Below are 72089 nucleotides of genomic sequence, written 5' to 3' on the forward strand. Positions count from 1 at the left end.
CTGGAATTATTCCTTTACAAACAGGGGCCAGATCTGGCTTATTCAGAACATTCTTTGTAGACAAGTGACTTGCTGAGGAAGTCGGATTTTCCTGCTAGTGCCAAGATAGTGGCTTGGCTATGAATTAGCCTTTGGATCTGCCTGCGTTTTCTGCTACCCATCAGCTAAGCAAACTTACACCAGAGCAAAACTTGTTTACCAAACACCTTCCAGAGCAAGTCTTCTCCAGTTTTTATATTTCTTCTATTCATCCCTCATCTCGCACACTGCTGAAAGTAAGCGCAAACAATACCCAAGCTGAGATCCCATCACAATGACATTTTAACTGACTGTGCAAGATCTAAATCCCAGTGCTACTGTTTTCAGAAACATCAGATATATACTCTTTAAGAAATGAATACAGAAAATCAGCCACCCTTTAACTTCTCTTCTCTAGTACCAGATTTCCCATCCCAAGATTAAGAGCCTAGGAAATATTAAAGGCTAAACACCAAGGAGATTCCTTTCATTGGCTCATTGGCATCCTGACATTTCTGCTGAAATCAGAGTGCTCTCATAGAAGAGAACAGAAAATGCCCAAGCTGACACAGCAGGAGGCTGAAAACCAATATAGTCTTATGGCTTTTGGCATGTCGCAAGTGGCATCATCAGGCACTTCCTTAATACAGGATAATATTGCTCTATCTGCAAGAACGTATGGAGGAAACATCGCACTTAGCACTGAATTGGCTTCATGCTGGCTCTGCATGGAGAGAGAAATCTGTACGGGGGAATCTCAGCCTCACGTGCCATAAAGGGGCCCAGGGGATGTGAGGATTTCACTGGGGAGAAGATCTTTGGCTTTTCAGAGATGAAACTGCCCTTGCTGCATTCATGGGTCTGAGGACAAGTGTTATGTGGAGTGTTGGTAGAGCCAGTAGGAGAAGGTGGTAAGAGAAGGTGAGGCTTGCAGGTAAAGGTGACACCTTTCATTATACAAATGGTAAACTTTTCTGCCTGTGAAGGTGTTACTTTCTCCAGCAATCTCAGCTGAGCTCAAAACCAGGCTGCCCTCGTTCTGCAAGCCAGACTCATTTGATGTTTCTGTGATTTGTTCACATTTTCTGCATGGGGGTTGCATGTGAAGGATTAAAGAGCCTCAAGCCAAGGCTGGAAGGGGGAATAAACAGACAGGACAAAGATGCCCTGGATTTGCTTCTCTGTACCTGCCTGCAAGACACTGACCCAAACCAAAGTCCTTGTCAGAAGTTCTGGAGCTAATCTTCAGGCGTAAGATTTCCTCATGTAAGGCACAACCCCGGGACTTGTCCCATTCCCAGCAGCCCAAAAAAGGGGCAGGAGAATGGGGCCAGACCTCAGCTTGGCCCCAAGCACTGGGGATGAGGCACAGGCAAGGTGCCTTTTGCTTCAGGCAGCATGAAGTATATTTGGTTTGTGCAGCAGTCTGTGCTTGTCTTCTGGTGAAACCGGCTCAATCTTCTCTTTGGAAATTGACAAATAGGAGATGTTCATTAACAAAACCCACTTCAGAAAAGCATTGAGAATACTGAACTCCTGCTTTGCCTCTTATTCATCAGTGACTCTATTGCATGCAGCACAACGAGCCTGGCAGATATTGTGCAAATAAATACAACAATTGCAGAGAGTGGATTTGCCTGTGTTGGCCACACATGGCATGGGCAGCTTGGATATCCACGCTATGACATTGATTCATTCATCTGAGAAAAAATATCAAAACCCACAGCAAAACTCAAACCCACCAGCCCCATATTCACCACTGGCCCTACATTGAATTTGAAATATTTTAGAAGACAGGAAGCAGTGATTTTCTTTCCACTTGACTCCTAACCATGTGCCAGCCTCCACCAGATGAGCACCATATTGGTCCGTCCATCACTTACCCACTTCTGACGGCCCTGGCCATTTGGATGGCACAACCATCACATGGCTTTGCAGAGATCACTGGTAGAGGAAAAGGCAGCAGCGCTGCTGAACATCAGAGGGAATTCAGCTTTCAGCTGCTCTGCTCAGCATCCATCTCTGCAGCCAGGATGCCGCATCCTGCAGGCAAAGCTACACACATCTCCTAAACAACCCATCAGCAACATGCAGCCATGTGCTGGGCCAGCACACAGAGATTTTAGGGCTACCATCAGAGACACAGGGACTATAGGGGTGGGGGGACCCCAAAATTTGGATGGGAAGAGGCAGAGGAGGAAGCTCAGTCCCTTCTGTCACTCACAGAACAAACAGCTTTGCAGTCTGTAAAGGAGGAGGTTGGTAGTTTTAATGCAGTTTTGCACCTATTAGCTTGCCTGCTTATTTTTGAACTCCCTTAGAAGCCATGATGTTTAACGTGACACATTTATTTACTAAGCTTGTAACCACAGAAATGAGCTGTGTGGCAGCTCCATTGAGCGCAATGCTAATAATTGACAGGGCAGTCCAGATTGTGAAATTGAGGTGAACAGAATGGATTTTGTCAGATATTAAACTTGACCACAGATGGAGATGGCTGTTTTATTAGTAAGCTCTGAAGGGGAAATGCCGTGCACCCACATTTATGCTGCTATAACACTTTTGGCTTTAGCTTCTATGAATCTGATTTTTCGTTCATAGATCTGAAAGGGCTTTACAAAGAAATCTCACCGAGGAGCAGAAACCAGGTTGCATAACTCCTAGATCGATGTGCAATCTGTTGAACCACATTTCTCAAAGACTTCAGCATTTTTGTCTTTCTAGCCTGCACAAGACAGTCCAAATCACAGGTATAATGCAAAGATTTTGTATAGAGAGACCCAGTCACTCCTGGTCTCAGAGGCTTTGGTGAAACATTTAGGTAGGCAGATGGAGGGAAGGTTTGGAAAAACTGTATGTTTGGCAGCATTTGTCATATTCAGGAGCACCTTCACCTCAGTGACAATTCATTTAGGCTGAAGAGACAAGTTTGGGCCCCAGCTCAGCTCTCCTCTCTCCAGATGAAGCAGCTGTTTGCTGCAGAGCTTGGGGTTTGCCATACTGATGGAGGATGAGCCTGGTCTCCAGAGCAAGATGCAAACACAAGGCTGTCCGCTCTTCAGGCACAGAGAGTCCTCCAGACACCGGACAAAAGACATGTCATTATTACAGTATGGTAGGTGACAATGCTAAGAGATCTCAAGCTACCTCATGTGAAAATTGCAGAGTAGGTGCCCATCCAAGGAAGTTAAAATATGGAGCCCTTGAAAATGATAACAACTGAGATTTAGGTAATCTACACTAAATCCCTGTGGGATCCGGGCAGCTGTTCATTTTTGTTTTGTTTTTTAATTATCTCTTTAAGCTTAAAAAAAAAAAAAAATAAATGCTGCTGCTTCTTTTGCTCCCCCTCTTCCCGAAATCCAGAATGCTATAATTAAAATGTCATAGTGAGACCACTCAATATTTATCAACAGTCAGATGCTAGCAGGTACAGTTTAGGATCCAGATCTAGGTCTAGCGTAAACTGGCCTAGCTAATGGGGGTTACCTACTTTACACTAGGAAAATATTTGGCCTGAGGTTTCACATTTTCCTGTCCACTCGTGATTATACAAAGGCTGGTTCAAAACTGTGTTTTCAAGAAGATTCCTGTGAGTATTAATTTAAACGAGAGCAATCAAAAATCCCTGATATTTCATGAAGGCTGCATAGCTGTGGTTACCCTCTGTAGGAGGGAAGTGCAGTTTCATTTGCAGCATCTGTCCTTTTAAATTGAGGGATAATACTTGTCTTCATTTGGTTTATTTATCTTATTACTGTTGCCAACCAACACTTGCAGATTATGGCTCAGTATTTATTGCTCACCCAACCATCCCACTTAGGCAAAATGCCTCTTAATATGCTCCATAAAGAAACTTTACCCATTTGGCTCATGGTGATGTTAATTTGCATATCATTATCATCTCATTAGATTTATGGCTCTGATCGAATACTTCCACCGCCCTGAGACTCTATGCTGGAAATCTACAGGCTTTTTGTTAATGCCCTGTACCTCCAAAAGGCCTCTTCCTGCTCTGGTTTCCTCTATTTTTTTGGTTGCTGTTGCTGTTAGAAGGATTTGTGCAGAAAAAGCATATTCAAGGCCGTGGAAGTCAGCACTGTTACAGTGACAGTAAAGGGAGATAAAAGACTGAGGAAGAAGAGACAGATAGAAATATGTGTCCAATGACAGTGCGTAGCCCCTTGAGTTACAATTTAGGAAAGCACCAGCCACATGTAATCTTCATCTCCAGGCCCTCATTTTCCTTTGGGGCTCAACCCTTCTTCTAGTGATGGAACTCTCCAGGGGTACTATTTTGGCTCAGCTATCCTTTCAAAAGAATAGTAACACCACAGGTCAGTAGCTGCAATCTCAAAGCAAACGTGTTCATGCCAGTTGAACTTGGCAGCAAATATTCCCACTAGTGAACAGGTGCTCTTATTTAAAATATTTGTAGTCATTTAATTCTTCGTGTCTCTGGTGATCACACACAAGTGATTCACACTGCACAATCTGTCCCTGAAGAGCTTGTGATGATCATAATTCAAACAGATCTATTACCTTTTAGCTTTCTAAATGTAATTATAATCCAATTAATTACGTACTCTCAGTTGATTCTGGGTTTCCTCCTCCAATCTCAGTCTATTGCCATATGAAACTAATGGCTCTGAGTCCTTAAAATCATTTGCTATTAATGCTCATTCTTCAGCAGAAGCTAATAAAGTCAGGCATGTGTTTGGTAGTCAGGGTGAGGAAGACATCCTAGCATTTTCTTTTTCATATGGTGTTCAAGCAAATTTTGCACCCTATTTCGACTTTCTGTGATTTGATTTCATTCTCTTTTCCGTGTGAAACACTTTTCTCGGGGGGAAGGGAAGGGAAGGGAAGGGAAGGGAAGGGAAGGGAAGGGAAGGGAAGGGAAGGGAAGGGAAGGGAAGGGAAGGGAAGGGAAGGGAAGGGAAGGGAAGGGAAGGGAAGGGAAGGGAAGGGAAGGGAAGGGAAGGGAAGGGAAGGGAAGGGAAGGGAAGGGAAGGGAAGGGAAGGGAAGGGAAGGGAAGGGAAGGGAAGGGAAGGGAAGGGAAGGGAAGGGAAGGGAAGGGAAGGGAAGGGAAGGGAAGGATGTCCTTGCAGCTCACAGAACCAGCCTTCAACCAGAGACCAGGACAAGCAGTCACTTTAGCCCTAAAGCTGTGGTCTGTTTTCTCTGTTACCAGGTTTTCACATTGGATGTCGAAAATCACCAGCACTGTGGGGGTCTGATTTCTATGTGAAGTTTCTGAAGGCTGCAGAATAGAAGTTATGAGCATTCAAATGTTCTGGTTTTCATTGAGACCTGTCAGTAAGATCACTTGTTAATCATAACACGTCACGCACTGACCTCCATCCAGCCACAACCTTTTGGCCACATCAGGTTTTTAACTGAGAAGTGGTTGTCATGGATTAAAATTATGGACATATTCTGTGTTGTAACTGTCTCTGTGAAAATTGGACCTGAAGCTTGGAACCTTGATCATAATCAAAACAGGAGAAGCAGGGGAACTAATTTCCAAGTAAACACTATCGAGTTTTCTTCTTTTCTCTGTTTTTTTTTTTTTTTTCTTTTCTTAAAATGTTATGGAAAAGACCTTTAAAAAGTGGGCGGAGGAGGAGGGCAGCAAGAGATAGCTCTGAGGTACATTTCAATCTGCATGGTTCAGGAAGGAAGGAATTTTCAATCTCCTCTCTATCATTTTCGATATCATTAATCCTGAACACTCCATTTTCCATGCTCGCCCGCCCAGGCCCAGAGAGTGAGCGACACATAAAGTGACACATATTCATCACTTGGCATTCGGCGCCGTGAAGGCTGTAATATAATATTAGTGTTGTGTTATCACTGTCTCTCTCGCCAGCCTCGGCTGCAGCGACGGTAGATGACATGAATCGATCACCTGTGACATTTTTGATTTGGTGTCACTTTCCCCATTTCTGCCATTTGTTTTGGCAGTTAAGAGGTAATTGTGTGACATTAGCATGGAAAGACTCACTTTCCCAACCCCTCTTTCCAAGCAGGAAGAGGGGGATGAATCTCTTTTGTCTTGTTGTATGGGTTCAGAGAGGCTTGTGAGAGACACAGTATTTGCTGCAGTCTCATTCCCAGGTGGCTCCATACCCTTTTCTATAGCCAGAGGGGGATGTGATGTCTGAACCAGGGGCGTCTCTCCCGTGGGATGCTGCCAAGCCACTCTCCTGAAGTGGGGAGCACAGTGGGACAAGGTGGCATTATAAGACACAAATAAGCTGTGGGTCCTTGCTCTGCCAGAGGTTTCCCCGGATGACTCTGGGTATGTCACCGAGTCCTCGCTGGGGCTGAGACACCAGCTCTCCATGCAGCTGCTGCTCGGTGAAGCAGTGCTAAGAGTATCTCCATTCAGGACTGGGGGCTTTGGGCACCGCTTTGCTCTGCTGGAGTCACAGGACCTCTTTCTTCCAGCTGCAGACCTGTCCCGTACAAGTGACTAATAACATTAGCAAGTGGGGGAGGTAAACTCAGTTAATTTGCAATGCAGCCCTAGAATAATATCAACAACTCAAACCTCATCCTACATGGAAACCTTGTTCTCTTCTCACTTTTTTTTCCTGAGCAATGTTTATCTCTGGTCTGATTTGCTCCCACAATATTTCAGTGCATAGCATGGACATAAACAGGGACAAAGAAGACATGAACTTGCTTCAGAATGATCAATACCAGCATCTACCACAGGGGTCATAAAACCCCCAGCAACCAGATATCCCAGATGGGCTGGGACAATCCTGTAGTGCAGAGAAGCTGCCAGCATCTGCACAGAAATGTGCAAACTTCAGTCCATCCCAGATTTTTGGAAGAATAAAGTATTTTTGTCCTTTTACCTCAAAGCGCAGCCTTTGCCTAACATGCAACCAATTATGAAGAAAATCTTCAGCGCAGGTCCTACAAAGCAACAAGTCTCCAACAACGATACACCTTGGTCATCCCAGCATTGACCACCTTGTCATACACACACAGCTACAGAAAGTCAATCACTGGTTTCTGATGGACCGTGAAAGCATCACATGAAGTTGAAAAATAAAAGTAAAGCCCATCAGAGTCCTAGGAATGGACCCCTGAAGACTGAAAGAAGCTGGAGCCACTGCTATGTGATGTGATGGACCATGCAATGGGGTGGCCGTGGGAGACTGTAACTGGAGCTTCTGCTCAGTTCTTTTCATTCCATTGTAGGGAAGAACCATATCTTGGTGCTGAATCAACTGGGATGGACTCCCAGCAGTACCCTTACACTGAGTGTTTTCAGAAGTAAATGTTTTGCAGCAAACCTTTAAATCCTGTGTCAGCCAAAACCACATGGGTTCACGCCAAAAGGGCAGCCAGTGAAACAGCAGGGGTCTCTGCATTTTAATGCATCTTGTCACAGCAGATAAGGTGGATGTTAAAACCTACAACCTCACTTCACGCCAGGGACCTTTCACTAATTTAGGAAATGCTCTCCCTGTAGGGAGATTTTTTGGTAATTGTCCATTGGGAGCTTTCTTACAGCTTCTGCCAAAACAGCTTGTACTGGCCACCGACAGAGACAAAAAACCTGCTCGGAAGCAGCTGATTTGTCCCCAGACGATGACTTCAGTTGGTGTGCTCCCTGTGCCGTTGGTCCCTGACTGCTCCCAGGGGAAGCCAGGAGCCGATGTCCTGGGTTTCACAGGTGGCTGCTCTTTGGCTGCTGGGGCAGAAGCTGCACTGGGACGGGAGCTGTGGAGGGGATGTAATGACCAAACAGTCCAGGGTGCGTGTTTCGTGCTGAGGGTGAAGGCTGGAGGACATCAACTCTTGGGAGACCCCCCTCAACGATTCCCCCCCAGGTGGTTGTGATAACCCCCACTCTCTGTGGGTCCCTCCTGCCAGCAGGACCCGTTACCGCAGTCAGGAGACAAATTGTTCCCCGTGTCAATTTTCCATTTAAAATGCAAACTAGATTTGACAGATTAAACTGAATAAAGATTTGGATCGGATAATCCAGTAAAAGCTAATTACTAAAACAAAATGAGACACCGAGACACAATCTCCCTCCTCCCTTTTCTAACGAGGTTCATTTGATGAGTTCTCTGCCTCGAGTATTAGCACTCTCTATCAAGAAACACAAGCTATTAACTCCTTTTAACAATTTATGATGTTCAATAAACTGATTAGGAGCCCATGGTACATAATTTAAAACCATTTGGATGTCCTATGGCCATTAAAAAGAAAGCAATGAGTCTGAACAACCCTGCTAATTATAGGTCTTGATGACTCCTGATTAGAAATCCTAATTAGATGTCCTAACTAAATCTTTTCTTGTTTCTAAATTTATTGTCTTCATCTCCTCTCCTTGTTTATGAGATGACTTCAGGAAAGTTAAAAACAGACCTTCCCTAAACTAAAAATTCATTAGCCAAATAGAGTAAGGTTTACGGCATCACCAATAAAAAACACCTTAACACAAGCTACTAAATACTTTGAGTTTGATTTTATTCTGAAGTCTAAAACTAGTTACAGAGTTTGGTGGGCTGACTTTCTTTCATTTCTCTTTTGTTCTCCAATTTATTGCATATTACTGAAAAGTCACAAAAAGTGACATTTCAAAAGCTGCCCTTCACCCCCACCTCTTTTTTTCATCCAAATTTGAAGCTTCTCTAGAAAGTTTAAATAAAAAATAAAGTAAAAAATTCTAATCTCCAGTGTTAGTTCAAATGACAAACTTCTTCTGATTTCTTCTTTTTGCATTCTTGAAATTTTATATTTGACATGCTATTTTTACGTATCTGTCCTTTTTCTTAGTAATACTTTTAAGAAGTTCCACTATAATTAAATTATTTGAAAACCTAAAATCACATATGTGTTACTGATGCAAAATTGAGGAATAACAGCAATCAGAATCTGGCAGCACAATTTTCATGTCCAGCCTCTTCAAGCACTATTCTTTGCAATGGAGTGATCTGTAGGGAAGGAGGCATGACTGGAAAGAAGAGCTTGCACAGAGATACGCTATGGAAGGATGCCCTAAGGGGAGCTGAACAGTGGTTTTGTTCTTCCACAAAGTCCTGTTCCAACCTGTTTTTCCAGGATCCACGTGGTATGGGTCTGGGCAAACAAAAAGGCTGTGCCACTGAAAAGGGAAAGCCAGAGAACCCAACCTCTCTTGGAAACGTTCATTAATGGTTAATCCTCCTCACTCCTAAAAGTCTGTTCCTCATTTCTGTGCTAAATTAATCTGCTTCATCTTCTAGCCATGGGGCTTTGTTCAGCTTTTGTCTGCTAGACTAAAAAGCTCTCTGCTACCAGAACTCTGCTTCCTGGGAAGGTATTTATAGATGAAAATCAAATCATCATTTAACCTTCACTTTGTTAAATTAAACAGATGAACTTAACCTAGCCCTCAGCCAAGAGCACCTTTATGCAATAGTAGGATGATGGGTATGGGTGACATTGCCCTCCATGACATTCAAGAGCTGATCTATTTGGAGGCTTTCCCTAAAATACCAAACTACAGAGCTCCAAAGTTAAAGCAGCACGAACACCAAAGGTTTTCCAACAATCAGAAAACACCAAAGATACATCAACACTGACAACAAACCTGAGAGTTGGATTCCAATCCCATTTCCATTCATGCTGCTCATCTGGGCTCTGCAAACACAGCACAAGACCAAGGATGGGTTTAACCCATCTTGCTGGTGTGGAGAAGACCAAATGTAGCACAGCTGAGTTGCTCTTGCTCAGGTGATCTGGATCAACTAAGCCAAGGCAGGGCTTGGTACCTAACAACCCAGTGCCCAAGGGAATGTCCTGTGCTCAGCTCCTAAAACAATACTGAGACTTTATAGGGTTTGATAAATACTGGACAACAGGACAACAAACATGAGATGACAGCTTAGCTAGGCTGTAATTTTCTTTAATTTCTGGCAAGCAGTCTGTTGATTGTAGGCACAGACAGATATAAAAGTTCACGGAATGACCTTACCGAACCCCTGTCAATATAAATATGACAGCCTTATGGAAAAGCATAGATCCATCCTCCGTGAAAAGTGGGGACTGATCAACAATTTTTGCAGTTACTGAAGGTTTTGGGCTTACATTTACATTTTTTATGCAATTGACAGCTGACAAAGAAGCAAAGGTTTTTACCAAATAATAAAAATCCAAATAAGGGGGTATCTGGGGTTTGAAAAGAAAGAAGGGAGGAAGCATCCAAAAGAGCCAATTTTGTGGGGAAATAGTTGTGACAAAAAGTTATTCGACACTTAAAGATATTTCCAATCAAATGTACAAAATGCAGGCTAGAAAGGAGATAATACCTGACATCCTTCTATTGGATTGAACTGGACCCTCTTGCACAGGTGTGGTTCAGGGATGATGTTACAGGTGTCAACGCAGCTGGTGAGTGCTGAGGTCCCTGTGCTTCTCTTGCCTGCACTTTGGAGGAATAGTCCAGTTTATCTTGTCTTTTGCACCTGCTTCATCAGTAGCTCATGCGACAGCTCGAGGAAGGGTTTCTTGCACTGGCAAACAGACGAAAAGCTACTCTTGTCACCAAACATTATGCCTCTCTAGAGGAGCAGCACATACTGGTTGAAAAATACTGCATTTGGAGGTCAAGTTTGGCTTAACTTCAGTGGAAATATCACAGAAACACAACAAAAAAGTGAAAGTTATTAAACTGCCTGTCCAAACAATCTTGCTCCCACTGAACCAAATGCTGGCTTGGAGATGCCCCAAAAAAGGTCTCCTAGGACATCACATCTGACACTGCCTGCAGACCAGGTACACTGTGAACCACCCCATCCCCTTTCCCGATTACTGTGGTCCTCCTCATGGATCCACATCTCACGGCAGTGGACACTGGCTTGGACCTGGGGTTGATCAGCAGGATGGCCACCAGAAATGCAGCCCAGGAGAAAGCTGGTCAGAGCCAAAGGCTTGTCATTTGTGTTGGGTCGGTGTGCTAGCCAACGGCATCTCCATCCCTGAGTTGTAAATATCATCACAATATGATTGGGAAGGCAAAATCTTCTTTTAGGATATGGTGTTCCATCCTGTATGAAGCCGTCATGTGAGTTTTAATCTGAAGCTTTGCACTTTAGTTGCCATGAATTTAATTTCCAGTAATACTTACTTAGCGCAGGAAAGCATAGGTGTTATCAATATGATCTCTTTTTTGGGTGATCCACAGGGGAATATTTGACCTTTGCCTCTTTTAAATACCCAATGGAAAGAGGCTGCCTTTCTTCCAGCGAGCTGAGCTGTTCATTTGTTATCTCAATCTGGGGTTTAGCAGGATTCAAAGCTGATTAGGTTAGAAAGCATATGGGGGATGAAAGACATTTTATGTAATGGGTTTACATGTCCCATTTGGTAAACAAGCAACCATGCTATTCACTCTGAAGAGTTAATATTTTTCGTGCTTATTATTTTTAAAGATGAATTTTGCCATTGTGGAATATTTTTCCACCCCAAGGTGTGCATGCTCTGGGATTCTGGCCTATGGGTGTCTCCAGGCAAATCAATGACATTTCCCCTTCCCTGGTAGAGAGAAACAAAAGAGCTTCATAGGGAACTATGGCCAGTTGTGAACAGCTAAAGTTAAATGTTCCTTTCTTCTGCTTTTTTCAATTTATTAAGGAGTTTGGCAAAACTGATATGATTTGCTACTGCTCAGGTCTCTCCAAACCTGTATGTTCTTAGAGAAAATAAAACAATAAACAAACAAAATCTCTCTTGGTTTAGATTCTAGACTTGGTGATTACAATAGAAATAACACAGTATTGATGGCAGATTGACAAATTTAGTCCTCTAAATAATCTCCACAATGAAATCCCTTACAACCCATGAGTCTGGGGACATAATACTGAAACAATCCTCTTCCTTAGTGTCTATTCTTGTCCTTTAACAGGTGTGGGTACAATTTTTGTTCTCTGTGAAACATCAGGGTCAAGGTGACGAGCGCAGAATCACTGAGACGTGTGTGGAGCAATTGCTCTTTCAGACACATGATTTATGAAGTATCTGACTAATGTGTTTATGGGAGCCTGAGAGGAAGGTGAGGAAGCTGGTTAAGAAGCACTTAGCTGCCCTCTCCAAGCCCACATTTGCATCCCATACCCACAGTAGCATTCGTCTCGCTTGATGGTAGCTGTTCAAAATTTAGGCATTTCATTTAAGCTGATAATCAAAGTTCTTTCTCAATTCAGTGGGGAGAAAAACACATGCAGGTTATGATGCATCCCTCCTCTATCAGATATGATCTCCACCAGATACCCTATCCCTTGGTCACAGGAGATGTTTAGACACCTCATTTCTAAATAATTAGATGAGACGAATTCCCAAGCATCCAATAAACCTGTATAGATCTGTTGGCCCAAACACACTCAATTTTTTAACACATCTCCAAGACCAGTCACCATCTCATCCCACCTGTTCAGGCCTGGACAAATGACAGCCTGTCCCAGCCTTCCTACCTGTCACTGGGATGGTTCCAGAATGGAGGAACTGGCTGCTCCTGCCAGGCACCAAAATCACAAGCTAACACTCTTTACCTCTGATTTAGGGGGAAATTGCCCTTGCTACAACTCCTACAAAATAGGAATAATGGCCTTTAATTAGCAATGAGAGCTGACCTCTCTCTGCTTGGAAAATGGCCATTGGTTTTAATTAGACACCTAGGGCACTACCCTGACAACCTGGCCCCAAACCCTGCCACTGCCACCAGTACAATACAAAGCAAGATCTAAGCAGATCCCATTCTCTGCATGCAGCTCAACAGCTCTCCCTGTAATGTTCTTCATCTCCAACAAGTTCTGATTTTTTTGACATACCTAAGATGAATATTCAAGGTTTTAGCCCAATTTACATATCTGTAATCCGGCAGTGAGAATAAAAGGTTGTCAGGCAAAATAAATGTGTGTCTCAAGGTCAGACCTGGTTGAAACCGATAATGGTGCTTAACAGCCTATGCTCTGCCTCCGCAATGATCAGCATTGCTCTAATTGACAAATTAGCTGTCCATATGGGCTCAGAGGCAATCATACATCCATAAATCCCAATAAATACAAACATAATCTGATCTAAGTTGGATCAGCCAAATAAGTTAAAGCTAGATTTAACACCTTAAAGGATTGCATTTAAGGAAAGTCACTGTTAGGCAAGTGTCAGGAGCACTGGAACCATATGGTCAGAATGGAGGACACCAGGGCTCATCCCTACCCTGGTTCTCCTTGTCTCCTGGACGAGCCCATGGCACCGCAGCCCTGGGCCAAGCTGTGCATGCCATGGGGCGGATGTGGTGTGGGTCCCACCCCCAGAGGTTAGCATGGGAGGTCGCTACTGGGCAGGAGAAGAGCTGGGTCTGGATTGGCTGCTGCTCCACAAGTAGGCAGGTGGTGGGCAGGAGTGGATGGGACCTCTTCTTCCTGTGGGCAGCACTGTCGGTACGGTACTAACCAAGGAAAGAGGCAAAGCTAAAGGAACCTGAAGATTATCCACCTTCGTGTCATGAAAAATGAGCCATCGTTCCCTCCTGCGTTCAAATGAGTGAGTCTGTGCAGCCCACTGCAACAGGCTTTGAGGAATGCCCATGAAAACCCTTGTGTTGCTGTAATCATGCCTTCCCATGATTTCCTGAAAAAGAGATCAATGCAATCAGACAGTGTCTCTGTGTGTGCTCATCTGTCTTCACCTCAGCTCCTTTCCCCCTTTCCCTCCCCAAAATGTCTTCTGAATCCATTGGCAATGTCAACCACATTGAACAGAAGTCTCCAGGAGATGCTTTTCCCAGACAGCTTGGAAGTTTCTTGAAAACAAGTAGCCCAGTAGAACAGAAAGACCTTGGCAGTTCTTGCAGGGGAGAGAGTTTGGGACCTGATTGTCTTACCAGACCCCTGCACAGGTGAGTGGCACTGCAGTAATCTCACCTTCACCTGTTGTAACAGGGCTCCCCAGGACTATTAGGTCCAGGAAGATTCCTAAATCCCCATCCAGGTCTCTACCCTGGAAGACGCAAGGCTGCTGGTTACCCTTCGGTAGGACTCAAATGTGTGGTCCCCCATAAAGATAAAGATCTTGCTGAAGGCATTCAAAAGAACAGCAGACCCTTCATGGTAATGACACCTCTCTGCCTACTTACCCTGGCTGTTCCTTGACAACCCGTTTTGCTTTACCCAAAGATGTCACTAAAGGCCCCCAGGTCTTTGTCCCTATGGCTCTCCCATCCAGAATGGCTTCCTAGTGCTGTCTAAGACCTTGAAGTGCTGAGGTCTAGTTCATAGCCGAGAAGCCTGGAGGGTCTGGTCTCAGGGACAAGATGGAAGAATGGACCTTGAATTATCCCAGCAACTGGGAAGGAGGCAGTAGGCTGAGACTGGGTGGGCTTTATCTTAGGCACTTCTAAGTGACCAGAAGGATGGATATTGAAGACAACAGTTAAAATGAGTTCCTCCACTTGGGTAGGAAATGTAGAAGTCCATGGTACAATATACAGGTTGAAATATTGAATTTTCTCCAGGTCAGAATCAGCTGAAGTCAGCTTCAGCAAAGGAGAACAGCCCCTACTGTCTGTTCCACCTGTTCCTGTGGGCATTTTCTGCCAGTCTGTCCCCTCTACTATGGGGCAAGATAAACTTTGACATTGGTTGTTTTGGAGTCTTTGGAGCCGTGGTAGAAATCAGAACTCCAGGAAGTGGATGGGAGGTGGGAACATGGAAACATGTTCCAAATAAAACATAGTGAACAGCAGGAGACAGAAGGTTCATGTCTGTAAGTCCCTCCTTCAATAAGTCCTGCTTAAACGGCCCTTGGGGCTGAACTTCTTGGTGTCAACCTCCTGACTTCAATTGACTTTGGACTGAGTTCTGAATTAAGTAGTATATCACAATGCTCATCCTAGACACTGGATGGGAGATACAAGAGTTAGACAGTGATTTATGAGAGGTTTGACCCAAAACCAGTATGCTCACCTTGAAATATAACCTTCATCCTTCCGGATTGTCAGCATGTGAAAAGAAACTGAAGTTTCCAGCTTTGCTGCTAGAGCTTTTCTTCAGAGGACTTTCGCAGCAAAAAGGGGTTATCAGAAACATTTGTAGGTGGGTGCAGCAAGTGTTGGTTCTTTTTGGTTCTGATGCGGCTGCTCTACAAAGACTGCCAACTGCTCAATGGATTGAGTGGCAATTTACTCCTGCAGTCTGTTACCCCATCTTTCACATGCACACCACTTCATGTTACCCACACACCAAATGCATCAAGGCTTACATTATTTCAGATGTGAATCCAAGCGATTGCACCATTTTTTACATAATTTCTTATTTAGATGTCTGGATTGCAAGCTCACTATTTAAGCATTTCAAAGAGATGGAAGGAAGACCATGTAAAATTCAGGGGGATTCTTGGTATACCTTGTGCTCATACACTTCTGGGAAGGCATCTGAAATTACATTTGTATCTCTATAAAGTGGCAAGAAGCTCAGACACAGCAAATAAGGAATGTTTGTTCACTGTGTCTTCCAGTACAAGAAGCAGACATAACCTAATGACACTAACAAATGGTGATCCAAAACAAACACAAACAGAGCTTGTAAATACATTATGAAATTATTTGATAAGTGATACTTTGGATGTTAAGAGTTTATGTTACTTCAGAAGAAAACTGAACAAAATAATGGAAGAAAAACCACCAACCACCATGTTCTGTTCCAAGATACCACCACTGGCTCTCTAGGACTGAAGAGCAAAGTGCCAGAGGCTGGAGAGTATTCTGGGAAAGTGCCCCCTATTCTTCCCTACACCCTCCCTTTTGGGCACTTTCAGAAATAGGAGCTATATGGTTTCCAGCAGACATTTGTCTGTCCCTGTATGGCCATTTTTGTGGGTTTAAGTCCTTCTGTTCCCAGGGAAATACTGCAATGTGGTTGTTTGGTTGAGGTCCACTTGGTCCATTGGTTGACAAAAAGCCTCCCCATACTCTTCCAAGGTGTCTGTGCATGTGGTCTACTCCTGGATACAGCTGTAACTCAAGAGCTGCTATTGGGTAACCCCATCGGTCTCTTCTGTTGCTTACTGGTTGCATCCAATAGGGCCAGTCTGGTGCAGCAGCTTTCTACATTTTGCGATTAGATTAAGGGATTATTGATGATGATTCCCTAAGCAAACACAGAACACAGCTCTCTTAGCAACAGGCTGTTAAACCTCGGTTCCATGTTTTAATTCCTCAAATTCCATTAAAAGAGATTCTTACAGTTTAAGGCATAATATGTTTGTTTTTTCCAGCCCTGATGTGGATTATTAAACCATGGGCATGCAATAACTATGCTTGGCATTAGCATCCTTTATAATATACTTTTCTGAGCTCACTATCACAAATTTCCTACCCTTTAGATCTTTCAGGCTAAAAGAGAAACGCAAAGATAAGGAAAGAAAGAATAAATCTGTGTATGTATGTGCAGGCACATATAAAGCTCTTTTCCCCAACCTAATCTTTTTTTTTTTCTGTTTCCATGTGTGGAAGATTCATTGTCAGATGGGGTTCGAAGGCCTAATCTATGATTCCCATTGACAAAAATGGGCTTTAGCTAAGACAAGAATACAAAGAAAGGGAGCTCTGCAATTGATGGGGTGGAAGATGAGAACAGAAAAAAGTAGCCAAGAGACATATGGCAAGAGCACAAAGAGACACACAGAGACAAGACAAAGCTACAGGGTTTAAGCAAGTCTTCAAGCTTGCCTATCATACACATCTCTCATGAAATGACCCATTTAAATTACCCATTAGCTAATCCTCCCAGCCACTTTCAGGCTTTCAGTGAGCATTAGGGCAGAAGCATTGTATGGAAAGATGTGAAGTCTGGGCCTCAGCCCAGGTACAAATCTCCCTAAAGTCGGATCAGTCTCAGGTTTAACTGAGAGCCTTTGGAGCACTGTGGCTATTTTTTGCTGTTGCAAGAAGACCTTAGCAAACAACACTGGGAATATCCTCATAGCAGAAGGGATCCAAGTCCTTCAATACCATGAGGAAACCCACTATGTTCAGTGGGAAAACACAAGTTAAAAAGCAGAGACAGGAATACCAGCTCCCCATTGGTCTTGTTGCTTTGAAGACCTGCCAACTACAGCAACAGAAGGTGGAAGGTACCATGGTGGCAGAGCTATGGATGGAAAATTGTCCTCCCACGACAACTGCAGGCACTTCTCCACAAAGGATGGGTTTGCTGTGAGAGCAGATTTCATTTGGTAGCCATCAAACTCATTTGTACAGTGTTTCAGTTCAGCCAGTCCCATCCCTGGCTCACATGAGCTACAAATCCAGGTCCCTGTGTGCAGCCAAAAATGGACAAAAGCCAGGTCTACATTTGTGGGTGCAGCAAATACTGAAGGATCTCCTGGCACAAGGCAGGAGAATGGAACTCTTCCACACCTTCTGTAGGAGGACCTTTGTCAGGGTCAGTCCTCAGCACACCTGCAGGAGCATGGAAACCAGCCTGGGGGTTCTCACTGCAAACGTGTCCAGTGGGACAAAGATTTAGTTGTAGGACATCTATATTTCCATGTTATGGCTTCTGTATTTCTATTCTGACCACTGAGTGCATAGGGAGGGGGCAAGGGAGGAGGACTAGGAGAGGAAAAAATAAAGCCCATAAGGACTGTAAGTAATAAAAGACCGTAGCAGATTTGTCACACTATTTCATTTCTTATTAAATGGAATGGTCTCAGTAGAGAGGGACATAAAAGAAACCACAGATTCAAATACCTGTGAACTCTGGGAATACTTGAATATAACTCTAATTCTTCATTTATCATTATTATATCTACTAAGGGAAGAGACATATTTTAATTCTCATTCCAAATTTTTTAAAAAATACTTTTTGTTAGACAAACAGAACTGCTCCAAAACAGTTTTGATTTTCTACAGCTATAATTCATATTGTCCCTATTAATGCTATTTGAAAAATAAGCCCCACTGTAATACCTAATTGCAACTTTTTTGTCCCATGAACATTACAGCTCATTGGTGCTGGATGTCCCCATGCAGGACAGCTGTACTGATTCCCAAGGTTATGTGCATTTTTTTAATAGATGGCAAGAATTTAACAAAAATGAGTAAGAATTAGAACTAGAGGAAATTCAGAAGCTTTTTCATATTAAACTCAAAGCCTTTTCCAGAGCTGAGTGTTTCAGGTCAGCTGGAATTTGCTTGAACTCATTTCTGGATTTGAAAGTCGTCTTAGAAACCAAAGCCTAAGTTGGGAATGATTTACCAAAGAAATACTCACTTGTGTGCAGTATTCTTAGTAATAAAAGAACTATTTTCTTTTATTTTAAAGAAGCCATTAGAAGACAGATTTCTGATTACCTGTAGCCGTCCCTGCCCCAAGATCAACCGCATAAACCCAGCTGTGTTTGCAGCCCACATGATGTTGCTGTGTGAGAACTCAGAGTGCAGCCTATTGCAAAATAAGGGTGACATTACCTAAAACCAAGACTGATAGTCCTGTGCAAGACAGCTGAGCTTGGACGAGTGAATTGCAAAAAAATGAAGCCATATAAAACCCCCACAAAACCTGAAAAGCAAGAGAGGTAAAGCAAGCCCTCAAAGAAATGATGAAAGACTCTTTGGAATTCTCAAAACCACTGTCTTTTAATGATCATCACATTGGTATTAGCAGTTAGTTGCAAAAACCTTTTACACTGGACTCTTGTGCATTCAGAGAGAAGTTGTAACTTCACAAGGTGTTGGGCGAATAAATAGGCCTGATCCTGAGTCCAGGTGAGTCTTTCAGACCAGGAGCGTGTGAAACTGCAGGCAGATGCTTGGTGGATGTGACCCATCGTCCTTCTCTTACGAAGCAAATAAACAAAGTTTCCTTTATTTGCTCAAGGTTTTTAAAGAAAAGCTTGATTTTCATGGCACCCCTTTTGAAAAGAAAAGCCTCTGAAATATTTTCTTTTTCTACAGGAAAGCACAAGGAATGTGCTTATTTAGCTGAGATAAAATGATAATTCCTAAGAAATCATTGTGGATTAGGGAGTGAAGCGATTAGAGGGAGATGGTATATTTATGAATGTGTGCATAGCCCTGCTGGTTAAAGGGGTATTAATCCCTCTTAGTCTGCAAAAGGACCTTCAGACTGCTCAAGCAAGCAGGGCTTAGGCACTGCAAGCTTCCTAGAAAGTCCTAAATCTTCACATTAGCTCCCTGCGTTTCCTCATCTTAAAGTCTAAGCCGTTTTCTAAAGGATACTTCCATAAACAAGCCCCCTCAGAATCTGCGAGGATTTGGAAATCCGGATTGGTGAAATTTTTTAAATCCAAGGTCCAAGTAGATAGAAGAAGATTAGGTTGCACTTTAAAAGGACACCTTTAAAGAGACAGTGTTGTCCTAGATCATTATTTAGGCTGAACTGAAAAAGAAAGAGAGGGGAAAGAAAAGAAGACAAAAGACGAGAGAAAACAAAAAAGGGTTGAATCTCACATCCAGATGACTCAGTGTCCTACATGGTCCCAGAGCCTTTCAGGGGGAGAAAACGTGTGTGTGTCGGCCAAAACCAACACCGTGTTTCTCACACAATATTTAGGTTACCCGTGCGTGCTCCAGAAGCCCTTTCCCATGGGGTTCAGCAGGATGTCCTGTCCTCATTCTGGTGTGGTGTTTCTGGTTGCTACCAAATCTCATCTGGGTTTCTCTGCTGGTGGTGTACAGCGTGCATGGCAGGAATAGCAGTTCACATTTGCAAATTGTAAGATTCCTTAATGAAATTTGGGGCATTTTAAAGGAAAATCTTGGATAATTTTCACAAGGCTTCACCTCGCCCATGAGAGGCTCATGAGGTCCCCCCTCCTCTCCCTCTTATCACTGTAGAAGTGTCTGCAGCCACAGGCTCTGCTGCAAAGGAGGGACAGTGAATTTATATGGGAGTCAAATTCAGCAGAAGACAATGGACCCTGCCTCACTCTTCTCACTTTCCAGGACAGATTTCCACCAGATCTCCACCAGATTCAACTTGTAGTCCTGGTTATTCCACCAGAACATCCAAAGATGAAATAGTCTCCTTCTTCCACAGCCTTCCTAAAGTGCCATTTCCACTATCTCTTCCTATAGGTTTCTATCCTGGCTTTACATTCAATCTGCTCCCCTCATCTTAAAGTACATTGATAACACTAATAAATTATATCCCTCCAATGCTCCTAAGGCACACCACACTTTTGAGATGTACTCAGCTTGTTGTGAGCTTTATGTGGAGTCCACATGTGACATATCAAAAGGCTAAAAGACAACTTTGAAGTCTGTCAAGACAATGCAACCATTCCTCCATCAAATCAGAGCAACAAAACATACGGAATGAGACTGTTTAGCATATTTGTGACTTTTTTTAATTAGGAAGATGAACGGATTTGTTGTAATGACTAGAGAAAGGGTCTCAAAAGGCTTCAGTTCATTTCCTAGCTCTGCTATAGGGTCTCTGTATGATCCTAGATTTATCTGTGCCCTGTTCGGGTATCGCAGATTCAGAATGAGGATGGCAGGTTTTTTTCCTCACATTTTCAGGAATCACTGTAAAGTCGGAACTTTCTGGGGCAACAGTTTCCCTCTGTGTGCAGTACCAAGCACAGACAAACAATAATCACCAACCAGCCTTCTTGATCTCCAAGTATGATTTATAATCCTGTCTCTCCCTTTTCCCCAATGAGCAGATCCAGAGATGTCCCCTCCTGCTCGCAGATCCCTGGCCTTAAAAGGGTTCTTTGTAGGGCTTGGACTTTGTGAGTTGAAGCCCTAACACCTCCCTCCACCAGAAAAATCTGCAGAACCATGAAATCTTTAAAGTATTCCAACAAGTCTAGTATCACTTTACAGACTAATGTTAATGAGATCATAAGCAATTGACCAGAAACAAATAAATAATTCAAAATCTACTGCAAGTGTGAAAAGTATTTAAATGCTATTGATAAACTAATCTACAGGCTCCATTAGCAATTCAGTCACACAGCACCTGTATTGATCAGCACATTTAAGCACACGCACAAAAACAAAACCCCAAAATACAGCAAGCAACAGCCAGCTTGTCTAGCAGTGCTTTAGCAAGCAAATTCATTAACATTTGGGAGTTTACTGTGTCATTTGCTCTGGGAGTTTTCTTGCCTTGCTGTTTTATAGGCTAGCAATAGCCTGAATGCTGTATCTATAGAGTAGTTTTAACAAAGCTTATATATTTATCTGTAATATGGAGTTTTCTTGCCTTGCTGTTTTATAGGCTAGCAATAGCCTGAATGCTGTATCTATAGAGTAGTTTTAACAAAGCTTATATATTTATCTGTGATATGGATTAAAAATCATTTGGTCATTTCTCCTTTTAAAGCACCTACGCATTGCTGAATTAGCTAATGCCACATATCTACCCTCCAAAGTCTGCTTTTTGGCTACAGATGACATTGCTTCCTGAGATCCTGGTTTGTCCATCCTTTCCCCTCACTGCTGCAAGTGTAACACATTAAATTTCCTGCTAAAATACCTTTTTTTTGGGTTAAATATATAGCCGATATACAGCTGATGCTCATTCTGTGAACCCTACAGCAGATTGGGCACATCCACAAGGAGCTACTCAAGGAACCAAACTTCTTCCACCTGCCCCAGACAGTATGAGATGTCCTGCTTGGCGCTTCATGCTCACACGTCCCTCCGCACCATAGCAGGCAGCCCTGCTCCTCCAGCACCCAGTCCTGCCTGGCCCCAGGTCCCTCATTTTCAGTCCTTCCCAGCCATGAGACAGGGTGACACTGTCACTTTGCCACCCCAGAGGAGGTGAGGGCTGGTGGCCCATCAGTACAGCAGCAGAGCAAGGTGGAGGCTGAACAAAGAGAAACCCTTTCCATTGAGGGTGTCTGTTTTCTTTTTCCCTCCCCTGCTAATTGCTTAACACACCAGTCTTTAACCCAAGGAGCGTTTTGCAGCCTCAGCTTCATTCCTGAAGACATTGTTGAAGGCTGGAAAAAAGCATGGGGCTCAGCAGTGGTTCTGACAGATGATATTTGCAGCTTGGCCTCCGTCTCCTCAATCCACCCTTAGGCTCAGCCAGACCTGCCAGAGCTCCCTTCTTTGCTCTTTCCCGCTGTCACCCAGCAGCCTGCATCAGGGCAATTACCAAAACAAATCAATCTTCTCTTGACAGTTCATTTACACTGAATTAATTTGGAATTAGAAACCATTATTGCAATTGGCAGCTCCTGATATTCCCAATATAACGCGGCATCTGCAGGGAAAACAACTCTAGACCCCAGCGTTTGAATTAAAAAGGACAGTTCTTCTTGATTGAGATATAAAACCAGAAAGGATTTTTTTTTTTCTCCAAGTTCTTGCTGGTTTTAGGCTGGCAGCAAATCCAGATGTGCAGTATAACTTTCCGTATGGTGATACAATGCTTTCTCACTCAGAGCACTATTTCTAATCCTGCTGCATAGGGATAAGACACATGAGCCTTAATTTGCACCTTTTATATCATTGTGGAGCCCACAGCGCAGAGGCACTTTAGATGAAGCAGTCTAAGCAACCTTGTGCCCATTTCACAGATACGGAAATAGAGACATAGAGTAGCTGAGAAGTGAATTTGCATGATATTGTTTTCCCCTCTGAAGCCTGCAGTCCAAGCTGCCCCCATTGTCAAAATTTCATGAAAAAAATGAAGTTTCCCAGTAAACATTTCAGAATCCTAAGGTTGATCACACATCACGCGCCTTGTTATACCCCCTCAATGTGTTTATTTACACCCCTGAGTGGATTTGACCTGATATCTGCAACCTCTGAGCACCTATGTATTTAGCTCTAGGACAACTTTAACTCTAGGGTTTGCTTTAACTTTTAGTTAACCCTGAAGTGGTCGGGCAGCTGGACTACATGATTGTTGTGGGTCTCTTCCAACTGAAATTATTCTATTCTATTCTATTCTATTCTATTCTATTCTATTCTATTCTATTCTATTCCATTCCATTCCATTCCATTCCATTCCATTCCATTCCATTCCATATAAGACTTCGTAAAATTTTTTACTAATTCACTGGACCAAAGGAAGGACATATACACACAAAGGCAAGATGCTAGTTGTAAGGTCTTCTATCATCCTCTTTGATCCCTACCTCCACGATCACCTGTTTTGTTCAGGGTGCTGGGAACCCTTATTAGATGGACATCATGGATAAAGCAGGCAGAGAAACATCACTGGGACCTGATGAGGGGCACTGAGCTGCTCAGACAAGAGAAGCCTGGGGTGCTCCCAGGAGGTCCTGCAACATCACCTGGGAATTTTAGCATTGCAAACCAACACACCAAAAAGATTTAAGGAGCATCCAAGGTCAAGCAGGAGCTGGGTGGTGGTTCGAGGGCTTTACAGCCGGACTGAAGGGCTTAACATGGTAATTGTGAACTTATGGCCCCTCATGGTTCTAATCCCTGATATGCTTCCTGCAACACCTTTGCTAGGGCTGGGCATGCACCAGATTTCTTGGTTTCAGTGGGCTAGTCTGTAATTCCAGTATGTGCCTCTGCTCTGAAACAGGGCTGAGAAGTGTCCTCATGAAGGGAAAGCAGAAGGAAAAACAATTGTGTGGGGCTTAATATACCAGTTCCTCCTGTCTTCTGTTGCCCCATTCTGCAGCACCTGAGGTGCACGAGCTATTTCTGCACCAGATACCCAGAACCTACAGCTGGTTCTTGCACAAAAATCTGTGCTGTACCCCAATAGTTCCTTAATTCTCTAAACCATGGACTTGTAGAGCAGGCGCCATAGATAATCAGCATCCTCTCTCACTGCATATTAAACGTATCTAAGTGCGTCCCTGTTTAGTTTATGCCTGGCAGAATTTCACTTTATCCTTCTTGCTAACTGCTACATAAGTTTCCATGGTGAATTGCCTGAATTCCTTCTGATCTTTCTAGAACATAAATTTAAAATGAAATAAAATAAAATAAAATTAAATAAAATTAAATAAATAAATAAATAGAAAAGACATTTCAAATACCACTTTCTGATGCTGAGACCTACTCGTTTTTACAGCAGTGAAGTATAAGAGCAGGCAAACAGGACGTTGTTAGAAATTCAGACACCCGAATTTCTTTCCCTCTTCTCATTTCCTTGCACACCCAAAAACTGGGAAAACAAAAAACAATCCCCAAAAATAACACCAAACATAACCCCATGGATTCTTCAGTAATCCTGCCCTCGGTGGGACTTTTTCACTGAAACTCAGCTCAAGGAACCAACCTCATGTATGTTCATGTTGCTGGTATTACATTCTAAGCAGGTGCCGCTGTCGCCGCGGTCGCGCAGCCTCGGCACGCCTGGGTTCCTCTGACACGTTCAGCCCAACTCACCTTGTAAATCCACTGAGCTGGGGTGGCGCTGGGGTGAATTTCACCCCTGGAAGCAGCAGCACAACACCCCAGCCCACCCTGCACACACAGCCCTGGGCTAACAGGGTGCACCTGGTTCCCCACACACCAGAGGTCCATGCGTTTACACCAGCCTCCAAGCAGGGGAAAGGAACGCAGGATCAGGCACCAAAAGACTGCAGATACCTCTGTGCTTTGGGATCTCATGCTCAGCCTGGTCTTTGGTGCCAGCATCCAAAAGGTGAGCAAAACACGGGGTAAATTTGGATGAGGGTCTCATGTCCCAGCTCCAGGATACATTTACTTAACTCTCTCCCTGTGCCAGGGCAGCTTCCTCGCAATGCTGAACTCCTAGTGTCCCTGTTGGCATCTGAGCACACATTTACATCTCAGCAGATGCCTAAACACTGTCTTTAATAGAGATGCTTTGCTGAATAGGGCAGTTGGAAAAGCTTCTGCTTTACACCAGCAGAGGATCTGGCCCACAGGCTATCAGACATATAGCTAATCACAACAATGCCGAATTAAGCTATTTAAATTGCCTACAGAATGCCGGAGGGTCCACGTGCTTTTTTTCCCCCTTTTTTCTTGGTAAAAGTCCTCTTTGTTATTATTCTGATGACCAACTTGGGCTGCTTTGCTTTGTCATTTTTAGTCAGTCCACAAATTCCCTGAGCTATACAATTTATGGTTTTATCACCAGTTCCTAAGCTTTGCTACCCCGTCTCTCCTGCATCTCAAATACTTCTCCCCTTTAAATAAACCTGCTTCATTTTTTTTTCATAACTTTCCAAAGCAGATAAAAAATTCTTGAATTTCTGAAACATGCAAACTGATCACTGTGGCATTAAGAAATCTTAAGAAGACTTATTTTAAGGGGTTTTATTAGGGAAATTCCTGCTCTTTAAGATATCTGTACGGTTGTCAAAAGCAGTCACTTTTGCAGATGTTGGGGCTTTTCTTACACTAATCTCCGAGGAAAGCCTGAGCCTCAGAGATCACTTAGCAATTTTTAGATTTAAGGAGATGAGAAGAAAAAGGCAGGGAGCTGGTCCCTCTTAGGGTCAAGTCTTATTTGAATTCAGAGATCTCTTCGTCTAACATGCAACAGTGTCGTTAAAATGACGGCTAATTAATGCAAGATGGCTTCAAGAGATTGCATTGAAAAAGAAAAGAAGAAAAGTAACCTAAAGAAAAGTAACCTAAAGAAAATCCAGGCCTGGCCCCTCCCCTAGGAGAAGCAACACCGCAAAACTCCATTTCCACTGGGTCACCAGCAGCAAACCATCACCAGAGCGAAGGGCCCGCAAAAACTGCTCCTTAGATCAAGGGTGAATGTTTTCTGATGTGCACCAGCTCTTAGATATTTCTCACTGGCCTGGCTGCTATCTGTCCATCAATCACAGCAATGCAACCCTTCATTTTTGTCTCTAGATGTAAAGGAATTAGACAACCGTTCTTGTTTTGGGTCCCTATTTGTGCTGTATTTGTAATTTGGCAAGGCTTTAGCACCTTTTTAAGCTTGAAGAGCACTAAGCCAGATCTGTTCTTCTCTAATCACATCAGCTTATTTCTCATTTCCAGAAATTACAAGGAACACAGCCCAGGGAAAGGCCAGGGGCTGGTGGAAACACGAAACATGGGGCTGTCCCTGTGTCACCACCAAACCTTCTCTCCCTGTTCAGTGGGGACGTACCTGCTGTCCCAGGGGGCAAAGGCAGCACCTTGCCCCGCTGATCAAAAGCCATATCCAATGCACTTGATACTCAAGGCACTTGGGAATATCTGCTCCCCACCCAATCCCTGCAAACAGATGAGCTGCTCAGACTGTCAGATAGCTCACTAACCCCAGCCACCTCCTCCTCCTCCTCCTTTTTTTTCCTCTTAAAGCAACACAGATTAAAGGAAGCCTGTTTCCATTTGGTACCCATTTGCAAATTAGCCACAGTTCCCTGACATTAGTGTTATTAGGTATTTTTCTCCTGCTGCTTCCTTATTTCTTCTTAGCCTATGCAATCCAGCTGCTTAAAACAGAACAATAATATATACATATATTGTAACTATATATATGTATACGTACCATTTAAAACCAACCCCAGAGTATGCCCAGATGTATATTTCTCCCTGTCTCATAAGTCCTTTAATATCTGATTAATGTCTATTTTACTGCTTCCCCCAGAGTATTTAATGTGTGCTTCACTGTATAAATCTGCATATATTTTGCAGATCTGGTGGAAGAACTGAAAAAAGCACGATTGGTTTGACTGAGAAAAGTTGCTCAGCAGAGTCAGTTCAGATGATGGGAGGAGTTTTGCAGCAGAAAGCAGCAATGTGCCCATGGCTGGCGTGTGATGTAAGAATTAATTAATTATAATTAATGAGCATATTAGTTTTCTGGAGTAACATTGACATCTGTATTTTTCTGGTTTTGGAGCAGGGTGGGATTAGTACTTGCCGGTGTGGATGTAGCTTTGGCATGATTTGGTGGCAGTGATTTCTGAGGTAAATCCTGATACGGCATGATGGAATTTGTGTGGACAGTGATACCCTTCTACATGATCCAGTGATCTCATGGGGAGGGAAAAGACACTCAGATGGGTGTGCTGATATGTGAAGTAGCACACACTTGTGTGTCTATAGTGCACTATGGACTGCAGGGAATTAGGTTTTCTCTGGAGGTTGCTGCTTGCAGCATAGATCTCAAAAAAGAAGCTTTGATTTTTGTGCTATTGATTTTCTCAGTGGCAGCCTTTCATTAAATGGTTTGTTCCCTTCAGTATTCTTGGCCTGTTTCCCTTCTGTCTCAGTTTGAAAGGGCCTAATCCAGTGCTCCTGGATCAGAAGACAGAGAACGACTGTTCCCAGCCACCCTGGAGATTTGCGTCTCCAGATGTTTTGCTCAGCCACTTAGCCAGTCTGTGCTACAGAGAAATGAATGGCCACGTTGAAATTTCTATATCAATTTGGCCATCACCTGTCTTGTGAGATAACTCTATATGGCCCATGGGTTGCTTATGGCCAGGAATGTACACGACATGAAAAAGCAGACCAGGTATGAAATAATATCCACACTTGTGACAGGAGTATAACAACAAGTTGAGTTACTGTTAACATGACTGATAACAAGTCAGTATTTAGTGATGAACAATAACTCCTTCTTACACTGCAAAAATTCTTGGTTCATTTGAGTTTTTTACTCTTATATCATTGTGATAAGTACAGATTGAAAAGCTTGCCATACAGCAGCTTCTTCAAAATGGGGGATTTTGGAATTAACAGCTCTGGGAATGTGGGTGCTCCCATTGACAAACAGGTGTCATACCATAACGTCTTTATTGTTGCTGCTGGACCATTGAAACTATGAAGTAGCTTTGCATTTCCTTCGGTTTATAACTGCAGACATTGTTGAACATCCTGCCTTTCCTGTAGGCTTAGAAGATGAAAATGAGCTCAGCTCTGGATGGAGTAGAAGTGATGAAGAAAAAGCTTCAATCACAGAAATATGGTGTGTTTGCATGGAAAACCATGGTCTACATAAACTGGTGCTCCCTCTGTTCAAAGCAATTTCACACATTGCTAAATCTAACCCTATAATAATAAAATCAGAGACAATATCTCCAAAATCTTATTCACCAGCAAACTCCTGTCTGTGTTCTCAACTGAGGGTACTCCACTGCATCAGTAAAAGTCTGAGGTGAAACCAGTTACTTTGGGTGTTATCCTCTCGTGGGACATTCCCCACTCCCTTGTCATCCTCATGCTTGTATGAGGGTGGATTGCAGATACTGCAGAGGTCACTGGGGAAACGAAGCCAGCTGCAAATGTTCCTATTTTCTAAGTGAATTGCAATATTTCTTTCAATTGCAAGATTACTTTAGCCATTACACATTTTTTAAGCTGGTTTAGATACCTTCTTACTTGTTTCTTGGCTGTACTTGGCACACAAGACCTATAAACTCATTTTTATATGAATGTGAACCAAGATTTCCCTGTATTCATCTGACTCCTGGGCAGGAGGTTTTAAGATCGATACAGATGTTCACAAAATTTGCAACAAAATCAGAAGTCTTGGCAGGAATTAATTCCATACAAAGAAAATCCACTGTTGCTCTTTTCCACTTGCTTGTGCTACACCCCAGAGTGGGAAACTCTGATTGTCTCCATGACAAATTATGTTTGGCTGTTGTTATTCTGTAGGCATTTCTTCCAAGGGTAACAAAAACCTCAACTGTCTCTTCAATGGTCTTTATAGTCAGATTCCAGAACAATCTGACCATCAGTAGAAGAAAACGCCACCAGTTCATGGGTTTTCTTCAAAGACTGAACTCTGGGCAAACATCTGTCCCCACAATCCTCCTGCCAAAAGTCTGCAAATAACTTTTTAATACAGGGCAATGAATGGTCTAGGAATTATCCTCAAACACCCAAAGCCCTTGACTAATTAACTGCTTCTAGCATTACTTAAAATCTTTAGCCTTTTAATGAATAAGTTAATAAAAACAAAGAAAATAAGCCACCAGAGGTGAAAAGATGTGATGGACACTGGTTTTACCTGTCACTGCACCAAGCTGGATGTTGTTGAAGTTAAAGCTGTACAGAACACCTAATAGATGTACAGAGATAAAATGGGAGAGAACACAGTACTGTCAGTTCATCTCTGAGCCAGGATAAATATTAACATTATCAGACTACTGTGAAAAATCCCAGAGAGGGATTACAGTGAGAGATTCCTTAGAAGAAGCAGAAAGAAAAGAGAAAGGAGAGAGATAAATGGATGCCTTTCTGAATGCTCGGAAGGCAGTGAGTAACACTTTCTCTCAACACATTGTCAAGCTCGATCACAGTGCAAATATTGCTTTCATTTCACAGCCTCTTCTCCCTACTCAAGGGCCATGGGTAGATCCTGGAAAGAAAGAGGATTTGGGAAAGTTCTCAAGTGTCAGGAGGGGTTTTCAATTGGTGTTTGAAAAAGGACTCAGTGAAACCTGATCTTGTGTTATCACAAGCACCACTTTCCTTTCCAGCCCCTGCAATCCCACACTCTCTCATTCACCTTCGCCAGAGATCTCCAGTCAAAGGGAAGTGCAGGAGAAGTATGTAGGGTGACAGGCTCAGGATTTGGCACGGCCTTCATAATGGAGTGAACAAGATGCCCACAGGCTGAGGACCGCAGGTGATGCACACCAGCAGCTCTCCAGAGCTTTAGCAGCTATATGGGCAGGTCTTTGCCCTGCGTGCCCAAGGACACACTCCAGACAGGAGCATCTCAGCTGGAGACCCACACTCCAGCCTAACCAGATCCTGAGCTCCAGCCTAACCAGCTCCTGAGCTCCAGCCTAACCAGCTCCCGAGCTCCAGCCCTGACTCCAGAGATATGTTTTCATCATTTCTGCAATGAAAGTGGCTTCCACACTCCTCCCTTGCTACAGTTCACCTTCAGCTCAGCTATTGCAATGATTCCTGAGTCTGGGCTGGGAATCAGGTAATCAGATGGGTCCAAGTTAAAAATTAACCCTTCCCCATAACTGGATTATTGTTAACCCGGATCATGTCAAGATGGGGATGGAAAAAATAGGTGGGGAGGACAGTTCTTATATTGCCCACACACTGCAGGATAACTCCACAGTTACACAATGACAAATCTAGAATTATTCATCAAATAATCTGAAGCCAGCTACCAACAAAGCACAGATGACATCTGTATGAGAAACAACTGCAGTGACTGTGTTTCCTCATCTCTGGAAAAGAAATTATTGAGGAGGGAAGTGATAAAGATAAAATGGGCTGAGGAAGGTAAACAGAGAATAGTTGTTCATCTTTTTTCCCAGTACGAGAACTGGGAAGCAGCTGCTACAACTTGCAGGTGGCAACACAGACCAGCTGGAAAAGGAGAGATAATTTTTCACCCAAAGGCTGTTTAGTCTGCAGAGCTCCTTGCCACTGGACATTGTGAGTCATCAAAGGCAACTGGAGAAATTCATGGAGAGAATAAATTAATTTTGGTTACATTGGGAAGTCCCTTGGCCACACATCTGGGGTTTGGGAGAGTCTTCTGGCGAAGGATCACTGTGAGTTTATGGTGCGACATTCCTTCATCAGCACTGACTGCTGGCCATGGCTGGAGATGGGATACTGAGATGGATCAGCCTTTGGGTACATATTGGCTACATTTATTGGCCTTTGAAGTGACTGGTGGAAATGGCACTGCCATTTAACACAGCACAAACAGATAACATGTTCGTGTCCACAGTCCTGCCAAAGTCCAGATTTCTTAGCAGTCATTCAGACTGGTACTGAAACTGCCAGGTCCAAATTTTCAGCTCAGTATTGAAGCTGGGGACTGATGGCCAGAGCCCGACTCCCACGTCCTCCAAATCCACGGCCAGCAATGCGCTCCCAACTGATAAAGCAAGATCTGAGTTTCCAACAGCCACTGTTCTCATACTGATTGTTAATCTGAGCAAAGACCCAGGGCTGATTTTTGTAACTGCTGAGTACAGACAGTTCCTACTTAAGCCAAAAGTAGCTGTGAGCCTTTGGCATCCAAGAGAATGAGGCTGAAGCATCAAAATCCCCTCTGCTCAGAAACTCAGTGGTGCTACAGAGTCAGCTACCACTGATTCACGGTCTGGTCCCTGCTGGGGAGCTGGGCTGTGCACAGAGCTCAGGGGATGCTCTGGGGGCTGTCAGGACCATGCCATGGACTTCCAAGAGCAGTGGCAACGCAAAGCTGGTTAATTCTGTTCCTGCGAGCATCTTGGGGAAAAGGGGACTAAGGCTCGGTGGATGTGGGGACCTTCTTTGAGACCTGCAGCCTCACATCTGGGGAGGGTTGTTGTCAGGGTGTAGCATGACAAAAGCCTGTTCCTCATCAGGAAGGAGAATATTCCCCCTTTGATTTGTTTAGCGCTGGATTGGGCAAAGCATTAAACCTGCAACGCAGAATTACCTCCAACCTCCCTCACACTCCTCCCAGAGAGGAGGGCTGATGGATGCTTTATAAAAATCCCCTCCTTCTGTATTTACTTCCTAACCCAAATGCCAGGAGACAGTCGACAGCTGGCTTAAATCTCTGCAGCTCAGGAGATCAGCCCTCTCGCCCCCCGCCTTTTCTAATAAAAATTAATTTATTATGATCCAGAGAGTTGAAATTAATCTGCCTCCGGAGAGGCTGTGTCTGGCAAGGCCTGGTGAGGAGGGAGGCAGAGGGCTCCGGAGGGCACATTAACAGTATTGTTGTGCTTAATGTTGTGTAGCCGCAACATCTGCTAATTTAATGCACGAGCAACCAGCTGCCTCCGACAGCTCCTAACAAGAAGTGGGCAGTGGCGAGAGGGGGAGCAAGGGGAGGTTTGCAAGAGGGTGAAGCTGCGAGGGGCTGGGGCTGCTCTCCAAGCCTCCCTTTCCAGATTCCATATATTGGCAGCATTTGCTGATGTGCTCATGATTAAACCCTTGGGTGACAGCCCCAGCATGCGCCTACTTGTTGCTCCCATGGCTGGGATCTGGGTGACATCCAGGCTCTGTGGGGGTGATGGTGAAGGGTGCACTGATGGGCTGAAATCCCCATTTCACCCCCAATCTGATGGGACAATGCAGCAAGGCACAAAGCTCAGTCCAGCTTATTCCAACTTCACCCAGAGCAAGTGGAGCCAGAGATGGCCATCAAGCCAAAACCACATGGAGATGGTGTGAGGAAAATCACACCCGCACGGAGTCAAGTTTGGTGTTATTGTCAAATGGTTCACCTGAGCTGTGGGTTCTTGTAAGATATTTTAGCAAAAATTATTCTCCTTCTGCCAAATGAAATAAAGAAGTTTAAAGAGGGAAAAAACAACCAACCAACCCTCAGTCAACAAGGAAGGTTGCCCATGTATGGCATCATAATTAATACGAAGTTGTTCACTAGCATCATGAAAGCAATGTCATTTGGAACTCGTGTGGTGAGCAGGTCTCTGAGCTGGGTAGAGTGAACCTGCATCAATAAATATGGAAATTCACTTGCTGCTCCAGGCTTTTGTCCCTGGACCCCTGGGTGCACTTGAACCCTCACTCAGCACAGGCACCTGCAGGGACCTTAGATGCTGCCCTGCACAGGGCTCAGACCGATGTAGGCTGGGGGGGCTTGGGGGTTTGCATGGGACGTCCTAACGAAGCAAGTGAGCCTCCAGCTGCAAGCTTTGACATGTTGGCACTGCAGTGATCAGGGAGGAGATTTTCACCCATTATAGCAGTGGGAGAAGGCTGCAAAATTCAGTTGCAGATCTTGCTGTGGGTGGAAGGAAAGGCAGGGGAAGGTTTTGAGATTAGTTGCTCCAAGAGTGAGTCCAACCTTCTCTCCTAATCACGTCCAGCAATGCCTGTGTCCATGCCAGGTCTCCATCACCTAGGGAGGGTCCAAGGGTTGACTCCATGCCTCCTGTTGCTGGAGGATCCAGCACACACTGGGAAATATCAGTCGTTGGAGAAGAAGCTGAGGTTGGGCAGCAATTCTGATTTCTACTGGGAAATGAAAAATACTCTAGGGTTTTGAAAACCAGGAGCAAAGAAACCATGGCGTGTTCTGTGACATACAGCGATGTCCTGCAGGAGATCAGGGACAGGTTACCATGCCTCAGCTGCTCTGCAGCAGCCACCTGTGGACAGGCTCTGACCCTCAGAAGAGAGGTGATAACCCAAAGATCTGTTCTGGAGGAGGAATCAGGATTCCTATCTAGCTCCTGCCATGGGAAACAGCCAACAGCAGCTCCACAGGGAAAGTGGGTGGGAGAAGCCAGGGCTGTGAGCCCCCAGTCAGACTGCTCATACCCATAAGGTGAACCCCTATAGGAATATCTTGGTCCTTAAAACTACTGGGACACCCCCATATCCCATGGGCAGAACAATTTCAGGGCCCCAACAGATCCAGGTGAACCAAGAGCAACACAAACAGAGTGGGAAGAGATACTGCATCAGGCTAAGAGAATATGGTAAACCTCTTAGGGAAGGGAATGAAATGATTTTTCTCAAATAACCAACATAAGGATTTTAAAATGAACATCTCTTAGTATTAATTTAATTAAAGCAGCATGCTGCCGTTACTTATAAAGCTAGAAGAATCAGTCTGTTTAATGGGTTCTCAGCTAATCAAAAATTAATTAAGCGTTTAGTGGGGATTCCAAATCCCTGAATTGGATTTAAAGAAGCCTGTTTCCACGTCTTTTTCTAGTGTTGCTTGTTTTACTATAACAGGAGACGTGTTTGATTGTGCAGACCTCCCATTATCCCTGGCTTGCAGGTGATCAGCTTTGAAATTCATTCTTGTTAGTTGATAGCTGCTCTGTTCCCCGAAATGACTGTGACAGAGCATCACTAAGTCTCTTCCAGCCCTAAAAGAGGGCTCAGGGCTTTCCTTTGAGCACTGTGCCATGCATCTCCTCACCAGTTCACAGGCGATAAAGAATGAGCAGCAGAGCAGGGCTGAGGATGGGGAAATCTCCCCCTTATTTCTGAGGCTTTTTGGTTATGCAGTGGGGAGCGGCAGTGCATTAAATGGGCTCGCTCCTTCCATGTCTCTGCTTGCAGTTGTCCTTTGCTCTAAGTATTATGTCTTGCACCCTTATTCCCTCTCTCAACCCTTCCTCACCACTCTACAAGACTGAGTGATGGATCTGCTCACTCACAGGCAGCAGCTACCATAGCTTGGTCCTGAGCTGGATGAAGATGACTTTCAACATCACTGTGTCTCAGAAATGCCCCTTATCCAGGCCCTTCTCTCCCTGGACCTCGCTCCCACCTCTCCTCCTGCCCACCACCCATGTAATCCCATCTCACTCAATCCAGAAAACAACCCCAGGGAGCAGATCTGGCTGAAAAGCAGCCCATCCATCGAAAGTCAATAAAAAATTAAAATAAAATAAAATATAAAATAAAATATAAAATAAAATATAAAATAAAATATAAAATAAAATATAAAATAAAATATAAAATAAAATATAAAAAATAAAATAAAATAAAATAAAATATTTAACTCTTATTTGTTCTCGAGCCAATTTTAACTATGAAAACAGCAGACGGCACCCAGGAGGGAAGGCTGGTGCCCAGGGAGATGTGGCACTGCCTGCAATCACTGCTCGTCACACCGCACCCTGTGATGGAAACCACGGCCCTGAGTCTGCCACTGGAGACAGCTCGATTTGCCTTTCATCTCTACAGGTCTCTTTTTTCAGCTATTCAGCGTGCTTACAATGTAAATAATACAAATAATTAAAAAAAATAAATAATGCATCAAGTGTCAGGCAGGATGCAAAATTTTCCTGCCTCTTTTTTTTGGATGGGGGGTTAAGAAGTGGGAACTTAATAATGCTCTACCTGAACCCCTTAAACCACAACATCTTTGAAGTAGCAAACTGGCAAATACACTCAATCAATTATAAATGAAATAATCTTCTTAAAATATTAGAGATTTGGGTGCTAAGCAATACTGGAAGATTACGGAGAGAAAATCAGTTTTAGAGCTTCCTAAAGTGACAGAAAGAGAATAATCGGAAGAAATGGTGAGAAGTTTAAAACGATTATGTAGATTTGTGTCAGTGAAAATGTCCCAGCAATCCTTAGCCGATCTCTCGTACACTGGAAATAGATTATGTTCAATCCTTTCTTAAAGGGGCAGGTTTCTTTCAAGTGTGGGGGTGGTTTAATATATATATATTTTTTTTCTAAGCACCTTTGTGTTATTTTTAACCTACAAATGAGGCCAGAGCCAAGGGCATGTCTGTGTTTGTTTGCCTTGCTGTACCAGAGCTTTACACACTGAAGCAGGGTTTGGGGTACACTGATGGGTATGGTGAGCCCCATCTCCACCTCACAGCCTGACAGAGCAGCCAACAGCTGGGCAGAGATGCCATCCAGCCTGAGATACCCCTAGATCCAGAGACACCTCAAAAAAACCCAATTGGTTTTCCCTACTGGAAAACACCTTTGAAATCAAGATTACATCCAGCCTCGCAAGGAACAAATGCTTCTTGAGTGACCCTGGAAAAACTGAGGTACCCAAGTTTGAGTGGAACCTGTTCCCTGTCTTTCTAACGCACAAGGAGTACCAAAAGGGGAGAGCAGAAGCCCAGGAAGGGAAGAGAAGGACACAAGGTGTGATTTGACTCTGGTTTCAACACAAGTAAGTTACGGAGAGTCTGCACTGTGTTTCCTCTTGTTGCTGTTGCAGTTAAGATCCCACCTGATGCTTTCCTGGCTCTGCATTTAACGTTTACAGCCTCAGTACAGATCATTGAATAATTTGGAGCTTACCCTTCCCACACACATATGCTTTTTAACACAACCTCCAAATATATCCCCAGAACAAAGGACTATATCACAGAATCCCAGAATCCCAGAATATCAGGGGTTGGAAGGGACCTGGAAAGCTCACCCAGTGCAATTCCCCCCATGGAGCAGGAACACCCAGATGAGGTTACACAGGAAGGTGTCCAGGCGGGTTGGAATGTCTGCAGAGAAGGAGACTCCACAACCCCCCTGGGCAGCCTGGGCCAGGCTCTGCCACCCTCACCATGAAGAGGTTTCTTCTCAAATTTAAGTGGAACCTCCTGTGTTCCAGTTTGAACCCATTACTCCTTGTTCTACCATTGGTTGTCACCGAGAAGAGCCTGGCTCCATACTGCTGACACTCCCCCTTTCCATATTGATCCCCATGAATGAGTCACCCCTCAGTCTCCTCTTGTCCAGCTCCAGAGCCCCAGCTCCCTCAGCCTTTCCTCACACGGGAGATGCTCCACTCCCTTCAGCATCTTGGTGGCTGCGCTGGACTCTCTCCAGCAGTTCCCTGTCCTGCTGGAACTGAGGGGCCACAACTGGACACAATATTCCAGCTGTGGTCTCCCCAGGGCAGAGCAGAGGGGAAAGGAAAAATATGACCTGGAAAACAGCTGTTCCTTCAGTCTCATGGCACCGCTTGGTTTGAGATACGAGCTCAGGAGACCTCATGCTCCCAAGGTGTGATGCTCACTTGTATGTGGGGAGAAAACTCCTGCACGAAGAGGAGAGATCAACCCCACAGGACCTCAGTGCTGGGTTTGCAATCGGAAGCAATAGAATCATTCAGAGGAAGAAATTGAAATAGGAAAAAAAACCCAAGCAATAAAATCACATCAACGTCAGGGCTGCTTTTAAAGACGGTGCAATTAAAGCAAGGGGTCGGCGAGAGCTGTTGTTAATTGATAGCAGAGGAGAGGAGGCTGTCTCCAGGGAGAAGTAGGTAATGCAGGTAATCTTCAGAGAGGATTTGCCTAAAGAGATGGAGGTTTCTGAGCAGAAATTCTTGGAGTCAAGCAGGGGTGGAAGAGGAAGATGAAATCTGGTTTGTCAACAGCCTTCAAGGAGCTGTGGAGCCACCAAAAATCAGCCAGGTGCTCTGAGAAGACATTGCTGCCTTCACTTAGGACCCACTCATCAGTTCATCTCTGGAGTTGGATATTTTCAGTAGGGGAAAAAAAGCTTCTTATTTTTTTTTCCCTCTAAATCAGATACTTTCAGTCACAAGAAACACCCAAAACCCCTTTTTTTTTTTTTATAAAGTGCATTTTTTCCACTTAAAGCACAAAAATCTTTATTCTTGTGTTTGAGCTTTTTCCCCCCCTCATCTGCTTATTGCTTTTCCTACCATTTTTTCAGTCTTACTTCTTCCTCTATTGAGGGACAAAGTGGGGAAGAAAAACAGAAAAGAAAGTATTCCCAAATTAAAACATTTCCTAGAGGTGTTTGCAAAAGGTAAAAGTTGAAAAGCTTTCCTACAAACTCTTGGCAAAAATAAAAGTGAGCATTAAACACAGGATTTTTAAAGGGTCCTATTTTTCAGTGTTTCTGAGCACTGCAGGTGTTTCTGTTTGGATTTGGGGGTCATTTCTTGTTATGGACACTCTCAGGGCTGCTCATCCCCGTGGCTGCTGTGGTCTCCATATCTACAGCAGCTTCCCCAGAGAAACTTTGTCTAATCCCAGCTCTCCCCAAGGATTCAGACAACTGGAAATAACAGCCCTTACCTGTCGCTGATGGAGAGGGTAGGCAGAATTAGCTCATGTTTGTAAAGCTCTTAGCAGCTGACAGTGCTGTTGTGTGGTACGACTCCCATATTATAGCTGGATGCTGCTTGATAGTCAGGCATGGAATCAATTTTTGAATAATGGATATTAGAAATGTCAACTATGACATCCAGCCATAATGCCTGCCGCATGCTGAGTGCCTATATATTGTTTCACACACTTAATATACAGTGGAGGCACTGTAATTACTCCTTGCTAATCCCCGCACTTCATAATCTACCCGTACGTAGGAAACCTGGCTGCCTCTTCCCACCTCTCCGCAGAGATTTCAGAGCACAATCTGCACCTAGCTGTCACTGAGCTAAAACACCGTTGTTTGGGGTTTTTTTTCCCCAAAATATTGTGAATTGCCAAGCAAAGATTTACTAATTGCATTTATCCTGATCCCTAGACCTGTTCTGAGCCGGCATCTATTGCCAGCAGTCACTTAGCATCTGTTGTCTGTCCAAAGAGAGAAAGGCAGAGCTTTCTGTGCAGAAGCCCTCAAATGATGCACAGAGGAAGTGTGTTTATTTGCAGCATTAACTGTGGGAAATGTGGGCACAGAGGGCTCAATTGCACTTAGATTTAACCATCTGAAAACTGAATACGGAGTCTAAGCAAATCTAGGCAAGTTGTCTCAGTTTTGTTTGTAATTACTTGAGCTTTGAGCTAACTTCAGCTCTCAGTCTTTTCTGTCAGTTCAGGGAGATTCACTGTTTCTGCTAGACTTGTCCACCAATATACATGAGGGGTAGCTGAGGTTGGGACAAAGACACTGGGAGTAGCTGGGGAGCAACCATGAACATCCCCAAGCTGGGAATGAAGAACCTTCTCATCAACAGAAATAGTTCAAAATAGTCCTTCCAGTTATGTCCAGCCTCTAGCACAGCCTCCTGCTCCAAAGAGGGACAACTTGGAGGTTAGATCCAGCTTCAGTGTTGTATCAGGTTGCCCAAAGCCTTGTCCAGCTGAGCTTTGAGTATGAATGGAGATCCCACACCCTCTCTGAACCCTTTCACAGTGTTGACTACAGACCGCAAAATGTGGTGCTTGCAAACAAGGAAAGATGCCCAAGAAGCCAGGAGGTCCCAGCTTGTACCTCTCCAAGGCTCCTTCTCCTTCAGAAGCCCAAACTGCTGGATGTGGGAGGAGGTGGCCAGAAAAGGGGCACAACTATCCATAAAACCCTTTGCTGCCAGGTGGTGTACCTTTCACTGTTGTATGTGGACTCCCTAGAGCATCTTTTGCTGGGTTTTTGCATAGGTCTTTATACCAGTACATGGATGGCAGTGAAGGGGGAAGGAAAGGAGAGAAAGCCCAAAACATCAGGCTCCATCTGCTTCTGTCCAGCTCACCTGATACCCCCACTCTGCTGCAGGAAAGGAACTGTGCACTTGCCATCCCTTTGGAAAAGTCCTCATCTCTCCTCCCAGTCCTCCTGCATCCCACTGCCTCCAGGCATCAGCACAGGCTGCAGAGGGACTGCTATTAGGGAATAGAGCTTCATTAATTAGATCCAGGCCCGGTTTCCTCACAGGAGAAGGAAATTACCTGTGCTTGAGCTGAGCAGGAAAAGCCTCTTTTCTGCTCTTATTGCACTTTTCATCTCCCTCTCCATCCACGGGTTTTGTGCTGTGCCATGATTGCTGTGTGGACAAATCCTGTCTTGCAGCTGGACCTGGGGCACCATGACAGTCCTGCCCACCACACAGGACACACACAGGAGAAGGAGCTCCTGGAGCCACCTCCAAGAGCTGCAGGAGCAAAAGGGACTTCCTGCCAAAAAGGCAGAAGTGGGAGAACTTTCGTAGAATCATAGAATCAATGTCCTGAGTTGTAAGGGACTCACAGGGACCATCGAGTCCAACTCGTGTTCCTGTATACAACAACCCCAAAATTCACATTGTGTGTCCGAGGGTGTTGTCCAAATGCTCCTTGAATACTGTCAGGCTTGGCTGGATTTTACCCCTCAAGCTCCATTTCAGACAACTCTCCACTCCTTGAAAGTATTAGGACTCAAATGAGGTCAGATATGCCACCATACATCAGACAGAACCACAAGGCTGATGACCTGAGGGCTCGGATATTAAAGAAAGGGGCCTCGAGGTCTCCTTTGCTCATGATCAACCAAGATATAAAACCTCAGCTGGCTTTAGAAAACAATCTGTGGGTGCCATACATGGAGACACCATAGAAGTACCACCTCCATCTCAAAGGTGCTTACTTACACATCATAGAGGTAAACAGAGGCACACAGCAGAGGAGAAAGAACCATGAGTTGGACCTGAAGCCTGAGGGTTTCATGTGCAACCTGCCCCCCTTTCTTTTCAGTGGAACTGCTTGGATTTTTGTGTTATATCAGTTAGGGGTAATCCAGGTATGAAGAGGGGTCCCAGGATGCTCCATGCTGACACACAGCAGAAAGCCAGTCCCTGCCCAAGTCTCTCATTCTCCAGCATACTGATGGAGCAGGGGTCAGAGGACAGAGAAACCTTCTTTTGCAAGAAAGCCACAGTTTAAAAAGAAAAAACACATTTACCAGCCTGTGCAAAATGTGCCGCTTCTGCACGTACTCTGCTCTCCATGTTCAGCCTCTGACTCCTTAAAGTCACTTATGGTGTTAGCCCAGTCTCAGCTGACAGCATCTGAGGATCAAACTCGCTTTATTTTAAACCTAGGGAGGGCTGGGGAGGCAGGGTGACACCCACCCTCTCCAGATTAACGATATCAGCGCCGTGGGTCCCTGCGCATACATGACAAGGCTGCTGCCCACCGCACCGGGACCCAGCCAGGACCTGCACCGACCCACCATGCACAGACCCGCATCACAGCCCCCGAGCTCTGCGACCCCAATGAGACAGGCAGCACACTGGCCTGAAACAGCTCTGAGCCCAAAACTCGATTATTGCTTAACTTTCCTGCCAAGCCTCCAGGTCCCTCTGTGCTAAATCATTCCCCATCGATCCGTTCCCATTATAAAGCTCCTGTCTCCCCCATGAGCATGCGGCTCCATACGACTCGACTTCCAGCACAATTGAGCTCAGACCCTAAAAATCAATACTGCAGCAACCCAAAGATCAGAGGCCAATGAGGTCTTTAACAAACGTGTCTGGTGCTCTTGACTTGAGTAGGCTTCAGCCTACTTTGAGGTCCTTTCTGATCCATCATGGGTTTGTTCAAGTTGTCATAAAGCAAATTTGCAGTCATTGATCCAGGCAGAATGAAGTTGTGAATATCAGATGGGGGAAGGAGGGGGGAGAATAACCCTGGAGAAAGAGTTTTAATAGCTTATAGGCAACACATGTCTGAGCCAGAGGAAAGTAAATTAGGAAAATGCAAACGAAATAGGGGTTTTCTATTTTTTTCAGCTTTTCTTCCCTCTGGAGAGGGAAACTGCCTTGGCTCTCAAGAAAAAACAGAAGGAAACAATATTATTAACTATAATCCAGGGCTGTGTTTTTTCTAATGGATGAGGGCTATGGCTACATATACTTCAGATATTAACCACAGACCATGTTATATAAGGATAATTTATAAATATATAGAAAAATAACAGGCCAGATCCTTCCTTGCCATGAGACCATCTGGCTCTGCTGAAGCCAATTCAGCTCCTGCCAACAGACAGGACCCAGGGAAACTCATTTCAGATCAAAATAACTGAAGAGGGAGGAAAGTTGCTTTCCGTAAAGTGCGATCCCGATGATAAATGACCCAACCACCTGCAAAATGTATTAACGAGGTTTCGCTATGCAACAAATTGCACAAAAGCCAATTGAATTTAATATAAGGGTCATTCATCTCCCTGGCTTTTTGTAACTTTTAATTCAGCCCCAAATCTTTTCAAAACTCATTAAGTGAAACGTAATCAAAATTCACATTTCTGTACCTTTTCTTTGAAGTCCAAATCAGGGCCCCAGATCCAAACACTCCCACCTTGGCTCGGCTCTGCTTTCAGAGCATCACCCACCCTCTATAAGGATAAAGCTTTTCCAAGGTTTGAAGATCACTTAGAAATGGGGATCCAGACTGGGATTTCTTGTGTAGGAGATGTCCACTGCATTTTCATATTACGTATAAATATATAGAAAATAACAAGCCAGATACTCCCCTGCCATGAAACCATGTTGAAGCCAATACAGCTCCTACCAGCAGACAGGACCCAGGGAAACTCATTTCAGAGCAAAATAACTTGTGCACCTGCATACACCAGCCCTGCTGCAAGGAGGGTGAAGTCCCTTTGCCAGCCCTGCTGTGCTCATCATACCCCCCTGCTCATTTCCAGGTGAGATTCAAAACCCTTTGATACCATAAGGTATCACGAGTTTGCTCCATCCTCTCGCCTGATCCCCGACAAGCAGCCTCTGCCTGTCTGCAGCTTTCCCTGTCACTCAAGATTTGTCCATTAAGAAGTACCACTGAAACTCCCCTTGGGTTCGGTCGTCACTGGTTAGGCCTGGAAATCCCAGTCCAAGAAAGCATTTCAACTTTTCTCCCGTCACTCACCGTGGCCGAGTGGTGACAGGATTGTCCCTTTTACAGGAAAACCCATGGTTTTATTTTTCCTGCCTGTCCAAGCTGTAATGGAAACAAAAAGCACTGAAATTTCTCATGCTGCTCTTCCCTACCAAGTGAAAGTGAGCTGAGGTGTATGAAATTAAGTTTCCTTTCCAATTTTGTTCCCATCTTTCACAGAATAGTTTTGGTTTGATGTTTATTTCAAGCAAAATCATGAAAGCAGTCTGTTCAGTCATTTGTGTGTTAATGAGACTAAACACTCTTTCCCATTCTGACCAGTTCTTCTTCTCTAAAACCTTTTGCTCTTCTCATATCAACATTATCCGGTGAAAACAGGCTCAGGGAGAAATTTCCAGCTGAGTGCATTTGAATCTTCACACACTTGGCCATTTCCAGGGAAGTCAACAGGGCAACGCAGCAATTTAGGCACTTCTGTGGAGCAAAGCTGTGGTACCTACACTGTCCTCGGCTCGGTTTTATATTACAACGATGGACGAGCAAACGAGACCTTCATTTCAATAAATAGAGAGAATCAAGGTTTACTTTCACTGCCCTTGATCCATTTGTCTGAAAACATCTCTCCCTTTAATGCACTCCCTTTTAGAGCCATCTTTCCTCAATTCAAATTGCTCCTTAATTCCTCCTTCTTGAGCGTACCTGACTACAAGCTTTTCCTCATATCCATCAGTTCTTGCGCTCGCTGTAATAGTCTGTGTGAATGCTTGCTTATATTACCGCTGCTTCCAAGCCATGCTGCCTCCACCTCACGCTCTCTGCTCTATCTCTATCTATTGCTTTACCCCGCTGCCCGTCTGAGAGCGGCTGCACACACTCCTGCAAAGCGTTATCTCATTATTTCAATTCTATCTGCTAAAGCGTTTGGAGAGACAGTGTATTAAAGACACTATATAAAAAATAAATTGAATCGAGAGGAAATCTATATACCTAAAGTTGTAAAAAGAAATAGTCTCTGGTGATGACTCCATTTCCAGCAATGGCACTGTAACAAGCTGGAGCCCATCTCCCAGTTGAATTTTAAATAGATGTGCTCAAATTGAGCAGAGCTGGCCATGCTGGCAGGGCTGGGGCTGTGTCCTGGGGAGCAGGGGCTCGGGGAGCCCTAGGAGAGGGACACAAGGAGCAGGGGATGGGTGCCACAGCCCTGCCTGTCCCCTGAGGACCACTGACCCACCAGCACGGCTTGCCCTGCTCAGCTGGGAGCTGCAAAGAGGGACACGCTGCCTCTCGCTCAGCCGGTCCCTTGGGCATCGTCCCCCCACTTGACATTCCCTCCGTCACTAAGGTAGCTCCACGGTGCAAACCCCGTACTGGTCCTCAGATCACAGAAATACAGCCCAGCCTTCCTCTCTTTCTAGTTTGCCTTGGAAAAGGAGACAGGCACAGTTCTTACCTGTGGAAAAGCAAGAGACTGGCAGATTTGGATCCCTCTACAACCGCAACATACTGAAGTGGGTTTTCTGCTTGACTAGATGGCTATAAGGCAAGACCTTGGGTTGAACAAGTGGTCCAAACAGGGACACAAGTGCAGGTTTCTGGGCCACGCTGTCAACCCAGAACCAAAAGAGGCTGATGGATCTATAGGCAGGGAGGTGAGGAGAGATCTTATCTCTGCATTGCAGAAGAGATCTCTGCTGCGCTGTGGAGCAAACAGGACCAGAAGTCCCAGCAAGGGGACTTAGTAGAAAACAGCTCTACACCTGGAATCTATGACAGGGTTGACAAACCCACCCCAGAAATTTTGGGGGCACACACAGGTAAAATAACCTCTCTGCATAAAGCACCATGGTCTTAGCCGAGATATGGTATATGACGAACCTTTCTAATTCCCAATTACTGTAACTCTGAACACTCCTCTGCATCCCTGGAAATCTGTAAGATCAGAAATAGGAACACTTTGCCCCACTGGTTTGTCCTTGTCCTGACAACACCCAGATCTTCACTGGTAAGTGATGAGGAAGGAAAAACTGTACCATGAGCTTGTGCACTGCAAGAATGGTCCAAGTCATGGTTCAGATACTCATCAAGACAGGGGGCGATCCATGGGGAAGGCGTTCTGCCAGCCAGTCCCAGAGCCCTTCTCCCTAATTAATCCATCATTTTTCTATTTGGGGGAATGGCTCAGCTGAAATGACGTCTTTTTCAAGTCAAAAAGAAGAAGAGAAAGAAAGGAAATCTAGCTTACATCATGGGTTCCTCCACCCCTCCTCATTCAAAATGTTCTCAATTCTGTATTTCTTGCTTTACGACTTATAATGTTAGTATTCGAGCAAATTGAGGGAAACATCTCCCAGTAGTTAAAACAGTAAGAAACAAGACATGATTTTTTTTATTACACCTGAACCAAGGTTACTGTGTAATCTTCTCTGTTCAGGAAGATTTGGGGTTTCATTTTTCTCTTGGTTCTTGTTCAGAATCGTGTCTCAAAATCAATATTCCCAGCTAGAAGAAGTGTTCCCACAGCTGTGAATTGTGACCACCAGCACCCCATATAATGTTGTTGCAAAGGAGGATGAATCTATAGCCAAGCACAGGATGCTTCTAGCACCTCATGCTACCTGAGACCCTGAAGAGCAATAACTTGACAAGGTCTCCCCAGCATCATTTACAGTCTCCATCTTTCCAGGACCTGAAGCTTGGTCCCAAAAATATGTTCACCATTCTTTGACTTGTTCAGAGAACAATTAGTTCTTACTTTCATCCCAGGTATTGAATGGCCCAGTTCACTGACTTTGTTCAGGTGGCGAAATTCAGAGCCTTGAATTGCTCAGGACTACTGTGCTTTAATAGAAATATTAAATCCCCCAAAGTGCAGTGAGGGAACCAGTGGAATAGGCTATGGAGTGACAAAGCACCCCTCCCAGAAAAGCAAGCTTGGAAGTCTGGATCACAGCTGTTGCAGAAATAGGAAAAAAAAGTGATAATAAACCAAATGTCTAGAGGAATTTCTCCTCCCTATCTTCCTCTCTTTCCAGCTCATTATTTCTTTGTAAGGCTCATTAGTAGCAGGTCTGAGTCTCGGGCACTGACCCACAAAGGCCTGGAGGGAGCAAAGCTTTCAAATGCTGTCAGACCCATCTGGACTGATTGAAGAGAGATGCAGAGAGGCGAGTGAGGTGACAACTGAAGGGACAGGTTTCCTGGGGCCCTGCTTTGGAAGTGGCAGGATCAGGCCCCACTAGCTCGTGCACAGCTCTGCACAGCCTCAACATTTCGGCTTCATGGGAAAAATCATTTTGCAGTGTGCCAGACCCTGAATCCAAAGGGGATTTACTGACGTCCCGGTGGAAAAACTTTAAAACAACAAAGTCCAACAAAAACCAACATTCTTTTCTATAACCACTCACCAGTTCAGGAGCAGGTTGTGCCCCAGCTGAAACCTATTTTTATATCAGGACTTCCGTGCTCTCTTCCCACCCCATTCTACACATCTGTGCATTCCTGTTCCCTTCCTTGTTGTCCTGACATGTGACAAGTTGTGTCAGTTCAAGGAATGGGTCTGACTGAGAACTAAACTAACAGGTTGAAAAAAGCAGCAGAGAAAGAGAGAGAGAAAACCAATAGTTTTTCAAAAGCAAAATGCACTTCCACTTGGAAATATCACCGTGTGTAACTGCCTTGCTTGTTGTTTGGGTTACTTCTGAGCAGCCAAACGCAGGGATGATGCTCAAGCCCTTACTTTGGTAAGGCACCATGAGCCCAACACTGAAGCCAAATGACTCTGCAGGTGCCCCTCTACCTTGACCTGGAATGCTGGCTGTTTGAGATCTTTCTGGAGGGTCTGAAACCTACCAAAAGACCACAGTGATGGTAGCCTGTTTGCATCCAGTCACGACCATGAGCCAGCACTGGGCCCTTGTGGCCAGGAAGGCCAACAGCAACCTGGGTTGTATTAGAAGGGCGGTGGTTAGTAGGTCGAGAGAGGTTCTCCTGCCCCTCTGCTCTGCCCTGGGGAGACCACACCTGGAATATTGTGTCCAGTTGTGGCCCCTCAGTTCCAGCAGGACAGGGAACTGCTGCAGAGAGTCCAGCGCAGCCACCAAGATGCTGAAGGGAGTGGAGCATCTCCCGTGTGAGGAAAGGCTGAGGGAGCTGGGGCTCTGGAGCTGGGCAAGAGGAGACTGAGGGGTGACTCATTCATGGGGATCAATATGGAAAGGGGGAGTGTCAGGAGGATGGAGCCAGGCTCTTCTTGGTCACAACCAATGACAGGACAAGGGGCAATGGGTATAAACTGGAACACAAAAGGTTCCACTTAAATCTGAGAAGAAACTTCTTCATGGTGAGGGTGGCAGAGCCTGGCCCAGGCTGCCCAGGGAGGTTGTGGAGTCTCCTTCTCTGCAGACATTCCAACCCACCTGGACACCTTCCTGTGTAACCTCATCTGGGTGTTCCTGCTCCATGCGGGGATTGCACTGGGTGAGCTTTCCAGATCCCTTCTGATCCCTGACATTCTGGGATTCTGTGATTCATGTGAGAGCTAGAAAAGTTCTCACCCTCATTTTGACAATATAGCTCAAACTTTTCTGCTGGAGCCTCCACTACTTTCCCCAGACCCTCTAGATCCATTACCCTATTTCTTTGGCTGAATTTCCTCCCTGCAATATGCCCCTACCAGCTTGTTTCAGTCTCTGGAGTTGGTTCTCCCTGCAGTGGAGGCTGTATCTGCTTCTTTTGTATTCGACAGCACACCACAGCCCTTCTCACATCTGAATTTTGGTTTTGCTAGCAAGTAAGGGGCAACACTTAAGTGAGTTTGCAGCTGACTAATTCTCTCTCCTGTGAACTCTTGGGAGAGAATATTATCTCCTAGTGGTATGCGAAATGCCTCAGAGAAGGGATCACATCAGGTTGGTGGAAAAACACTGTAATAAATGACATGCCTGATGGTCATAACAGGCAAGTGAGGACATATGACATAATCAAGGGATAATAAAGAATCTCACCAGGCTTTCAGGAGCATGAGGCTCAGAGAGACACAGAGCAACAAGCCAATGCCACTGCCAGGCTCGTTCCTCGCTGCCAGGAGTGAAACAACTTCATTCCAGCCACTGAGAGGTGGTTTGTGAAAGCCCCAGATGTATTCACCAGGGAGAAAATTACCTGTCAGAAGAATGATAAAGCCACAGTGTGCTTTGCTACTGGGATTCATTTGTTCTGACTGGTGATAGGGAAGAGCTCAGGCTGTATCACATTCCTCTAAGTCTTTTGCTTTTGAAAGAATGGATGCAGGGGCAGATATTAAAGAATAGCATCCACGTTTATGGATGAGACATGTTATTAAATAGCTCTCTTTTTAAGAAGTATGCAATCCTCTGTTTTGCCATACTTAAGGTTAAATCCATGCACACACCTGCAAACCCGAACCCGCAAGTAGTGTGTGCTTTTTGGAACTGACAAGTGTTTTGCTGTGGCTGTGACAGGGGAAATGTGTCACATACACAGACCAAAACACCAGCAGGCATCACTTGTGCTGGAAAAAGTCAAAGCAAATCACACCCATCTACACCATGCCCAGAAGCATCTCTGCCCCACAGATGTTTCTGTAGGCAGCTGACATGGTTCCACAGTTTGTGTCATATACACACAGAAGTTAGGGTGGAAAGCACTTTAAGAGTTCGCTTGTTCCCATGCTTCTCCCCTGCTTTAGCTAGGGATGCGGCTAGTAGATGGATTTTGCCCATCTTTTGGTCTAGATACTGTTGAACTAGAACAAATACAGCAACACAGTCAAGGGAAGTTATGATTTCTTTTGCTAAGAGTTGGTGAGATCACAGATGGAAACATCCAGCCTAGGATGTGCAGGTCAAGAGGGAAAAGAGGTCTGGGGTATGTCCTAGAAGGAGAGATGAGAGGAGCTGAGCTTGTTCAGTCTGTCAAAGAGGACTAAGGGGAGATCTAATACTGCTTACAGCTAACTGGATGTGGTTAGAAAGGCAAAAGAGCCAAACCATTTCTCAGTAGTGCCAAACGGAGCAATATGCACAAATTGTGCCTTGGGAGGTTCAGGTTGGACAGCAGGAAACAATTAAACACCATGCAGGTGGTGCAGCACGGAGACGGGACACCAGAGGTGGGAGATCTCCATCCTTAGAGGAGTTCAAGGCCTGATTAGATGTGGCCGTGGCCAGACTGATTTGCTCTGGATGGGAGGTTGGTCTGGAGACCCTAGAGGTGTCCCAGAACTACCCCAGGATGGCACTATTTATCCCCTTCTCACTGCCAGGGCTTGTGTGGCCACCTGCAGTGTGGTACCAGACCTCCTGCTGCAAAGAGCTGGGGATCCTCTGAGCAGTCCTGCGGGACCTGGGCACAGGGACGGATGGGAAGGGGATTGTGTCACACCTTTAAATCCTCTTCATAATGCCTCACTGGTTCAGTACACCTACTCCATTTCCCTGGACACCAATAAGGTGCTTGATCCCATCTGCAGATGGGATCTGCAGATCCCATGGTGTCTATTGCATGCATGCACTCCTGCATCAGCCTACAGTTGCAAGCCCCAGCATCCTCCCAGCTAACAAGCTGTTTGAGAGTGAGTGGTAAAATGAAGCCTTTGTATCCCACATGTGGTGATTGCAAAACAGCAATGGGAAAATAAAAGCCGAGGCAAGAGCAGGCCGTAGGTGAGAAATGAAAATGCTATTATCATTCTTCCACACAAGAAGAGTGACAAAGAAAGACCTTTCTCCACACCCTTTTGGGTGCTGCCTAGATTTCCCAGCAAGGTCACAGTAACAAGCAATCGGCTGATTGAAATGCCACATTTCAGCCAACCAGGAGAATAAGCAGACTTTCTATCAGGATTCTCCACAAGAGAGCACTCATAGTGATAAATGAACTGGAGAACAAGACAAATGAATATAACCTACTACTGTGCATGGATTCATCAACTCAGAGAAAGCTTCTAACAGAGAGAGAGGGAAGGAAAAGGCACCGCACTGGGAACTTTGGTAGGAGGAGGCACACGAGAAGGTTGCAGTGGTCTCCTAGGAAGCACATGGATTGAAGAGGACACCTCTGTTAAATGTCTGTGCAGAGATGACCACAAGATTATGGGGCCAAAGTAAGAGTCCATGGAGCTGTGGCCATTCGTAAGTTGTGTTAGGGAGTCGGGGACTGCACTACTACTAATCCTTGATGTCTAATCTTCACTCCCTGATGTGTGCAAATCAATCAGACCAGCCAAGACAGTGGTTCTTGAGCAGGGATAAACATACAAAAAACTCAGGCAACTTTCCTGCATGATCCTGCTGTTCTCCAAAGGGAGCTCTGGGAGGACAGGACCTTCACCTATGGATATACCCTTCCTGCTTCCAACGTACCATAGACAGGATCACAGTCTGTGGTTCCTTCATTTGGTATAAAGCACTTTTAAATCCAGATGACAAAGATATAGCAACACCCGGGCCTGGCAGCTGAAATCAGCAGGGTTCAAACCAGCAAGACATGCAAATCACCAGCAGTTGGGTTAATTAGCCATAGAAATGGGTTACTAAGAGCTGGAAGGAGTTCTCCATCACTCACCTTCCTCATGACTAACAGTCAGGAAATCAGAAATGGAGGCTCTCTAAAAGACACAGTCAAGCTTGGCCAACAAATTGTGGGAGAGATTTTCAGGAAGGAAGGGGAAACCCTTTTAAATGGGGTGACCCCAGAAAATTGCAGCAGGCCTTGCTGGCTCTTTACTTGTGATGCTGGTGACTCCCATGATGCTATTCTGCAGTGTCCAGCCAACAAACGGAGCCAGATTCAACAGGAGAATGTGAGAAGCTATTGAGCTTGGTTCTACTAGGACTAAAATTTATCTGATGTCTGTGTTTCATGAAGAAATTTAAATTCACAACATTGTAGTTTTTAGAGTGATTTTTCCCCCCTTCTTGTGATGTTAAAATAGCCTGAAATGAGACTTTGTTTAAAGCCATGGAGTTAATTTTCTATTATAATTGTTAACAGTTGGAGGTTTTCTCTCTTCAAGCTCAAGGGAGAAGCATGGACAGATTTATTAATGGTGTCCCCCAGTATGATTGATAGGCTGTCAAAGAGGGAAACTTCACACCTGAAAAAATGTGAAACAAGAACACTTGTACCAAAAATAATGTTTATGCCTGGTACCTCTGCAAGTCTTTCTGTAGTGACTTGTGGCTGAACCTTCCCAGGGGCTTCTCTACCCCAGTAGTTCCCCTGTTGGTTCAGTGCTGTGCTCTGTTCTTCTGTTGCTACAGAACTGGATACGCTCATGGCGTCTCAAATATAGTGATGGATGATGTGAGAGAAGAGAGACCATGTGTCTGAAAGAGTGAACAGGCAGGGATGAGATTCGGTCTTGGGATAATTGTTGTAGGAGAGTTTCCTCTAACAGAAGGGTTCATCAAAGCAAATGGGACTCACTTGATTTCCACACATACAAATAGCGACTCATGGACAAATCTTAACTGTCATGTACATCCCTTTCACCATCATTGGTAACAGGTAGCACCTGATATCAGCTACACTGCGATTTTCCAGTGTCTAGAGCAGATTACACACCTCGGCTCCAGAAAGCACCAGTGGCTTTGAGATCAGGTTGGGCAAGTAAGAGTATGGTAGCCGTTGTCTTTGTTTCCTGGAGGCTCTCTACCCTGAAAGCGTCTGCTGTTTCATTCATTTCCCAAGTCATGTGGGTATTAGGTTTGAGCACCAAGAAGCCCAGGCACTGGTGGCTACAAGGTGACTGCAGCAGGTTCAGCTAGACCAAAACCTTCTTATAAAAGGGATCTGCAGGTGTTCTGGCAGGATAACTGTGTGGTTCTTAATTCATGTATAACAGACATTTGCTTCATTGGTATATTCCTTCCCTGAAATACCAGGCAAGCTCTTTTTTGACACAATTGGGATAAATTTTTCACAACACTACTGCCTTGGTCAACAAGATCTTATGGGACACCAGCACACCCCCAAGCATCAGGAGAGCCAGGAGTGTCTCTAGGGGGACCCAGGGTGGTTACTGTAAGGCACAAGACCTTGTGAGCTCTCCTGAGTGAAACAAAGAAGCACTGGGAACCATCTCAGCATGTGAGGAAAATCTCAGGCCTTACCCACTGATCACAACTTCTGCTCCAACAGCAAAAGTTATCTGTTTTAATAATCTTAATAATCTTCCTCTGATACCCTTTGTCCATATGGCTGGTAATCTGGCTGCTTAGGAATGAATTATGAAAAAATCCTCAAATAGGGATCTGATGGCTTAGCTCAGAGATTCAAAGTAATTAGAATCAGAGAAGCCCTATCTGGCCACTTCCTTACCCTCCAGGCCTCCTTTCATCTAGGTCCTGCTGGTCAGGAGTGACAGTGTCAGAGCAGACCCCTGAGTGGAACCTGCATCCTCTTCCCAGCTCTTCCCCAGCCTCCCATTACCGAGGTCACTTATCTTGCTGTCTCATTTCTCCTCTCACTTATTAAGACTACATTTTCTTCTGTCCCTTACAATGACTACACACTGCCCAGCAAACAGGGACCATGATCTGGGGCAGATATTTCCCATGCCATGACAACAGTGGCAACAAAACACAAAATCATAGCATCACTTTGGTTGGAAGAGACCCTTAAGATCATCGACTCCAACCATAACCTAAATCTAGCACTAAACCGTGTCCCTAAGAGCATCATGTACGTGCATTTTAAACACCTCCAGGGATGGTGGCTCCATCACTTCTCTGGGCAGCCTGTTCCAGTGCTTTACAACCATCCTCTTGCAGGGCTTACCAAGGTCTCAAAGGGGAGCCCACAAATGTTTCTTCTCATCTTTGTGAGCAAAGAGTTGAGCTGATCCAGCTGCCCTGTGGTGCTAATCAGCACAGCCCACTGACTTTGCTGTGGCAGCCCTGGTCTGATGAGAAGATCTGGCTGAAACGGTTGGTGTTGCTGGAAGGAAGAAACTTGTATCTCATCTATTTTTATTTGTGAAGATTCATCCTGATCAAAGTAGAGTCACCCTGGTGATATTGGTGATACCAAAGTGCAAACACAACCTTTTGCAGAAAGTGGGGGCTGTGGGAGCCTGGCCTGCTGGTGGTCTGCAATGGGCTTTTAATTTATTTAACCATTGGTAAACAGATGTAATCAACGCAACCTTCCCCATCTCCTTTGGCACCACATCAGAGCCACAGGCAAGCTCCGCTGGGGACTGGCCGTCACGTTGGGATGAGACTGTGAAGCCTTGAGGTTATGAGACCACTGCTGTGAGTTTTGCCCAAATCTTTACATGCCCAGTTGGTCTCAGCAAGACACCATTAACTTACAGAGGAAGAAGAAAGGAGCCCCATCTGGAGCTTAGAAAGCACAAATCTGCCATTCTCTCTTCACAGGCTGGGGCCATCTGAACAGAAGGTAAAGGTTGCAGGGAGATGCTTTCATAGAGAACAATGCATGGGAAACAGAGACAATAAGCTTTTCTCTTTCCACCCCCCCCCCCCCCAAACTATTTCTCTGCAAGAGCAGTTACCTAAAATTGAGAGCAAATAAAACTGCAAGTTAGAAACATCTATTCTGCTTTCAACAATTCTTCCTACACCCTTCTCTGAGCTAATAAATATTTTGCAGTATTGCACCAGTGCAGAGTTACCACGTCCTCTGATCGGGGGAAATAAAATCTACCCACGCTCTGATTTTATATTGCTGCAGCCAAAACCATAAAACACACATCAGCAACAGTCACTGCAGCTAGTGAATTACATAGGCCTGTTCTTAGGGGAGCTCCGGGTGCAGGATTTTAAAGGATTTTAAAGAACTAGACTGACAAAAATGCTGAAATCTGACTGTTTTCTTTCCCTTACAGAAGGTCTCCAAATTGACAAAATAGAGCCGTTTGTCTGCTCTGAATAAATCAGCAAATGAAGTTATTTTCCTCTTTTTTTTCTTTGGCCTATTTGCAAATCTCTGCATTCTGTACTTATTTTTGAAGCGTGAAAATTTACCAGTCACTTCGGAAAACAAATCAGGTGCTATAAGTCGTCTTTCTCCCACTTGACATGTCCAAGAGATGGGTGCCCGAGATGTATAACAGCTGCTCTGCTTCCAAAGAGGAGACAAAAATTTTCTGGCCAAAAGAAGATGCCCTGATTTCCTTGGTTGCTCTAAATTTGGGAGGTCTGGCCACTCCTTGGGCTGTCTGAAGAAGTACAGAATGCAACGGGACAGGCAGAGGCAGGAGGGCAGGCAGGGAAGTAGATCACTTCCCAAGCCACCATTGTGCTGGAGAAGAGGTTTCATTAAACAACGATGTATAACTGACAATACTTGGCTTTCTGCACATCTCCTCCATTATACGTGGTTGAGTATTGCCTTCAAATATTCCTGTTTTGATTCCAGTTTTAGGTAGCCGGGAGTTATTGTATTCTGGCTTGCATATCTTACGCCAGACAGGAACCAGGACCGGTGACTTCAGCAGAAGGTGTAATAGCGTTGATGGAGGCAAATGGTCCGTGACTACATGGCAATATCCAAACACCTGGGGATCAGTTTAAACCTTAGAGCATGAGGTTTCATATCCCTGGCAAATCACTTGAAAGCACTAACTGTGGACGTTCAAGCTCACCACTTAAATGCCCAGGTATCAACACCACAGACATGTGAAACTTTTAACAACACATTGCATGTTGGGGGGGAAACACTTCAAGTTACTCTTCATTGTTTCCAACTTTTGACATATCCTTAATTGTAATTATAATTAATGTTACCCAGTTAAAACCTCAACCAATGCTTCACAAACAAGTATTGCTATCCATGACTTTACAGCACAGGAAAGCTGAAGCGAAAGACAGCCAATAACTTGCACAGCCAGCAAGCAAATCAACAGAATAACTTACTGAATAGTGGGCTGTGTTGCTTCTCTCTCCCATAAATAAACCCCAGGAAGTCCAACATAACAGTAAATAAAAGCTGGACTGCTGCATGCTTAGTTTCACTAGAACAGAGGAATTCAATGATGATGTAGAAAAAAATATGCTAAGTCCAGTCGAACATCCAGGACGAGAGAGAGACCAAAGGGGAAGGGATAATCAGATGGAAGAAAAATCTGAAAGCAAATGCTTTTTAATTATCATCATTTCAAGGGAGCACAGAACGGCTCCACATGGTCCCTCATGGTTGTAGAGAAAGACTCAGGTCAGGGCAGAGGGCAAGTCCAGGGTCAGATTCTTATTGAAAGTGAAAATTGTTCTTATTGTGCTTAACACCAGCTTTAAGAATATTAAAGAACAATTTGGGTTTTGTCAGTTAATACACTGTGGCCTGTGGTTAATGTGGCACTAAGATAGATTTTTTTTTTTTTTAAGGCTATTAATCTAGCAAGATTTCGAAGAGCTCAGCAAATATAATGTGACTCTAACGTACTCCATCTAGAAATTACCACCAGCCTCATTCACTGGTGCAGACATAATGGTTCTGATCGACAGGTCGTGTTCACAAACCGCAGAGGGGTTACAAAGACTGGAGACATATCAGCTCTTGGTCCCCTGTTTATTTAAAGGCACTCTGGTTTTCCTCACTTTTACATCACTAGAAGATGCTCAAGGGATCTTTGAAAGCCTTCAGCCCTCAGCCTCGCTAGGGTCTGTGCTCATCACCCTGACCATTTTTCTGACAGTAGCAGGTGGCCTTTATCAAAGGTGTTGTCTCTCCTTAGATATCCTGACCCCTTGTCCACAACAGTAATTCTCCCACTAAATATAGTCCTGTCACATGTTGCTAAAGAGCATCCTTAGATGGGTGGGTGAGCAAACTCATGACGTCACAATTGCATTTTGGTGTAAGTTCTGGTACAAGATTCCTGGACATAAAAGCACATGGGGTTAGTCTCCAGGAGCAGACCACGCAGCTTTGCTTCACTATGAAAACCAAAACCAAACCAGCAAACCCAGCATAACAGTGAAGGAAAACCCTCTGAAACAAGGCTGGATCATCAAAATTTCGACTTGAAATTTTGCCAAACTGACAGTTTTTGGTAAAGAGATACTCTCAGAGGCTGAATCTCAACAAGGGAATCCTCCCTGTGCACAACCCAGCCCAGAATTTATTCAGTTTGTAAAAACATGAAAACCCAACCACAGGGAAGCACAAAGGACTGCAATGAATCTCACTGGTGCTCACTCTGCTGGAGACCCCTGTCCTGCCATGGAAAAGCCGCCCACCCCTCCACCTTTCCAGCACAAGGTCCCACCTCCTGCCCTCAGCACTTGTGAAGGGAGAGGAGCTGGTAGAGGAAACAGGATTTATCCACAGAGATTTAATTCCCATATCTCCTCCAGTGGCACATTCCTGGTTTCTCCCTGACCCTGTGGAGACACCTCACACTCTCAAGATGGGAAGTTCCCCAGGGTGCTCGAGAGCCCCTGGAGAAGGCTTTCAAAACAACACACATTTTATGCAATGAAATGAGAAAGAGAGAAGAGCCTGGAAGGGTCAGATCCAGCCCTTCTCCCCACTTACCCAGCAGCTGTGCTCCATTTCTTTGTCTCCTCTCCTTTCTCCTCTTACTCCAGTAGCACCCAAACCCTACATATAAACTTCCCCAGCCTCATCCTCAGCTGGGGGAACACACTGAAATTAGATGATTGGTGTTACTGGGAACATCGATCCCATTTTCCTTCCCATCTGGCTTTAATGACAGATTTTTATTGCTGCTGCTTTTTGCTGGGGACACGTCTGCTTATGGTACATCCAAATGGCCTTAGAAATAAAGGAATGAGACCTTTCAGCCAGCAAAAACCTGTAAATAAACAGTTTGGGCTGGCAATCAATGGGCAATCTCTCTAAGCCCTGGGATTGTTCAGTTAGATTAAGCCTTTCTAATGAATTCCTCATTGAACCACTAAACAGAAATGAAGCCTTGTTAGCTCATTATCTTTCTAATTAACCCATTCTAAACCTGCTCCTTCCTCACCAGGAGGTAGCTGTGCTGTTTGGGTTTCACACTGAGGTTTATCAATGACCCCCTGAGAGCCTTTTGTATCAGTAACTGAGATTTATTTGAAATGACTGAGGAAGGCAGCTTCCAGTTTATTCTCTGTGCCAGATGAAGGTCCGAATACTATGTTATCCTCGGGCTACAATTTCCCAAGGACAAGCCATGTGTTGTGAGCATCTCCAAGCCCTTTTCTGCAGTGATGAATGTTTCCCCCCCACCTGCCCTTGTTTGCATGCAGATCGCTAGGCTCATTAAGCTGACAAAGGGGCCTGCCCTCCTTAATAGGGACATGGAGCCTGCACTGTGTCTGCCTGCAGATAGCAAGAGTATTTCACCACTGGAATTGGCTGCTTTCAGCTGGTTTTGTGTTTTTAACCAAGGTCCATTTCCAGGCAAACACAGCAACATGTCTAATAGATGGAGAGCCCTATTTCCAAAGGATAACTGCAGCAACCCCATTATTTGGGCCATTTTGAAGGAGACAGGCCATATAGTAACATCCAGTGGAGATCAGTCTCATGTCAAGAAAAGGATGGAGTGATCAGCCTGGTCAAATCAAGCTTGGAGCACAGAGAGATCACATGCTCAGGGCCCCAGCATCAAGCCCATCCTTGCACTCGGACGCAGACTTGCATCCAGCTGTTCTCAGTGCTGTCCCAAGTGTTTGTCACCTTCTGTCACCTATCTCCATAAGTAGCTGGTGGAGCTTTCTCCTCTTTCTCCTCTTGCTTTTGGGCTCTCCTTTGGCTTCGCTCCCACTGGGTTCAGGACCTGGCTGACAACCTTCCCTAGCAGGTACCTAAGCTGAGAGCACCTTTTCCATCCCAGACCAAGTGACAGGGCACCCAGGGCAGCCAGCACCTCCCATAATCATCCCTTGAAGGAGTGAGAGCGGCAGAAGGACGCCTCCTCTTTCTCAATCACTTTCTGCATCACCAAAACACACAGGACCTGCTTGGGCGCCTGTGCCCAAGCACATCCCACTGCATTCAGCCTTCAGCCCAGCTTTGAAGGGACAGATCAAGCCATGACCTTCCCTGAGCATCACCAGCCTGCAGCTCAGGGACCAGCATTGTCTCCTCTTCTTCCCACACCCTCCATCACTTTTTCCACCCTTGCCTGGATTCTCTGACCGACCAGCTGCAAGCACTGAAATCTGCACTTTAGTCCCTGGCACATTTTGAAGTGCGCACAGGAGGTTTTGTCAGTAGAACAATACCAGTCTACAAACTGCCTTTAGGGTGGCTTTGGAAACTTTTTTGAAGCAAATACAAAATTAAAGTATTTGGATTGCCATTTCTTCTGTTATTTTCAGTTCTGGTTTCTCCCCATACCTCTTCCTCCAATCTGTACCCAGCCCAGGGGGAACCATGACTCCAATCCACCCTCTGAGATTCATTCAGATCCTGCCTCCAAGAGCAACGTTTTAATAACCCGACTAGCCAGGGATCTCTAAATCTCTCCGAGGAAAGGAGGCAGTGAGGATATAAACAAAAATATGCTTTGCCTAATTGTTTCTTACATCGTCACGAGCAATTGAAAACGGCTCCTAGGGCGATATCCATTACATTTTGTAACAAAGGACTCTAAATGAAGGAAGCCCAGGCGGAACAGCAGTCAGAGCTAGAGACAAGCCTGGCATGTAAATCTGTGCCAATCTGTCCCCACTGCCACCACAAATGCTCCCACAAGACCTGGAAACTGGCACGGCAAGAAAGAAATTCCAGCACGTGCCATGCCAGAATCCCTGCTCCTCGGGATATCCAGTGGTTGGAGAATCCCCTTTCCCTCAAGAAAGATGGCACAGCAGCCTTGCCCACCCATTCAGGCCACCATGCTGTGACATTCACATCCTACCGCTTCCTTGTGGGCTTTTGTCATGGTCCCCATCCATCCATAGTGCTGGGGCTGGTTCTCCAAGCAGGAGATGGTGTAGAGGACCACAAGACAGCAGGGGGATGATCAAGGAGGTGAATGTTAAACTTAAATATCACCTCCCTATGGCTCTTAAAAACACCAGCAATTTAGACTGCATGCTATGCCAGATCACTGCCTGGGTCTCTGAAATTATTCTGTTCTGCATTTAGTGTAAAATTCACTTAGTATATATTAGTCCATCCTTCCATGAGCATCTCTCCCTGTAGGGCTAAAGTGAGACTCTGGCTATAGTCCTAGTGTACTCTATTCCAAATATTTGGTGTACCATCAACTGGACTTTAAGAAATCCACTAAGATAGGTGCGTTTTTTAATATTGAAGTAGAGTAAAAACTACAGCTATGAGCTCTCCTGCTGAACAATTTTCTGGAGTAACAGGGAGAAGACAACACAGTGTTGTTAGGCGGGCAGACAGAATATCGAGCAAATTTTCTGACCTAGATAATTCATTTTTTTCAAGAAATTTCTGAGAAGTAGACTGATTTTTCCTTTTTCAATTGTTTTTCTCTTATTCCGAGTAGCCCAACTTTGTGGTTTGAAGACAATGTCCCTGCCCTGCTGGCCAGTGGATTTGTTCCTGCATGCAGCTGTCTTCACATCTCAGAGGCTGCTTCTGGAGACAGCTGCCCAATTCCAGCTACGGGCAGGCTGTTGCAAAGCAAAGTGATTTTCATGCTTTTTGTGTGTTCTCTCCATCAGGGGAACTCAGCATTTTCTTTTTCTTAGAAGGACTCTGCTGTGACTAAAAATCACTGCTGTGAACTGTCATGATTGGAATCCCTGGCTCTGGTCTTTTCAAACCTCAGCTCCTGCGAGACAGTCAATTCAACTTGCTTGGGGTCTGCTCCTTCCCTGTCCCTTCTCCTTCCCCTTCTCTTTCCTCTTTGTTTTACCTTGCAAAAAGGACGCACACAGAGGACAGAGCCTCAGAAGTCAGATGACAAGGCAAAAGAGGCCTTACTACGTACTGTTATTATATATGTTATGTATGTTATAATATGTATGTTGTAATGTATGTTATAATAATCTGTATGTTATTATATGTATGTTATAATAATACATATTATAATCTCAAGGTTCATTTCATGATGACTTCATGTCATCAGCAGCAGCTCTTTCATGAGATGTTAGTATTAGAAGTGGATACAGATGTTAAAGTATAAAACTGCTATTTCTGCATGGAAAAACACATCAAAACCTCCTGAATCTGCCTTAATATTTTCACTCCCAAACACTTAAAGTCCCATCAATGTCATGAGAGTGATTTCATGAGATTTTTTCATTCTTTAAATGTGAGCTTAGGAGAGTGAGGAGATGATCCTGAACCTCCAAAATCAGGAGGAGCTTAGCTCTCCATGGGCTCCTCCAGCTGATTTTCTACCATCATCTGTGGGTACCATAGAGCAGGTAGAAACAGCATTAAGGCAGATATTTTGATGTCCATCTGTTTTTTGGAGTCATGCTCGTTCATCCTTTTGCAAGGGGAAGCACCCAGGCCAGCTAGTCTGCATATGTAACGGAGATGATGTATATCATTATTTCTGTGCAAGGAATGAGGCACAGTTAACATAACGCAGCACGATACCCAATGCTGAGGCAGCCCAGGGAAATCAGCACTGTGCTCGCTCTACCAGCATTTACCTCCCTCATCCTCTCCCCCCTCTCCCTCATCTGCCTGCAGCTTCTCCTGTCAGGCCCCTCCAGACATGTCCAGGGGGATCTTTAAAACTCTATAAAAAACATAAGAAGCTGTTTTCGACTATTAAGAGAGACTGTTGATAACACAGTTCCAATAAAAAAAAAAGTCTATATATGTGCTTTCTACAGCTTCCCTTGGAAAATAATTCATTTCTCCCTGCATTATATTTCATGGTAACCTAGAGACTCAATATGTTCTGGATTACTGCATCCATTTCTGTTTCTGCTCTAACGGCCCACCAGAGTATGAACCTTCCAACCAGAGTCCCCTAAATCTGGTGACTGGGGAGCTAGTTGTACTTTCTTGTTTTCCACTTGATAACTAGCCCCTTCCAGCATTGCTTTTATGGCAGTAATCTTCCTAGGCTGGTTGCAGATTGCTTGTCCTCGTGGTTTTTATTTTCTTGCTTGCCTGTTTTTTTCTTATCCTCCAGCCACTGGAGCCAATGGTCACTGTGGACTATCCATCACATTGTTTTTCATGTCAAGCTGAAGTTCCCCAGCTCTGTTTACTCCTTTTTTCCCCTTCTCCATCCAAATGCCACTGCAGTCTGGCAATTGCTTGTGTCAGTGAACTGCCCCTTCCATTTCGGGGAAGGGATCTGAGATTGCCAATGCCTATCAATAGGCTAGAGATACCCTGGGTTTAATTGTATGGCTTTGCATTACAAAAGATGAGGCAAACAGAGGAGGTTAAGCAAACACTTCTCTCTCCTTACTGCTTTGGAAAGTAAAAGGCATTAGAAATAGAATTAAAGGTATGGAGGAAATAAATCAAGCCAAGTCCCAGCTGCACATTGATCCAGCCCCATGCGTAAGTCCTGACTGTGTCGTGGAGTCTGGGTGTTGTCCACGGGGCATCCTCCATCCCGCCACGTCTGCATTTGCACATGGGTCATTCGACATCCTGATGCAATCATTTAGTTCATTTTCTTTTTCTTCATGCTCTGAAAAAGAGACCAAATGGAAAACTTCAGTGCTTGGGGTTGGGGGGGGGGGGGGTAGTAAATTAGTGTTCAGGAAAACAGCTTGAGTGAAAAATAAGGGTTAAACCTTCATTTATGCCCTCAAGCTCAAATCCGAATAAATATTTTATAGTTAAAGCACTTTATCCCCAAATATGGAATAAAAGCATATCTAAACTTTTCAGAAAATTAACCCAAAAGGGTGTAGCTTAAGATTTTTTCTCAAAGCTACTTCTAGGAACATGAGAACTATTCCTTCTGCGGCTCTTTTTAACCCACGGATCTCACAGCCTTTTGTCCATCACCACAGACACACACACTGCATTTGCTTCACTTTTCCTTTACGGTAATAATTCAGATCTGCAACAGTTTTACTCAGTCTTAAGATTGCTGCTAGGGCTTGACTTCTCCAGTGTCTTAGTGCTGGTGCTTTTCCTCTTCAGGACACTTGCACTAGAAGTGTTTTTTCTGCCTTGCTGCCATTTAATGATGCCTCTGAGAGAGTGGCAGAGAATCAGCGGAACTCTTCATAGCCTCGCTCATCTGTCTGCAGATTTACCTTGGGGTCCTGCTGAGTTAAAGGTGTGACAAAGGCCATTGTACAGCTCTGCCCAAGGCCAATTCCTAGGGTTAGGCTGATCTTACCATCCGTACCATGTTTACAACTTCCATTTTCTAGAACAGGTTGAGTTCATTGGCATTAAAAACTCTCTATAGTGCATCAGTCTTAATCCAATTTTAAAAGGCAAGGCCAGCAACTGTGTTAAAGGGATTAACTCTTATTAAATATAGTGTATTTGAGTAAACCCTAAGGGAAGGACTCAAGTTGCTCCTGTTTGCATGGATGGAAGCAGTCATACCAAGTTACATCTTAGGGGCCTGGCAGCAAGCTCAAGCTATAAATTACATCATATTACAGGAAAATAGTTCTTAAATTGTGGAGGTAATTGGAAAGCTGTGTCCTCACCAGACTGTATAAATATTAAGAGGCAAACCCTTCATCTCCTGTGAACCCGTGTGGGAGGCAAAATGCAGACAAGAAGTTAACCTGTCGTGGCAGAGAAGCTGCTATCCCGGTCTCACAGCAGAATGTGAACAGAAGACGTAACGTTAGACTCTTGAAGGCAATGGAAAAAGATGGGGCTGTGTCTTCTAAACTTTGGATGTAGCCAGGTAACAATAAAAAAAGAAAGTGTTATCCAAAGTAAATGGATTCCAACTCTGGAAGGAAAACACCAAGATTTTTCTCCTACCTTCCCATAAGGGATTGTGTTTAGGTCCAAGGAAACTTAAAGAAGCAGACCAGGAAAGCAGAGCTGAAAACAGCCATCCCCAGGTCTTGGTGACTCCTTCCAGTCCATTTGCCATTTACCACAGGGACACAAACCTCCTGACCAGGAGGTTCCCCATAGCTGCCCAACCTTATCCCTGCAAGCTGCTCCATCCTCCTGCAGGTGCCTTTAAGGACGGGGACACCAGTCTGCATAGAGGTTGTTTTCAGTTCACAACCTGGCACTGAGGAAGCATTAGTAGCCTGCAAATTTTGTTTCATTGCTTCTACAGACCAGAGTGGCACTCTCCTGGTATGCCCAAGCCTAGGGATGGGAAACAAATTACGTCAATTTAAAGGCAACATAATATTGACTAAGGAAGATTGACTTGGTAAGTTTGAAAGAGCGAAAGCCCCTCTTATCCACCCCGTGTGGTGTCAGCGGTACATGGAAATAATACTTAGTACCTCTAAAACAATGGTGAATTGGAGCCCAACTAACAAATCACTGCTTGTTCATTCCCAACAGGAGCAACAGAAGATACACAGATTTGTAAATATTTTAACCTAGCTAACAACTGCTGCCAGAGTTTCCAAAATCAAGGCTTTGGAGAATCACAGATTAAAGAGGAACTTGTCATCAGCTATTCCCTGTAATTAGTTTCATATGATCAGCTCTCCATGATAACAAAAGACGACATCAGAGCTGTCCAGAGAGAAACTTCCAGTGGATAATAAATACTGACAGATTTCAACCAGATGGCTTTACCAGACTGTAACTTCGCAAGTGATTTTGAAGCTCAAACATTAGTGCTTATTACTTAGGATCAGCCAATAGCTGAGAGAGATCTGCAAATGCTTCCAGCTGGGGTTTAAAAGGCAACTAAAACATATGGATAAAGACTTTGATTAAAGGGTAAAAGATAATTTTTGAAAACTACTTTCACTGAGTACCCAAAGCTTTGGGAGTACAACACATTCCTCTTCTGACTGGTGCTTCACCTCTACAGATGGTCTATTAATTGAGCATCTCTGTTGGCTGACAAACCCAGCATGGGTGAGAAAGTCCCCAGCAGCCGCAGGGGAAGGACCAGGAAGTACCAGGGTGTCACTTCTAAACATCTTTCCCAGACTGTTCGGAGTTGCTTTCAACCCTGAGGAGGACACAGGGAGACGTGGGCATAGTAGGGGAAGTCTTTGAGATCCTCTTAAGGCAGAGGTTCAGGGAGGATCACAGTCTCCACAGCAATGTCCCTTTGCCTTTGTCCCCACAATTCTGTACATCCATGAGGACAACCCTATATTGCCCTAGGGTTGCTCCAAGGCCAGGGTCACCACCAGAAACAGCCTGAGGGCTTGGCGTTAACAGGAGGAAAAAGGAATAGAAGTCCCTTATGTCCAAAATCAGGGGTATGAGAGCAGTCACATTTGCCAGACACAGCCACCGAGGGCTCAGTGTGGTTGATTCAAAGTCCAGGGCAGGAGAAAAGTCCACCTGGAAGGCCCCGGAAGACCCACACTTAAGAGGAAAGCAGATCCCTCTTCCCTAGCTCAACCTCAGTTTAATACAAACCTCCAATGTTTAAGCCTGTAAGGCAGGGGTGTCAAACTCATTTTCACCGGAGGCCACGTCAGCCCTGTATACAGTCCTAATATCACATTCATCCCTTTGAAGGCAGTTGCGAGGCTGATGTGGCCCCCGGTGAAAATGAGTTTGACAACTCTGCGTAAGGTGTCACAACCTGCTGGGACAGGCACCAGGGGAACTCCAGCCACTTCCCTTCCACGGGAGCCTTCAGAAATACATGTTGCTGGTGCCCAGCATGAGATTTGCAGCCACAAGACACCTGCACAACCCATACGATTAAAGAAGCCAAAGGCATCCCCCACACACACCTCCAGGCCAGATGAAGGAGATACCCTGGCAAGAAGAGCACCAGATCACACCAAGCCTGCATCCTCCTGTCCTCAGCTTGTGGGGGACATCCCCAAGCCACCGGGCACACGTGCCACAAGCACCCGCTGTGCCGGTGCGGTGAGATGGATGTGGGGAGGAGGAGGAGGGACACCACAACAAACTGTTTTTCCCTGCCTGAGTTCAAAGTATACATTTCAGCTGTCTACTTACCGCTCCAGTCGGGTGAAAGCTCCCGGTGTCTGAAGGGGCTTTCTTGCTTCTCTTGGCATTATGGCCAAAATATCATTAAGACTCCTGTAGCTGGAACTGAGCTGTCAGTAAGAGAGAGAACTTGACTGAAGGCATTTTTGCAACCAAGGGATTTTAATTTTTTCCCCTCTTCTTCTGCCTTATCCAAAAGAAAGAAATATAACAAAAAACCAAGACAGGGATTTTTCAGCTAAATTTATTTCTCCCAGCATTTACTGTAATGGGGACATGTTTGGGTTTGCTGCTTGCTTGCTGTTTGCAGGGGTTTTTTATGAGCTATTCGCATCAAGTGTTAAGAAAAGCAATGGAGAGTAGAAAAAGCTGAAGAAGGGAGATGGATCCTCTGGGCTCCAATCGCAAAATCTGGGGCCAAAACTCTGCTCCCATTCACTTTGTTAAGGTAAAAAAGCAAGAAAAGTAGTGATATCACAGTAGTAGTGATCCAGTGAATGCCACAGATTTCAGCCAGGTTCATACAGAAATGAAGGGGTGGATTTTACAATCTCACCAAATATCTCAGCATGCTGAATAATAATAACGTTAAGACTCAAAATATTCCCACCAGGTTGTTCAGTGCCTCTGTCCATAGCTCGGACTTTAAAGTCAAGAGATAATGAAGAAATATAAAACAAAATGTCACACGTTTGCTTTCTGGTTTTCAGGCTTTTAGAATTATACATAAGTCCCTTTGTGTAGTTTGCTTGAAAGTCAAAGTGGAGACTCCAGCACCATGACATGACTCCTGGACCTGGAGATTTAAGGGTGGAGGACAAATTGGGTTGCTGGCCAGGCTGTAGGCTTTTACAACTTATTTTCCAACTAACAAATTGATTACCAGCAATGAGCTCAAACCAGGTATTCCCACTCACCACCATTTCTCCCTGAAAGGGGAAAAAATACAGATTCAAATCTAAATCTAGGGACAAAAATCCCCCCACTCCCAGTCACTACACAACTTCTGAAAACAAAGGAAATGCAGTACACCAGATGGTTTTTCAGATAAGATTTACCCAAAGAAACATCTTTTTTTTTAATACAGATTAACCCCTAAGACAGAGCCCCAGTGCAAATGCTTGTTTGACTTCATTAGCACAAAAGCAAATGAAGGCACTTTCCCCATTGTCCTGCTCCAGTGGAAGAGCTCTCAAAAGGCAAAGTACCAGTGACCTATGGAAACTCTCCCAGGCTGCTCTGTCAGAGGGACAGAAAACATCCCATTACCTCCACAGCTCTTTCGAGCCCCTTTTACATGTTTTTTTTTGGGAAAGGCAGAGCCCACAGCCTCAGGGCTGCATCCCCTGGGGCATCACAATCACAGCTTTCTCAAAGGGAAAAAATCCGGTTATTGCCTTTCAAAAGCTTCGTCCCACCTGAAACCTGATCTCCTGGACCTGATCACGGGCTGCTGGCCCCGACCCACTGGTTCATCCCCATCCCGCAGCGTGGGGCTGGGACAAAGGGTGTGGATGTCTGCTCCAGGGATGCTCTGAGGTTCTGTCCTGGTTTTGTCAGAAAACAAGTTTCTCTTTTAGTGAATTTGCCTGTCAGCTAAAGCTTCCTATTAGCTGCATTTTCCTGGAGAACCAGACACATGTTTTGGTAAACCTAGCAATGGAATGTGAAGTTATTGATAAGCATGGACGGACATCTCGCCAGAGGGGCAACGAGAAACAGGTGGCCAAGAAACTGACCAACTGTGTATAACATTCCGTTCACGTGAATACTTCATTTAAAAGTGGGAGATCACGAGAATCTCGGCCCTTTCTCTTTTTGCCCTTCTTCGTCCCTTCTGCTCATGTCCGACATTAGGAGAGGACCTTCCGAGTCGTCCCTGCAAACTGAGGCCTAGTGAGAGACTGAATCCAGCTCCGGTTGGCTGCAGAGTCCAGTCCAGGACTTTGGGTGCTGGGTCTGCAGTTGCTGAGACTTTCAAGATTGGTTTTGTATATTTTGTATTATTTTCTCTATTCTTATTGGTAGCATTAGTAAAACATTGTTAATTTTTCCCACTCTCTTCTCTCTGTCCTTCTTTCCCTCCCAATTGGCTGTCCTTGGTGGGAAGGGGGAGAGGGAGGAGCAATAGGGGGAAGTGAGGGGGAGAGGAGGTTAACAATACATTTGCCAGGGTTTTATTGTCACCCCGCAATCAAAACCCTCGACAGGTTCAAAATATGAAGTTTCCTATCAATCATCCTCCTCCTCACTACGCCATGTCTGGTGCTGAATACAAAACAAAATCAGCAGGTGACAGGAGATGTTGTACAATCAACCTGTTGCTGAGCGGTCCGATGCTGCACTGGGTAAACCAAAGGCTGCTTCTGAAAGATCCCAGCCCTGTGTCACGACACCTCTGCAGGGTTATCGTTAATGGGTGGAAAACCACTGCTGCTTGGGTCTGTGGGGGGAAAAACAAGGCCACCAAAGGCTCCTTGCATGAGCCCTTGGCTCCACTCAGCACCTGCTGTCTCTGCTGTCTCCCTTCCCCTCCACAGTGGCACAGCCACTCTGAAGAGCACCATGAAAAGACCCCACCTCACTTTAGGAGGAAGAAAAGAAAACAGCTTAGCTGTGCATGGAAAGACAACTACTATTTGCTATTCAAATCAGGAGTCACTTCTGGGTACAAGTCAATGAAAAGGGGAAACTTTCAGGCTGGAAGGATATGGACTTTGGAGATTTTAATCCAGAAATTATATTTACTGGTTGCATGGACAAACATATCCCACAACGCCAGGCAAACTTCAAAAGGGCCCTTTCAGTGTGGCTGAGCAGAGGGAAGCTGGGGGTCTTGAGGAAGCTTAGCCGAAGATTATACACATCCCTCTGATCGAGGACAAAGGGGGCTGCAGGGAAACACGCTCCTTCTCACCGATGCACAGTGGGTCAGACGTGCTCAGTGGGGTGCAACACCGGGACAGGGTACCAGGCCACCAGGAAGAGCATCTTGGAGTTCATCACTGGGTTTCCTCAGAGGTGAAACAGGGTCCAGGGCTGTGGCATCAAGGTGGGGTTTGGGGCATCCCTCATGAGCTGAGTCCATAGGGGATGCCTCAGGAAGAACTGCTCCCCACATGTCTGCAATCAGCCAACACGTGGCAAAAACATGTCATGCTCAACAACCTTTCATAATGGGAAAACATCCAAAGAATCCATCCAGGCTCTCTCAGCACACTGAGCATCAAAACTGCTTCATTTCAGCAAGTTTCCACGTGAACGGGGAGTGTTCTCACTTCACTCAACTTCTACTTTTATGTTATATCGAGTTTTGTTTAATACCATGTTTGTGACGTATTTGGTATTTACTCACATCCTTTGACGTCATGACACCAAAATCATTCGCAGATAATTTTGACTTCTTGGTGAGATTTGCACCCAAACCACATTTCGAAGTGCTGGAATTTCTCTGAGGACAGAAATCATTGTTTTGTGTGGTTTTTGATTTTGGGTTTTTTTTTTTTGCTGCTCCCCAACCAGCTTGTAGGAAGAACCTGTGACGAGAAAAGGTCCCATCCCTGCTTTGGGGCAGGGTCGGAGTGTGGGAGTGGATGGGTGACCATCATCCAGGTGCACCAAGATGGCAAAGCCATGGCAATGTTCCACTCCTCACATCAGTAAGGTGTTCAGGCTGTATCAGATGTGATGGAAAATGCGGGTGCAGACTTCTCTGGCTCCTCCAGAGTAAAGCATGAGTAAGGATGAAACCATGATGCTGTAACAACACCACTCTTCATCCTCCTCATCCTCCAGGCAGATTGCTGGATGCTAGACTGGATACTGATGGAAGCCCAAAAATCCCCACCCTGCCAAGTGTAGAGATATAAACCAAAGGAAGACACCAATGGGTTTAACTGGTTTCCTGCAACGCCCAGGGAATGAGATGGGAATTAGATGGGTACCTGCTCACTGCTGAGAACCAAAGCAGCGGGGTCCCCAGGGGACCACAGCACTTCCCCAGGTCTCCCCTCCAGCATCTTCCCGCATCTGAAGCCAAGCAGCACTACACCTCACACACACACACTGAAGCCCTCAAGCCAAACTGTAACACTTCTCTTACCCCCCACAAGAAAGAAAAAAAAACAATTAGAAAGAAAAAAATGTCAAGTTTTTGTTCAGGTTTGGAGTGGAAGTTTGGCCTGACTATTTAAGAGCTTCATTACTCCATACTACCATACTTACACACACCCATCCTTAAATTAATAAAGAACTACCTTTAACACAGTCAAAGTCGCTTCATATGTGAGACACTTTAACAACCCATTATCAGCATTGTGTTTGTTTTTCCATATTGACTGTGTGTGTAATATAATCCTTGTTTATGATAATTGATTTTCCTTGGACTGCCTTCCTGGGAATAATATGCACACTTTTTAACTCTCTTTTTAAAGATCAAATGGCATTTAGGCCTGGTGATTTGAATCTGAGTTGGTCAGAGCATTTAATACAATAAGAGTGAGCTTAAAGGAAAGCAGTTAAACCCTGGATATTTTTCTTATTGCATAGCCTGAAAACCCTTGAATTGAGAGGGAAGTTTGCATCTATTTTCTTGTCGCCTATTTTAAAAGCTGTCAGAGTTGGTTAGTCTCTCTTAAAATTAGTCCTTTGGATCATCTTCTTACTAAAAACAAAATCTGAGGGTTTTTTTTTGAAGCGATAGCGGATTAGGGCAAGAAGCTTTGTTTAGCTAAAGCGAGGGATTAGAGGAGATTTGCCCCCATAAAGTTGTGGTTTGATGGTGCTTTTATCCCTGGATGTTGCTAAAGCTGTGTTGCTTCAGGATTAGGAGCATACAAAGAGTCTCCTTGTGCTGTTTCACAGCCAAGAGAAAGACTGGGGGGAGAGGGAGAGCCAGGGGAACACATGCAACAGAAATGGGAATTCCTTGGTCACACAAATCTAAAGTTTAAACCCCCTGACACAAACTTTGCCGGACACGTTGTGAATGCGAGATGGCCAGACCTCTAGTGGGAACAGTGGATGGTGGAGCGGAGGGGGTGGGACCGGCTGAACCGCCATCTCCCAGCCTCCCGCCGCTGACTTTGCTCCAGAATGAGGGAAATTTGGCTGTGGTTGGCAAGAGAAAGGAAAGGGGAAGACAAGACCTTGGCGGGGCTCGGACAGCACTTCTCCTGGGTGAAAGTTGGACCATCATCAGCAAACCCTGATGAAAAGAAGCCACGGTACCACTCCAGACATGTTGGCATCCAGCATTGGGAGGTGAGGACATGTAATTTATTCAAACACCAACCAGATGTGTAAGGGACTGGTGGTCCGTGGCCTTCCCGCTTTTGGAAGATGCTTACATCTTGGCATGTGCTGATGAGATGTCCCCACCAGCCAGAGCCAGGTCCTGGGCCAGCTCTTCCATGACTTTGAAAGGAAACAGAAAAAACTTAAAAGTTCCATGTAATTATAACCTTGCAAAATAGCTTTAAATAGCTTCAAAAGATATCAAGACCATGCACCGGGTGTTGATGGCACATCATTTCCCCTGCCTGCAGACCTTCCAAGCATTGGGAGACAGCTTGGTTCATTGGGCAGGAGGCAAAGAACCTCCAGAAACCTAAGGTTTCAAACATATAAGACATTTACCCCTACCAAATCAAAACACAAAGGGGCTTTGCACTTTGTAACCCCTCCTGCATGACAAGATCATTTCAAAAGCAGGTAAGACTGGCAGGAAAAACCACAAATCTCAACTCAAATCCAGCAAAACTCCTGACAGGGAACTTATTTCCATCCTGCAGCAATTTATGGACTTGCTCCTGCTTTTTATTTATTTGGGGGGATACAGGGTCATGTCTCAATACCCACAGCCCTTGTAGTAAAGGCGTGAGTACACGTGCAGCGCCACTTTGGGCTATGGGGTCTGGGGGCTTCTCACCCTGCAAACTCTGCTCCATGCAACCCTGCGTAGCTTCGACAGAGATAAAGAAGCATCATCCTTGCTCCTATGGAGTGAGGAAATCAGGCTCTTTTCCTCAAAATAGGAAATTAGATTTCATTTAAAAATGTAATACTCTTCAAAAAGAGACCCTAAAATTCCCCATTATCACTAGCAGAGTATTATATCAGATTTTTCTGAAAAATCAAGTGATTCTGAAGGTCTGAGATGCTATCAAAACACATTCCAGATGATAAATAATATAATCTGGAGAGTATAGGTTATACACATGCACTTGTGTATGTATTTGAACGTGGGTATACATGTGTGCATATGTCTGTCTTTAAGCAAACACCTTTGCTTGTTTGATTTGATACCCAGTGACTGGTTGAGAAGTTGAAACCAACCCGTTGCTGAATCCGAGCAGGAAAAGTACCCGTGATAGCACATTAGCCAAATTATCTTTGTTGAAACCATTACGACTAACGGATACAAGCAACATATATCGGGGGGAGAGTGGTATTATATAAATAAAGCAAGATTTGCCCAAGCCAGGGGAGAGGCACCATGGGCTCTCACTACCCAGGCTCCATCTGACCAGGCACCGACGCTGAGCCAAGGTCTCATCCAGTCCCGCTCAGCCCTGTCCCCTTACACAGCCATGGTTTTGTCTTCCTAACTCCCCGGATACCCCCTCACCATTTCATCTCTCAGGCTTGACATCAGAAATAATAACAGCAGTTTGAGCCAAGTGAGATTCAGAACACCATCCAAGGGTTTCAACATTTTTCAGTCCAAAACAGGATAAAGAAACAGGAGAATCCATGTTTCCTGCAGAACAGTAATTGTGAAGGGCAGAAGAAATGCGCTTGGAAAAGTCAATGCACTTAATTTTTTAGAGGAAAAGAATAACATTTCAGTGCTCTGAAAATCTCTTCTGCTTTGGTTTTCTTTTGCCTCATCATAAGAAAATTAAACATGAAGTTCCGTGTGTGTCTGGTGCATCTAGGGCTTTACAGCCTATTTTACCTCTTCTCCCGTAGCTCCTGCTTTCCATCCAGGCTGCGTTTCCAGTGCTGGACCTTGGATCAGGCAGATTCCCTTGATGTACCAGAGAAGCCAACTAGACTTAAGCACAACACCTTCTGGGAAGTGTAGTCATCCAGAAACACCAAACTGTCGTGGGCCCACAAGGCAGAAATACAGTTCTCTGATGACACTCCGTCGAGTAACACAATGTAATTTTACTTTTCTTGACTTATAAATACGTGCTTTGCAACTGTTTAAAAAAATCCCAAATATTCAAATTCTGATCAACCCAAAAACTGGACCCACCTCTCTTTCTGTTTTTTTTCGGTGGTTGGTATATTGGAGGGGCACAGACACAAAAATCAACCGTCAGTTCTTACAGCAAGCCCACTTGCTTTCTCTTGTGTCCTTCAGATGTGCAAGCGGGCAAGATGCCCAAGGCTTTTCCTTCCTTGTTTTAGGGTGAAACCAAGTACCAAGTGCCAGCAAACTGGGAGGAGCAGATAATACCCCATGGACCTGGAAGCTTCTTGAAGCTGTTGGTCCACTCCTGCTGCTGGAAAAGAGCATGAGATGGGAACAGGAACCTGGGTGGGCTAGCTGACCCCAAAATCATCATGTTATGGTGTGCTGCTGGACCAGCAGTTTACAGAGTGGTTAGCGGTGGTGGGATGGGTGGATGTGCATCCCAGGGTGGGTAAAAGATGCTTGAAGAGCTGATCTTCTGGTGGAAAGTTTTTCCCTTGTGCTCTTCTCCACCATCCATGGGGGTAATGCCCATCCATGGGGGAATGCCCCATCCATGCAGGGAATGCTCCATACATGGGGGGAATGCCCCATCCATGGAGGAATGCCCCATCCATGGGAGGAATGCCCCATCCACGGAGGAATGCTCCATACGTGGGGGGAATGCCCCATCCATGGGAGGAATGCCCCATCCATGGAGGAATGCCCCATCCATGGGGGAATGCCCCATCCGTGGGGGGAATGCCCCATCCATGGGGGGAATGCCCCATCCATGGGAGGAACGCCCCATCCATGGGGGAATGCCCCATCCGTGGTGGCATGCTCCATACATGGGGGGAATGCCCCATCCATGGGAGGAACGCCCCATCCATGGGGGAATGCGCCATCCATGCGGGGAATGCTTCATAAGTGGGGGGAATGCCCCATCCATGG

Source organism: Columba livia, chromosome 8, assembly GCF_036013475.1.
Source record: "Columba livia isolate bColLiv1 breed racing homer chromosome 8, bColLiv1.pat.W.v2, whole genome shotgun sequence".
Classification (NCBI taxonomy): domain Eukaryota; kingdom Metazoa; phylum Chordata; class Aves; order Columbiformes; family Columbidae; genus Columba; species Columba livia.